The sequence below is a fragment of the Centruroides sculpturatus genome, unplaced genomic scaffold, assembly GCF_000671375.1.
Source record: "Centruroides sculpturatus isolate CEXI.00-Female unplaced genomic scaffold, Cexi_2.0 scaffold503, whole genome shotgun sequence".
NCBI classification, from domain to species: Eukaryota; Metazoa; Arthropoda; class Arachnida; order Scorpiones; family Buthidae; genus Centruroides; species Centruroides sculpturatus.
In genome coordinates this window covers 98,233-170,321 of record NW_019384729.1, presented here as the reverse complement: position 1 = coordinate 170,321, position 72,089 = coordinate 98,233, and the positions used below count along the sequence as shown (strand labels likewise).

The 72,089-nt window shown below is 29.1% G+C and overlaps 2 protein-coding genes across 2 annotated transcripts; both read right to left on the bottom strand.

Annotated features, from left to right (window-relative positions):
* Positions 1-13,743: 13,743 nt before the first annotated feature.
* Positions 13,744-45,327, bottom strand: LOC111628176. Its single transcript, XM_023371917.1, has 5 exons — positions 45,088-45,327; positions 35,222-35,359; positions 22,028-22,136; positions 15,463-15,613; positions 13,744-14,174 (listed from the first exon to the last, which is right to left on the bottom strand). Exons 1-5 carry the CDS (start codon positions 45,176-45,178, stop codon positions 13,854-13,856), a joined length of 810 nt encoding a protein of 269 aa, XP_023227685.1. The 5' UTR covers positions 45,179-45,327; the 3' UTR covers positions 13,744-13,853.
* A 4,962-nt stretch (positions 45,328-50,289) lies between these two features.
* On the bottom strand, positions 50,290-66,898 carry LOC111628170. The gene is made up of 4 exons (XM_023371912.1): positions 66,820-66,898; positions 64,921-65,091; positions 56,398-56,544; positions 50,290-50,318 (listed from the first exon to the last, which is right to left on the bottom strand). Exons 1-4 carry the CDS (start codon positions 66,896-66,898, stop codon positions 50,290-50,292), a joined length of 426 nt encoding a protein of 141 aa, XP_023227680.1.
* Between the last annotated feature and the right edge of the window lie 5,191 nt (positions 66,899-72,089).

Here is a 72,089-nt window from a genome sequence, read left to right as displayed (position 1 = left end):
TTCTAAAATGGAACAATTTAAAGTTTCTTTGAGGTTATTTAAATTTCTTATGTGGTAACTTGAGATTTATAAATTTAAATAAAATTATTTATTGAAAATATAAAAGAACCTATAATAAATATTAAGCACAAGGAGGGGATTATTAAAAAATTATTGATTTAAGTACATTAGATAAAAATAATTGCCAAGCTTGTGATATGCTGAGGCTTTTTCTGTTAATGCAAAGCTCTTGGCTTGCTGCATTATAGATGATGATGATTTCACTTATTCTTAATTTTTGCATATCAAATTTTTTTCTTAATAATTTTGCATCTTTCCAACATGGGGACACCCTGGGCTTGCTTGCATATTGGACTAAGGCAGTGTTATAATTTCCTTTAAGGATGTTATATTTATGCTCTTTTATTTTAGCCTCAATCAATCTGTTACTTGAGCCTATATAGATTAAGTGTGTGCTGAATCTAGAATCTTCTAGAAGTATGATGTACACTCCAGGGACTCATTTCTTTGATTTTTTTCCATTGGTTACTAATCTGAATATTGTTGGGTTTCTTTTAAACAGTATATCTATTTGTATATCTTTCTCTATGCTAGAATAAACTTTGTATAACCTGGGAGTCAAATTCAACTGTTACATATTTGTGGTCAGGTTTTTATTGTTCTGCTTTCTTACCTGGCTTGTTTTTTAAAAAATTTAATCTCTTGCTATGTGTAAGGTAGCCGACCCGGTGGAGATAGGGGACTTGAAACCCACTCCACAGCAACTGTATAAGGTTGCCATCTCCTAGGTGGGATCTATTAATCCTGTGTCAGGATGAACCTAAGGAAAGGTTGTATGTGGGCTGTGACGGAGGAGGCAACTGATGACAAGTGTTTTACACATGAAAGCTGTTTATTAACATTTATGCTTACATCGACAATCGACAATGCTTCACTAGGTTCTTCTCGTTGAAGATGCGGAGAGGCGAGAACTTCAGCGTCTGTCTGGCCCCGGAGCAGACGAGATGAGGTTGCTGAGCAAAGCGGACGATCGGAGGGAGGAAGCGGTGGAGTCCAAAGTTCTTGGCGACGACACACCACAATATAAGTCACAACCTTTCATGGACTACAGAGGAGAGCCTCCTCCGACTCCTTGAATTTCAGATTTTTATAGTTTTATCTCCCACTACTTGGACTTCTGATTGGCCCCTCGTTCCCTTCCTCGCTTCCCGATTGGTCTCTCTTTTGTTTTGGGGAAAACTGAGACCGATTCGGGTCACGGGAAAGGTCCGATTCCAGGTGTCTGCTCGATGCCTTTCTGTCAATTGTTCTTGGGGATTGTTGACAAAATTGCAAGCCTCGCACTCATAATTTAGCTCCGTTACTCGCGATTTCTGTCATCTGGGTACTCGAACGATCATATGCAATGCTTTATCTCTCTTAAATCTTTCCCTCTTTTCCAAAATTGTTTCCCTAGATTGATTGTTTATGAGCACTGGGGTCAAAATTCTACCTGCATATGACCAATTGTCTCTGACTTATAACTTTTCATTCTGACATTGACTGTTTGTTTAACACGTGTTGGAGTCATCCAAGACTTGTTGTCTACATTTTGTGCCGCGTTGTTTAAATTATGGGATTTTCCTCTCCCTCTCATATTTAATCTATCGTTATTATTTAATCATAAGAATACCACAATTTACATGATTTCGGACATTGGTTGGGTCCTCACATATGTATCCTCTTTTCTAGAACAATGCAAGCTCCTTGAATGAGTGTTCTAAATGCCACTATTTTAAAACTCTTAGGATCATTATAGGCAGCAAGTATGAAAAAGGAAGGTGCATTTGGTTTGTGATAAACTTTTGTGATTACAGTAGACCCCCTATAAAACGGGTTCATATAATATGGATTCGTATATAATGGCGAAAAAATTGCGATTGTATTCATATAAACACACTAAAAGAGACTCGTATGATATGGTAAAACGTCATCACCGACTCGTGTAGCAATAGGATTGGTTGAATTTAGACCAATAGCAGATATTGCACAAACCGTTGAGTTTAAACGAGCAGCGGACTACTAAAAACCATTTATTATTTAACGTCCATAAAAATTATATTTATATTAATGATGTCTCCAAAGTTCAGCAAAGTTTTCACAGAAAATAATTTATCAGGAAGCACGCGAGCGCCATTTGATGTGCCACTCCACGACGAAAACAAGCTTAAGCAATGGCGTCCTCGAATGGTGCACACTCGGTAAGTAATCCTACAATTTTTTGTTTATAGCATAGTTTATATGGATTATTCTCAAAAAATTATACATATTTTGGAAATGTTGAGTCAAATTAGTCTAGAATCGATTAATTTTATGGAAGAAAACCTTTCAAACAGCCATAGTCCCTAAACTGCATACATGCCGGGCTGAGATTGGCTCATGTATTTAAGGACTCTTACAACATGAATTTTATAAAACATGGAACGTATCTACTGTGTTATAGGGGGTCTATATTTTGTTCTTGACAATCTCTATTTCTAGGTCTAGATAGTGCAGTTTTGTTTTGTCCGATGGTCTAGTACCAGTTTCAAACTATACCTAATTATTATTAATAGTTTGCAAAAAAATCTTTGATGTTGGGTTTTGATTTCTAAATTATTAAAATATCATTAACATATCTTGTGTATAAACAGATGTTGTAAAGGAATTTTTTGATTGTGTGCTATTCCCATAACCTAACTACCATTTCACATATATCCCCTTAAAGGGGGCTTTCCATTGGAATCCCCATTTTTGTATGAATGTGTTTGATTGTTAAATGTGAAAAATGAGACATAGCATAGCATGTGTGTTAATTCTAGTATTTGCTGGTGATAATTTGATGCATTTAGTAAATTATACAACAAAATGTTTCTTAAAGTGCAAAAAAACAGCTCAAACTTGATGGATGGAAACATTGATGTGAAATCAAGAACTGTAATGTACTCATTACCGGTACAAGTTAGCTTTTTAATTTTCATATTAGTTCTAAAGAGTTGACTACAGTATATTCATATTCTTTGAGGTGTTTTTCAATCCATTGGTGCATTTTTCTCTCCATTTTCATCGTTAGTGATCTCACTTTATCTAGAATCAGACATTATTTAAATACGAAATTTAAATAATCTCAAAGAAACTTTAAATTGTTTCATTTTGAAACACAGCATAACTCCTTCTAATTGGAACAGTTTCTAATCTGAAGAAGGCCTCTTAATCAAGCTGAAAACATTCATTAGAACTCGGTGGCATAGCAAACATAACTGGTGGCCAGGGCACAACACTTTATTGGTGTCTCCCTCCCCCCTCCAGAAACAAATCTTGTATGTCTTGGAGATAATTTGGCATCCCTCTGTGAGTGGCACCTGGGACATGACCCTTGCCCCCCTCGTTACGCTAGTGTTAGAACTTTAAAGAAGTGTTGGAAACATATGAAAAAATGTGTTTTTATATATAATTTACTGTTTATTTTATAAAGGTTCTATTATATATCCAGTTGAATTGCCCAATTTTAATATCTACCTTAATATAATTTAAATAATCAACTAATGTAAGTAAAAATTTTTTGTAAATAATTTATGTAAACCATGTATGTGATGTAATTTATTACTATTATTTATTTTAATAAGATGTATATGAAAAAAAGGACTGAATAAGGTCATCAGAACCTGGAATACATATTCTCCAAATACAGCAATAAAGTCAATATCAATTAAAGTTCACTGTATGATTTAAGTTACTAAAAAAAACCAAAATTTTGGCTTAGTAAATTCACAAAAATAGTAACGGAAACAATCAATTAAATGTGTTAATGAAATTTCTATATCAGTAATATAGAACTAAAATATGTTAATGAAATTTTAAAGTTTTTACAACCACTCTCTTTGATCTTAATTTTGTATACTAAATTGAAATCATTAATCAAATAATCTTCTTATTTGCAGTCAAAATCTGTTTAGCAGATATGGAATGATCCTCTTGTTTTGTGTCCAAAATTCCATTATATAGCATGAATAAAATGATTCCCATTCTAACTAAAACAATTTTCAAAAAAATTTATTATGAAGAAAATTCATGAAGTTCACTATTAAATTGGTCAGAGACCTCATATTAATCAATAAAACAAAACTCACTCTAACACCTTGTAAATGTGCAGCTGAATTTATTAACTTCTAATGGTTTTGGTTATGTTAAATGATTTTTATCAAGAAAAGCAGTAAAAGTTGAACACAGCACATTTGCAAACACGAATGGGCTTTTCGAACATTTTTGAACGATATTCTCATTTAACATGACCAAAAACACTAGAAGTTAATAAATTCGGCTGCACATTTACAAGGTGTTAGAGTAAGTTTTGTTTTATTGTTCACTATTAATTTTTGTTATTAAATATTCAACATGAATTCTTTAAATCTTTTATTGTTATAGTAACATAATACAACAATCTTTGTCAGAATAGTGTATATTGATATTCCCCTGCTTAACACAATAATCCATTCATGAAAATCAGTCATTTAATAAGACATTCATTAATTGGAAATCTATTTCCCATTATTTTAAAAATTCGCATTACAATGTCACCCAAAAACCTGTAAAAAATTTCCAAAATGTAATTAAAACACACTACAGTATCTACATACTGTATAAACTATCATATTAGGATATAAAATGCTTAATACATTGTTTTCTGATCATCATACAATTAATATAGTTTTTAACAAATAGTTGCTTTGGGTATAGTTTTTAACAAATAGTTTGCCTGGTAAAGCAGCTTTAAAATAGTCAAACAAGCAAACCAATGACATTGTCTGTTTCAAATGAAATGGGCTATATTACTTATCCAGATATAAATTAAAGCTGCTTTACTAGGCAATGTGCATGCCATATTGCATAAATTAAGTTGATGATATGACACAAAATAATACACCAGCAATAAAGAAATTTATTTTACAAAAAGCAGATAATTTACAATAAAAAACAAGGAAGAAATTGCAACATAGTCTCAACAATGTCTCCAACACTTCTGTAATTGGAGAATTATTCAGTAGTGACTTCACAATGTGTTTAAGCTATCTGATATATATAGTTGGTGTTGATATAATAATATAGCTTTTCCAGCAACAGCTATATATCAGATGAATATCCCACTTCTTGACACTTGAGGGTGCTTTTCAAAATATCTATGTAATATTTTAACCAATTGTATTTTGAATATAACTTGAGATGGAATATCATCAAGTTATATTCAACATCAGCCAAAAAAATGTATCAACAGATACATACATTCTATGAAGTTTGGATATTAAAAACCAGATGATGATCTATAGGGAAAACATTAAAGCAGGGAATGCATGATATTTTTACATGTTTTTCATTATAAAAATGTAGAAATGCCATAAAACATGCATCTGAAATAACTGAAACATGAATTTTATAAATAAGCAATTGTGCAATGGCAATTTTTTTTTTCATTTTCTAAAAGAAATTTTTCTGTATAAGTTTTTGTTAGAAAATATCCAGTAAGAAAGTAGCAGGACATTTATCAATCTTCTTGCTACTTTGATTTAAATTTTAAAATTATACAGTATGAATCACCTTTAGATCTGAAATGAAAGTTAGGACTTATACTTTTATACAGAGAATATTTTACTTTGAAGTAATTGGATAATTACAATTTCTCAATTTTTTAGAGTAATGATGTCAAGCATTTTGAAATAAATAGAAAGAATAAATTGTGCATTCAAAACAAAAGATGAACAGAATAAATAAATATGCAAATATTCTTGGTCTGGATCACAATAAGAGTAGCCAGGTGGTGAGACAAAACCTGACATATCTAGAACAGACCATCCATGAAAACTCCTGGGAGTGTTCTCCCAGATTTGATCCCAGGTCCCTCAGAGCAATAGGCTGACACCTTAACCATTTTATCCATCTAGCCTTTTACATATTTTATTTATTCTGTTCATTTTTTACTTTAAGCACTTCATTGTTTTCAGCGTTCAATAATGATGACACAACATAAAAAGTTTTAAAGAAATATGTTTTATTTATGAAAAAATATAACTGTTTGGAATGTTCCTATTATTGAAATTACCCAAATTCATGTATTTTAAAACATAATATAAATATAAAATATGTTATATACATATTTTATGTTTAGCCAAAGACAGCATAATAAAATCAGACTTTAGATATAGTGGTACCTCAGGATATGAACGCCCCAGCATACAAAATTTTCAAGATACGACATGAAATTCAAACATATTTTTGCTCCATGATATAAACAAAAACTCACCATACGACATTACATTAGTTTGCAGCGCCATTTTTTATTCACTTCTGTTCTTCGGTCTCAGTCCGCGTGTTTGCTTCGTCGTGAAAGGATCTCACTCGATAANTATACATATTATACAATATAATATCATCCTTGCTCCAGTATTTAATAATAAAAAAAAATTGTTAAAAACTAAAGAAATTATTAATAAAAAAACTGATATGATGCAGCAAAATAATATATAGAATTTCCTGCAGTTGCCAACCAATATATCAATACATAGGTGAAACTGGAAGAGCACTAAAAATTGAAATAAGGGAACATTTATGCACAATAAGTATACAATTCAGAAGTTGCCATACATTGTAATGAGGAAGGTTGTGAGATCTCACTAGAGAAAGTTAAAATTCTCAAAAAAGAAATTATTAAAGTAACAGAAAATAAAATGAATTTAAACAAAGGTATAACTATTAATGAGATCTGGCAGCCACTACTTCATAATAGGTAGTCCATTGGAGATCCCTTCCAACCTCCCTCCCTCCATCCATCCATCCGTTTATAATACATTGTGTTGTAATATTGTCAATTTTTTTGATTTTCATACAGTGTAATTTGTGTTTTATAATGGTTTTAAGGTCTTTTAATATCAATATCTTTGACAAAAGTATTTTAAACCCATTTTTAATTTGGTTTATTTAATTTATTGTTTTTACTTAAATTTATTTTAGATCTTACAAAAATTGTACTTTTTTTTATCCATATACAGGTGTTAGCAATTAAAATTTTTTAAAAACTTACTATCTAGTTTTATTTTATTTTATATTGTTTATTTTAAACTTTATTAATGTATTGAAATACATTTAGAAGGATTAAAATTTTTTAACCTATCTATAATCAAAATTTAATAGCAAGCTTCACTTAAAATTATTCATAATGTTTAAATGTAAATAATTTAAGGGAATCGGTTCATCAAACTGCGATTCATCAAACAATGTAATATGAATAATGAATATGTACTGTTCACTACATAAAAGTTTGCACCTAATTCTAAGCGATTAGTGTGAGCAGAAGTTGAGCATGTGCAACCAATGTTGGTTCTACCTGTTATCAAAGTGGTTTGAAATGGACTGTTTTGTTCTGCAATGCATCAGGTGAAGAAAATGAACGATAGGAGCATCTTTTAGGACTAAGCCAACATTACTAATTTCCGCTCACTATTATAGCCTTGCATGCATCACTCTTGTGATAAGAAGTGAACATGGCTAAAGTTTTTATTGTAAGATTGATATGTGATGGCCATAATTCAACAAACTATGATTTTCTTTTATTTATGTAATTTTTTTCCTTCTCAGATTTCCTATGTTTATTCTTTTGAAATTAAATCAGATAAATGGAAGAAATCAACTTATCAAATGTTGTTTCCCTGTAAATTACAAAAATTGCAGTGATCAAATTAAGTTTAATCATTTCATTTATAAAACATATGAAGTACAGTATATGGATGAGGTAGAAATAAGCAGTGAAGTTCCATGAATTTTAGCAGTTTCCCCAATAAATATTTTTACAAAACAACAAAATTTTCATTACAATTACTAAATTTTAATTCATAAAAATAATATAATATTTCTAAAATGTGTCAATTGAACAAGTCATAAAAAATATTTTCATAAATGAAGCAGAAATAAATCAGTAATAAGAAAGCTATTAAGATTAGTTTATGCATCATAGGGCTCAACTAATATGGTAAAAGATGTGGGAAATTACATGGGTATAACTCTTGCGAGTGTTACACGTAATAAATGTGATTTAACACAATAGCAATTCAAAATGAATAAATGCCATTCCTTATATTCTCTGCTCTTTCTTCATCTCGGGACAAAAAATTCAATTTCAATTCATTTCAAATGAATGTTTGTGTTTGCTTGGAATAACAAAATCTGTCATGCAACTCAGCAAAAAAAATTATTTGTACATATATAAATTATTTTTGATAATACAAAATGTGAAACTTGTTCATTCAGTAACATTGTTATTCAGGCAGCATGATAAATGTAATTATTTGATAAAATTATCAGAATTTTTTGTTTTAAGAATATTAGAGTATATTCTTCTTGCTACTTTGATTTAAATTTTAAAATTATACAGTATGAATCACCTTTAGATCTGAAATGAAAGTTAGGACTTATACTTTTATACAGAGAATATTTTACTTTGAAGTAATTGGATAATTACAATTTCTCAATTTTTTAGAGTAATGATGTCAAGCATTTTGAAATAAATAGAAAGAATAAATTGTGCATTCAAAACAAAAGATGAACAGAATAAATAAATATGCAAATATTCTTGGTCTGGATCACAATAAGAGTAGCCAGGTGGTGAGACAAAACCTGACATATCTAGAACAGACCATCCATGAAAACTCCTGGGAGTGTTCTCCCAGATTTGATCCCAGGTCCCTCAGAGCAATAGGCTGACACCTTAACCATTTTATCCATCTAGCCTTTTACATATTTTATTTATTCTGTTCATTTTTTACTTTAAGCACTTCATTGTTTTCAGCGTTCAATAATGATGACACAACATAAAAAGTTTTAAAGAAATATGTTTTATTTATGAAAAAATATAACTGTTTGGAATGTTCCTATTATTGAAATTACCCAAATTCATGTATTTTAAAACATAATATAAATATAAAATATGTTATATATACATAACATCAGATTACATCATACATTAAATATCCATATAAAATATTTGATATAAAAATACAATTTTTAATAAAAATATTCATTTCTGAATAATTGAAACAAATCACTTTGTTTATATACAAATATATACATTGTATATCAGTCAAAACATTATTTTTGATTATACTTTAACCATAATTTCTTATTGAATTTGAGTCTTTTTTTAACAGTGACACTTCTATAAATGTATTATATTTAATTATCTAAATATTCATTTACAAGATTAATTTTTTTCTTAATTTAAAAATATATATTATCCTGTGAGTGCTCTCAGAGTACAAAATATACACTTAAACTGAAATAAATTATTTTCTATGAAAACCAATTATTACATTTATTTTAAACTTTATTAATGTATTGAAATACATTTAGAAGGATTAAAATTTTTTAACCTATCTATAATCAAAATTTAATAGCAAGCTTCACTTAAAATTATTCATAATGTTTAAATGTAAATAATTTAAGGGAATCGGTTCATCAAACTGCGATTCATCAAACAATGTAATATGAATAATGAATATGTACTGTTCACTACATAAAAGTTTGCACCTAATTCTAAGCGATTAGTGTGAGCAGAAGTTGAGCATGTGCAACCAATGTTGGTTCTACCTGTTATCAAAGTGGTTTGAAATGNGGTAATATATATATATAAATTTTTGAATGAAGAGAATTGATTCTTGTTAACTGCATGACAATTAAATTAAATATAATACCCAAACTTAATAATAGCTTCTCCAAAAAAGTGTCTATTAAAAATTACTTGTACCGTACATTTCTTTAGATTAAGTTATATAAATCTCGTTTTATCTTCAGTACAGCAGTGTTTTCCAATCTGTGGTGCACAAGACCATTGCAAGGAGGGTGCACAGCTTTTACCAAATTATCATTCTTTAATACAAACAAACAAACAAAAAAAAGTCAAATCAACATCGAAAAAATGAATCAGCAAAACAGTTACACCTAATTCACAACCCTTGTCAGAACAACTCTGGTATGAATGCTAAAAATCTATATACACTCTTGCTAAAATATCTCAACAAGAGTCGAGCCCTGGTGAACAATATATTTTATTTAATAAGTCATATTGTTTTGTAGGTCATTAAATAAATTATAAGGACAGTATTTATGAAATTAGACTATTATGAAAATTGAGGGGTGTGTAACAATATTTTTCTGAAAAAGAGGGGGGGGTCGAGGTACAGAAAGTTTGGTAACCACTGGCTTATAGAATTTAGATTGAAATTTCAAATTTGTAATTGATTATAGGCTAAAATAGACTTTGCCATTGTTAAATATTCTCTAGTTTCATAATAAATTAAGTTTTGGAAATTTAATTCTATGAAAAAATGTTTCAAGGATTTGATGCTATTTCAACAAATGGTAATAGATTTGTCACATGTCCAAACAACTTGACAATATACTATATAAAACCAATGATCTGTTGCAGAAAAAAATACTGATATAAGGATGCATAAATGAATATATTTTTTAAGACATGAAAGTCTCACATGTATAATTCAATTAATTGTACAAGTTTAAATAATATATATTTAATAATTATCCTTATAAAATTAAAAAAAATCAATGAGCAGAAACTACTGTCATATATTAATAATGCCTACACATTTAATATATAAATTTTTGAAAATTATTATTATTATGAACATGTTAATTTAAGGAAAAATTAATTAAAATTAAATAAATTTTTAATTGATTTGAAAACTTCAAAGAAAAAATATTTACAAAATGAATAAAGTTAAAAAAATTATAGTTAAAGTATATTATAGTAAATCTTGAAATTTACAAATATAATCATTGGTACAAAAAATAACAAAATTTGTATCAAGTAAGTACTTTTATGATATTTTGTATACTTTTTGATTATTTCAATTATTTTCAGAGTTTGTTTACGTTTGATGCTGCACAGTAGTTTCATCAGTGGGACTATCGACTGAAATAGTAATGGATGGAATGTTTAAGTGAAGATTAGGCCTAGGTTTAGAACTTGGACATTCTTCGTATTTTGGTGGAGGAGTGGAGGCAATTTCAATGTTATTTGCATCATTACTCGCAGCTAAATTATCATAAGCATGAAATGAATTGCTACGATTGTGGCCACTCTCTAAATAAGGTATATTCAGATGAGGTTCAGAACTATGCCTCTGTAATCCTTCTGTGATTGGAAATAATTTTGATATGTCCGTATATTTTGGAGGTGGTGTGGTTGGCTAAAATGAATAAATAAAAATTAGAACAGTTTTAAAATAGTAAAAATTTCCAATGAATAGCAATCAATAACAAGCTTTAAATATAGAATAGTGATTTAGAAATAAAGCTTATTATTTTTGATATGAAAGAGTTATATTAAATTTTATTCAGATAACATTAACCAAAATTATTAATTAATTTATAGTTATAAGAACTTAAGCTATATCCAATAAAAAAATCCAATTTACAGCAATGTCTGAGGTACTGGATTTTTTAAAATTTTGATGATTTACATTCTACATAACTGTGATTATAGATGCAAAATTAATAAATTTTGAGGTAAATTAAGTAATACTTTCTCTATTATTTATTGCAATATAACATATATTTAAAAGAATAAGAATTTTTTTCTATCAATTTTATCATACTTTTCAGAATGTATTGGAACAGATATATTTCTAGTTAAATGAAAACTTCTGAAAATATTTCTAAACTGTGACTTTACAGTCGACCCCCCTATAACGTACGTTCATATAACGACAATTCCTATAACGTAGCGAAAAAATTGTAGCAACTTTCGTATAACGTACCTCCTATAATGTCGTTTCGCGACAAGATTGATAGAGTCTGGACCAATAGTGGATGAGCAGCCGAACTACTTTCCTCCGACCCTGCGCCACGCTACGGAGCGGCTAAATTGAGTTTGCTATCGTCTGTTTAGTATTATATATAAATTATATATAAATTAGGTACTGTACATATAATTATATATTAATTATATATAAATTAGGTACTGTATATATAATTATATATTAACTTAATTTATTGTAACTTTATTATAATTATATATATGCTTTCTGCCGCCTGGCAACACGCTACGGAGATTTTAGGCTAGTAAGTTGAGTTTATTATCGTCTGTACAGTATGTAAATTAGGTACCGTAAGTCTAATACAGCACTAATTTTATACATTTCTTGTGAAAGAAACACTTCTTATTCAACGTCCATAAAAATTATTTATATTAATGATGTCTCCAAAGGTCAAGTTATTTTTCCGCCAAAAATTCGTTATCAGAAATTGCGGCCGTCGTTTCGCGTGCTGTTCCGCGATGAAAACCAGCTTTAAGCAACGGCGTAGTCGAACGGTGTAAGTAATCCTATAATTTTTTGTTTATAGCGTAGTTTATACGGATTATTCCCAAAAAATTATACGTATTTTGGAAATGTTGAGTGGAATTAGTCTAGAATCGGTTAATTTTATAGAAGAAAACCTTTCGAACAGCCTTAGTCCGTAAAGTTCCCACCTATCGGGCTGCGATTGGCTCATTCCTACAACGTAATTTTCGGTTAGCGTGGAACATATCTAAGCGTTATAGCGGGGTCTACTGTACTAGATCTATATAACCAACAAATAAAATATTTTGTTAGATCAATTTATTATACACAGAATATCTCGTGAAAACTATTTGTAAAGAAATTTCAGTATCAGCCATATATTTTGGTTTATACTAATTATAAATTCAGTGAAACCTATATTTAACAGAAAAAATATCCAGTCCAAGCAAAGTAATACAATTATCATTGTTATTTTTATTAAATGTATATTAGTTTCTGCAAACAATGAACAAAAATTTCTTACCCTTTCTATTCTGCAAAATCTCTATAAAGCAGACAGTACAACAGATTACTAATTTCCTATAAATATCATGCTTATCTTCAATGCTATTATTTCATAGAATCTCTGTGCCCTTAAACTTGTCAAATGAAGTTTTTACAGTTTCATGTTTAGGTAGTACTTTGATATTCTTCTTTTTAAACATTGATAAATTGATGTGACATTTCTCTCTTGCATTGTCAATGAGCAATATTAAGAGACCAGTGAATTTTGAAGAAGAAAAAACAGAATGAGTCAGATATTACAAAAATTGACAAACTTCATGCTTGGGAATCCAAAAAAGTGTACAGTGGTACCTCAGGATACGAACGTCCCAGCATACGAAATTTTCAGGATATGACATGAAATTTGAACATATTTTTGCTCCACGATACAAACAAAAACTCACCATATGACGTTACATTAGTTTGCAGCGCCATTTTTTATTCACTACTGTTTATCAGTCTCAGTCTGCGTGTTTGCTCTGTCGTGGAAGGATCTCGCTCAATAAAGGAAATCTCGAGGTATTATCAGAAAGTGACTGATTTTATTGAAAAGAAACATCCCAGAAAGGTTCACACTAGCTGTATTGCTGCTCAGATTAATGACATTTGCCTAAGTCATTTTAGAAACATTTTAAAGAGTAGGTGAAGCCAAACCTCTTTGGATAGATATTTTACCAAGTGACCTCTATCCAGTGAAAGTGCTGGTGGAAGTGAAGGAAAGAAACCAAAAAGCAGTGAATAAAAATTTTTAAAAATATATAAAATACCACTAATTTTTTTTTTATCTTTTCTAAGTTATTTTTAAGTTATTGTTACATTAGGTTATAGTAAATCTTGAAATTTACAAATATAATCATTGGTACAAAAAATAACAAAATTTGTATCAAGTAAGTACTTTTATGATATTTTGTATACTTTTTGATTATTTCAATTATTTTCAGAGTTTGTTTACGTTTGATGCTGCACAGTAGTTTCATCAGTGGGACTATCGACTGAAATAGTAATGGATGGAATGTTTAAGTGAAGATTAGGCCTAGGTTTAGAACTTGGACATTCTTCGTATTTTGGTGGAGGAGTGGAGGCAATTTCAATGTTATTTGCATCATTACTCGCAGCTAAATTATCATAAGCATGAAATGAATTGCTACGATTGTGGCCACTCTCTAAATAAGGTATATTCAGATGAGGTTCAGAACTATGCCTCTGTAATCCTTCTGTGATTGGAAATAATTTTGATATGTCCGTATATTTTGGAGGTGGTGTGGTTGGCTAAAATGAATAAATAAAAATTAGAACAGTTTTAAAATAGTAAAAATTTCCAATGAATAGCAATCAATAACAAGCTTTAAATATAGAATAGTGATTTAGAAATAAAGCTTATTATTTTTGATATGAAAGAGNATCTTTTCTAAGTTATTTTTAAGTTATTGTTACATTAGGTTATGTAAGTTAAGTTTTAGTATCACTTCCCTTCTCCCTCTCTTCCACCACCAGTTTACACCTCCACCGTCGTCTATCCTCAAAGGTAAAGTGCAAATAAAACTACATTTTTTTTTATCAATTATTACTCTATTACAACTACAAAATGCATTTTTCAGTGTTTTCCTTACTATAGTTATTTTTTTAATGTACTACTTAGCTTTAATTTGAGTGTTTTTCGTGTTGGAATGAATTATTTAGTTTTACATGTAATCGTATGGGGAAAAATGATTCACCTTACGACATTTTCATGATACGATCTCAGTTTTGGAACCGATTAATTTCGTATCCTGAGGTACCACTGTAATTGTAATTTTGCCTGATTAGCTTGCACTAGTTATGGTTTTGAATTTTACTTCAGATCAGATCTTATCTTCTAGATTTTTCTAAATTACTTAATTATTAATTTCTAGTTATTAAATTTAATTAATTATCATGTAAAAACAATCCTATAATTTTGGAAGTTCTTTGGATATTTCTGAATTTTGTCCTCATACATTCTATCCCAAATCCATTCTATTACAATTATTTAAAAACTGTCAGTTGTAAAATAGGTTTTCATTAAAAACTATTTATCTTAACGAGAAAGTTTCTGATAAGTGTCTCCACTAAAGCCAGGTTCTACTACATACATACATACATACAAGATTTTTAAGAAAAATTTCAAATGCAACAAAATATATTGAGGAATTCTGGAATCATCAATAGAGTAATTAAAAAAAATTTTATACTTCTATCTTCTCTTTACTCATTTAGATTAATGTATTTATACTAAAATGATTATTTTTGTTTTATTTATAAATTTAAATCTTCGATGTACACGGAATATTTTGTCTTTTGTTAATGATTTTTAGTAAATACCAAGGAATTAGATAAGAACAATGATTAATTAATGAGAAAAGATGTCATTTTATCAACCACTTTTAACCACTTTTTAATGTAAAATTATCAAATATGTTTTCATTAATTTATTACAAAGAATATATTATTATTTTAAAGAATATATATTATTTTTAAAAAATTTTTGAGCTACAAATATTCTAAATTTTGTTTACAATTTTAAATTTATTTTACTTACAATTTCTGCTAAGATAATTTCTTCATATGATGGAGGTTTGTCAACAACAATTATTCCATCTTCTGTAAGAGATGTCATCCTTTGCAACTGACTATTTGATCTAAGTTGACCTCCAGGAAGAGTGGATCTGTTATCATCTCCACAGAATGATCTAAATTCAATTTAAAATGAAATTTTATTTATTCTTTATAAATATTTGAAAATATACATAAATTTTCTACAAATGAATGTAATCTATACTAATATTATAAAGAGGTAAAGTTTGTAAGTTTGGATGTAGGGGATAATCTTCGAAACTACTCATCTGATTTCAAAAATTCTTTCACCAATATTTAGAATGGAACTTCAGGGTGGACATAGGCTGTATATTATTCCGTTAAACGTTCATATAAATTAAAAGATATCATCAAGGATTAAGACTTTTATGTCCAACAGATGGCACTAACTCCCTGAGTACGACAACCTAAGTTTGCTTTTCTGTGAGGCATTATGCATTTCTGTGAGGATGAATTAAAGCAGATCATCTTCTATCTATATATATAAATAAAAATGTAACGTTCGTTTGAATCCTACTGATTCTTTTTAAACTTTGACACAACATTGCATTCGAATATGCACGTGTTTTTATATAAGATACATGTCAAAATTCCTCCCACTGGGATGACAATGGACAAAATTAAGGCTTACTGTGAAGAACTCTGCTTCTATTTATACTATTTTATATGTGTTTTTTTTTGTGTTTTTGATTGCGTTTTAATAGGGTACGTCAAGAGAATGTACACTTTTGTGGATGGGACTTTTTGAAATTCCCCCGTGGGGGAAGTGTTATACATTTATAAAAGATACATTTTGAGCCACAACAATGCGTGGTGGGGTCTGCTAGTATATATATAAGATTATAATTAATTGTTCTTTAAAAAATATTTTTCATTACTTTATAGATAATAGCATAATAATGCATGAGACTATTGTATTATTAATTCCTCATTTAAAACGAATACATAAATTTGTTTTTATTATACATACTTGGTACGATCCAAAAGTTCGGGGACTGCAGTAATGTATGACAACAAAAGCATGTATTTAAAGTTACAGCATATGAAATGGATTCTATCAAATCACCCTACGTGTTCAGGTTGATTTTGCCCATGTCACATGATTAAACCGCGAGTGCTGTTGTTTTTTTCGGAGATAGTTACTTTTGTTTTGCGACGTAATAAAAATGGAGTTTCAAGAACAGCGCTGCATCATTAAATTTTGTCAGCGTTTAGGTAAAACATCTATGAAGACTTTAAAATTGCTAAGAAAGGTGTACGGTGATTCTACCATGGTGAAATCAAAGATTTAAAGAGGGCCGAGAATCTATCGCAGATGATGAATGCTCTGGCCGACCTTCGACTTCACGGAACGAGGAAAATGTTGAGTTGATCTCTCAATTATCTAGACATTTTACATTGTTTGAGGGAATCCATTCGTCGTAAACGGCCGCAGATCTGGCAAAGTGGAGACTGGTACCTTCTGCATGACAACGCACCTGCAAATCGGTCCCAAATGGTCACACAGTTTCTTGCCAAATCTCAAATTAATGTGCTTCCACACCCCGCCTATTCACCGGACTTAGCTCCATGTGATTTTATTTGTTTCCATCAATGAAAAAGCATTTGCAGGGACGCCGTTTTGTGTCATCAGATGAGGTGAGAGCAGCATCGCAAGAGACCTTACGGGAGGTTTCAAAAAATGGCTTCCAGAAGTTATATTAGCGTTGGCAAAAGTGTATCATTGCCCAAGGTGATTATTTTGAAGGTGGTTGTGCATCGGTAATATAAACTTTTTAAGGTAAGGAATTTTAAGCCAAGTCCCTGAACTTTTGGATCGTACTACGTATATCCATATGTATAAAATTTTTATTTGTTAGATTTTATTTTTTTTATAATTTCTTAAATTTAGCATGTCACAAATATGCTTTCAAATAGAATGTATGCAATGTTTGTAAATTTCACATAATTTTTAGATAATTACTATTGTATTATTTCAATTGGATCTAATCTGACCTAATTCAACTAATTAAGCTGAGGCCTACTCCCATATAATATACATGTAAAATGTTAGCATTTTCTCAATTGATCAGTCAAATTTTAATATTTTACAGTATTTTATATAGTCTTGACTAATAATGAAATTATCTGGAAAGATGACTAAAATTATTACAGAGATGGGAGACTGTATGAGGGTGATTGTACACTATACAAAAATACAAATTTATAAGCAGTTGACAATTCAGCAGTGAGTAAATGTTAATGACATTGATAACAAATAAATGCTAAGACGCTATAACTCACTGTTCATTCATTTACATTAAATAAAAAGACATAAATAAATGTAATTGTGTTTTATGTAATGACATTTAACTGTTTGAATGTTTTCAAATATTTATATTTATTTCATTCCAAATTTTTTATCATAGGTTTAATCAACGTGTAACTTGAAGATGATCCTATGAGGATTGAAATTTATTCATTAAACTCTTATTGATTGTAAAAAGATTAGATTTCTATTAGAACATAGTAACCAGTCTTATCTTCAACTTATGTCATTTTTTAGAATATAGTCATATAACATACACCTCGAATAATGGACACTGCAAACAACAGACTTTCTTTTTGCCTGTTATGTGACTCGAGCAATGGACTGGCTGCGAACAATGGACTTTCCATTCTGCAGTTACGTGAGGTGAACAACAAACTTTCTGCGAACAAGTGTGAATGATGTTTCCGCTCTTTTGCCATTGCCAATGTCAATCTGCTATTTTTATAAAATACTAATAATATATTCTAATAATACTAATATATCTGAAGTACAGAGCTCCCATTGGGATTCAGCTTACTCCTTGTTTATTACGTACATCATGTGAAATCCAACCTCAGAATAAGCCCAAAATTGTTCATTTTCCCCCCTAAATTTACGACGTATTTGAAATAAATTTATCGCCTCCTCGTTAAAATAACATTGTCAGAAAAAAGAATCATATATCGATCAAAACTTATAGCTTTCATCATTAATATAAACATTCAACCCTTGAACAATGACATTCCGCTGCTGCAAGACAAAAAGTTTATAGTTAAAGTCCAAATTCATCATTTTGTTTTGGTCCCGGGAACAACTTTAACCTCCACACCTGCAGGATCAACTCTACCTCACACAATAGGGGATCACCTGACTAATTTCCCCTGCCCGAAGCTATAAAAGCGACTTCTTTCCCCCTCTTCGGGGGAGTCTCACATCTACAGTCTGAAAGGATTAAGTCTCTGGGAATTTTTACTTTGTGCGTCGAACTCTGTGCCTACGTTGAAATCTACTGGAGGTATGGAACAAATAATTGTAAACTCTCTCTCCGCGAGTTAGGAGCTAGCAAATTTTATAATCTTTATTTTTTGTTAAGCTAATAAATTGTTGTGTTTGGTTAGCACAATGTTGCTGTTGAGAACGTATCATACAGGAACACTTTAAGAGGAAAAAGGTTGCTTTATTGACTTGGACGGATATGCATTTCGGGCTTAATGCCCCTCTTCAGTCCTATTATTATTACATAATTATCAAATTGGTTACAGGTATCAAAATTTACAGAATTCATTTAAAAAATTAGTATNCTCTTCTTAAAAAGAAATATCAAAGGAGAATTGTAATGACAAGAATATAGAAAATTTTGTAAGAATATTTTTTATATTTTATTAAATGGGAAAAAGTGAATGGTAAGCCTGTCTCAGTGTGCAAATCACATCCACACATGACTGTCTTAACTGTGTACGGTGTGATTTACTCAACCGTCCCAACAATCACACACAATCAGCAAGCCTTACATATCTAACAAATTTCAAGATCTTAGTGAAGTGTTCTGCATGAATACAGATATATCAAAAATTAACCAATCTTTCATTGCCTCCAACACCAATAGTGACATGTTGGGGATCACAGACTTTCCACTGTGAAAACTTTTGATAAATTTTAACTTTTCTGAATGCTTTACATGAGGATTATAAAGCCATTTCAAATTAAAGAAACTACTAACTAGCATTGATCTCCAGTTCTCAGTTCATACTTACAAGTTCCTAGTGGAAGCTGTGACTAAACTTGAAGAGCAAGGTCTAAAAAAGGGAAAGCAATGGAATATTGTTAATGAAGTTTATGAACAACTTGAAAGGATTTGCTAAAGCTGCTGGCAAATTTGAGCAAAAATCCTGATCTTGAGGAAGTTGCTACATAAAGTGAGCTCCTATACAGACTACTCACCAAATTATCTCCTCTCATATCAATAGATGTAGAAAGATACTTTTCATTATGTAAGATTTTTGGAAGAGAAGAAAATGCATTTTATTATGCAATCAATTAAGAAATAATTTCATTCACTACAAGTTTCTCACATAGGTTTAGCAATGTGCTAAAAATAATGGCTGAAAAATGTTCAGCCATTATTTTTAGCACATTGCTAAAATAATGACTTGCATTTCACTTATGTTCAATTTAAATCTCATAATACTATACAATATCAATAAAAATCTCATACTATACAAATTTCCGCATTATTTAAACAATGGTTAAATAATTAAATAAACATGCACCTTTTCTATCTTTTTTAGCACCTTCTTTCTATTTTTTGTTTTTAGCAATTTTTTACACCCAAAATTCCTCTCCTTACTAATTAGTTTGTCAAGGACATTAACAGTCTCACTTTAATATAGGATTTTATTAAGATAATCTTTTATTTCTGTTAATATCAGAAAATTTATTTAAAATAAATAAACAAAGCTAAGTTTAATGTATATAATGTGAAGTCATAATGTAGTAAAAAATGGAGAATCATTAAATTCTTTGAATATGTAAGTTGAGAGTAATGGTGGTGTGTTTGCAACACTATAAGAGTTATTANTCCTCAGGTGCATGTATATTGATCTGATAGCACTATTTGCTCATTCCTCCTCCCGTGTTTAAATATGTGTATATATATCTTATGTGTAATACCAGCTTAATGGTCACTATCTCAGGTAATTGTATTTTATCATATAAATCACTGTACGCGTATATTAATTTTTTAAATGAATTCTGTAAATTTTGATACCTGTAACCAATTTGATAATTATGTAATAATAATAGGACTGAAGAGGGGCATTAAGCCCGAAATGCATATCCGTCCAAGTCAATAAAGCAACCTTTTTCCTCTTAAAGTGTTCCTGTATGATACGTTCTCAACAGCAACATTGTGCTAACCAAACACATATAATAGAGAACAACAAGCAACCTTGATTCAATAATAAATTGTTGTTTCCATTGTTAAATGGTGTCCTTTTACTCGCATATCGCCTACGCCTCGTCGACGACCCCTCTCACCTCCTCCACTCAACCTGACAAAAAGAATCCTGACCCTTCGGGACCGCATTCGAAATTTAGCCATCTTGACAAGTGAGCAGGTTTAACAACCTGTAGCCGAAAAGGAGAGTCGACAGTTCCCAACCTCCTCGGCGGTTCACAATCACCTCAGTGCAGGGTATTTACATTTATTCAAGTGTTGTGCAAATCATGGCTCCTAAAAAACAGAAAGGTGATTTCAATTAAAACAAAGCAAGAAATCATCAGAAGGAGTGAAAGTTGACAAAAACTTCCTTGTTGAATGGGGAGAGGTTCAGGAGTTTACCAACACTCATTATCCAAACAGAGCTGAGGTCAACAGGATCAATTATCTCTACAATGAAACCCCACACGTCATTTCTGACAAATGTTGAAGAAGAGAGAGAAACAGACCACATTGGACATGTTTTTCAAGAAGCCAGCAGGCAAAAAACAAGCGGAGTTGACCCTGCAAGCTCCAATAGCCTCTCCTGAATCTGACTCTGATTAAAAAACAATAAAAAAAGACCTGCTGCAATGTGTAAAAAGTCTGTATCTGTATGAATGTGTGAAGAAAGTGTTCCTCCACCTCCTCCTCACAACATCTGACTACCTGGCATAATTGGTGACTGCTCCATTTTCATTTTTTTATGGTACAGTACAATTATTTTATACTGCGAAATGAATTATATGTTTTAACACGTATTTCTATGGAAAAATGCATTTTGTATAACGGACTTTTCACTTAACAGATGTGCACTTGGAACAGATTAAGTACGTTATACGAGGCACCATTGTACATGACCATGACACTTTGATTTACTACTGACAACTCCATCTCTTAAGTGCCACTCTGAACATACATGATAGCAAAAATTTATTTTATCAGAATTTTCTTTTCATAAGCAGAAGCTGTTTGACTTTTTGAAACAAATACATTTGTTAAAAATACATCACATTCAGCACTAGTTGACTTGCATAGAAACTTTTGAAACAAATTAATCATGTAAGCTAAGGACTTACTTTACTTATTTTTTCTTTAGCAAGTAACATATTTGTAATTCTGTTTATGCTGTTCACAATTGATCTTACTATTAACAATAATTATAAGTATTTTTAATTATTATTATTTGCAATTTATATATATTATTTAAAAGTATAATTAAATGATAAAAGTAAAACTTACTTTTTTACAATACATACAACAAAGATGCTCACTATTCCAATCATAAAACAAGCAGCTGCTATCATAGCTGTACGATATACTTGCTGAGCTTTACTACGTTCAAATTCCTCTAAATTCAATAAGTAAAAATTTAATGATATTTTTACCTAATTTTCAAAGTTTATTTGTGAAATAAATGTAATTATACTAAATATTAAAATAAATTAAACATTTTATTTAAATTAAAGCCTTGAATAAAACTTGATGATAAGTATTGCCAAGTGCCTGAAGATAAATACGATAATTATTTGTGTTTGAATTACTACTATTACTTTTATCAATGAAAATACTAAGTTTTAAAATAAAATACAAAAGAATATTTTAAATGCTATGTTAAACTAAGAGTCTATCATGTAAAATAAATTTTTTCTGCATTTTCTAATATTAAACCAAAATTGAGTACTGTGTAAATTGTAGGTTGGCATAACACAAAAACATTTATTAAAAATATTCAGTAAATACTTCACATGTCAGATGCACAGATTCTTTTAAACAAATGATAACATGTTCATTTAAAGACTTTTGCAATATAAGTGCTTTATACATTACTAAAATTACTGTTGTTACTTTAATTATAATTCTGTACTTTGCTATCAATTTAAAAATTACTATTGTTTTTTCATTACAATTTTTTTTTCTTAAAGAAGAAATAATAAACATTATCATTATTTTACCTTTTCTGTAACATTTCCCTCTTTCCTGTTCAGTTGGCTTTATATATTTATAATTTATACTACAATCACACAAGCCATGACGACAAATCATGTTTCTGTCAGTTGCTTGACACTCTTCATTAGTCTCACACTTATCATGGTAAGATGCTATTGAAATGATTGAAATTCATTAAAACAATATTGACACAAATCCAATTAATTAAAATTAACTAATTTTTAATAAGTTATTGATAGTTTTAATATCCAAAACATAAAAAATATAATTGATTTCAAACAAATACCTTAGTAATAGATAGGGCCAGTAATATTTTTTATAACAAAAAAATAATAACTAGTTACTAGTAACCTGTAGATAAACAATGATTAATTAATGAGAAATTAAGAAATTAACAGTAGAAATAACAGCTGATTCACATTAGAACAGTTTAACTTTAAAAATATAAAATATGTTACTAATTCTGTATTCTGTATCTGTAAGATACAATACTGAAATATTAAATAAAATATATAAATTTATTTTAATTACTTATAAATGAATTAATAAGAAAGTATTACATAAAAACACTTCAAAATTTTCAAAATCCAAAAATAACACAGTAAAAAATATTGAAGTTTTCTTAAATAATGTTAATAATTATTGTTTTAAATACAATTATAAAAAGCAGAATTATTCCAATAAAGATCTTATGTCTGAGATAGTAAAGAAATTAATCTAATATTCTGAGAAACTTAAATATGTTAACATTTTCTCTCATCATTAAGATGCTCTATTATGAGTCCAATGAATAGTCACAAAAACAATCCTCTTGATGCCAAAGACAAGGTCTGTACTAAAGAACTACTTATATACATAAATAGGTATATATTATATACATATATAGGTGTATGAAGTATTGATATAACATACTCCCTGCAAATATCAAAAACTCACATGTTATAAGTGAGATATATGATTTTAAAATCATATGTTAATTAACATATGACTTCATGTCATATGTTAATAGTGGGATCTTAATAGAATATCAATACAAAAACTTCATAGAATATATGAAAAACTTTGAGCTGCAATTTGAAAAAACTGTAGGCCTATAAATTCCCACTGTCGTCCATCTGTCTGTCTTTCCTTAACACATTGACTACTACTTCATTTTCAATGAAACTTCCCAAAATGCCACAGTTTCATTTTTGCATAAATATATTTTCCTTGTGGATAGAACTCATTTTTATTTTTTTTCACTATTTTTATATTTCATAATTTTTAATGTATAATAATAAATAAATATATAAATAAAATTTTAATTTTTGTCCATTTGGCAATTTTTTTCAATTGAGTTTGCCGTTTTCATTACCATAGAATAGTTACTTTTGACAATAAAGAGATATAATTGTAATAAATTACAAAGTGAATACAATATTAATGGCTTGCTATTTGAGTAAGATTATTCAAATTTTGACAATCCAAAATTTTTGCTTGATAATGAAGATATTTCAGATTGAAAATCAAGAAATTAGTAATTCTAGCATGTTAGAAAATAAACTTGTTGATATGCCTATTTGTGAAGATGAAGATGGGTTGTTGATGATGAAGAAGGAAATGTAATAACTACTGAGGGAGAAATTCAATGGAAAGCTTTTTCTGGAAAGCAGTTCTCTTTTCAGTTTACAGGAAAATCTGGAATTCAAGTAGAAATTGATCTGAATGCCTCTCTGATGAAGATTTATTCATTATTTTTGGATAATGAAATAATCGAAGCAAATAGATATGCAGATAAATATATTAGTAATATTCAAATGAAACCAAAATCAAGATATCTTAAATGGAAAATCTGTTTTTGTTAGTGAAATAAGGAAATTTCTTGGACTTTTATTGTAGATGGATCTTAATAAAAGAGGTTCAATTTCATCACACTGGTCAATGAACTGTGTATTTCTTCTGATATTGTAATTGTACTTTTGGTTAATTGCTTATCTGTATTTGTGTAATTATTTAATAAAAAAAGTAAATTTATTGCTATTATCATCTTTGTTTCACATTATTTTTTTAATATGCAAAATGTAATTATTATTTCATGCCACAAAAACATTATTTCAACTTAAACACAGGCACCACATAATTTAAAACCCATAGAATAATAGATTACATGTATTGTAGATGCATTATATAATGTGATTTAAGGAAACTTCTGTGTATTACACCTATGTTACAAATAGTCCCTTCAGAAGTGTTACTGTATGACACATATATAATATGTGGCAGTCAATGTGTTAATTAAGGTCTGAGTTACAACTGAATATAACTGCATTTGGACAATCTGTCAACAAGGAAAACTTTTCAATTTTAGCATCAAAGGTCTTGGTTCTATTTTGTTTATCAATCTTCATAAATTTTCCTCTCATTCAAGCCTTTGAGTTTGAATAGTAAGTCACAGGAAATGATTTAATGTCATTAAAATGTCTCTTTTCTAGTAACAAGAGAAAATATTTTTTTATCAGTTCCATCTAATTATGTCATAGCAAGATTGTGTTTTGCATTCTCTTTGCTCATATTATGTACAGAACACATTTTACTTTTGAATATAAGTGTGATCAGAAGTACAGTAGAGCATCAATTATTCAAATACTGATCAACCGAAACATCAGTTAATTGAAAGCGTTCCATAAGGCAAATTCAAATTTCCGCTAGTGCTGTGGTGCTGTAATATTTGGCTATGACTTGGGCTACTCCAATATTATTTTTTGTTGTTGTGCATGTTTTAGCTGGCAGCACTGACACGACCATATTGTATCATTAAAAATTATTTCTTTATTTTGCACAAACAAAATAAATATATTGAAAAATATAAAAACAAAAGAAAAAAAAATTATATTTCAGAAGTTAATCTAATATCAAAAATATTCCAATTCAGCAGGACACACGTCGAGAGGGCACTTAAGGACACGCCAGTATTTGAACGAGGCTTTTTTCCTCCCATTGTGAGTGGTGTGTTTTGCTTCAGCTTGTCAGAGAATATAGCCTAAGCAGTTGATATTTTCAGATAAAACCAAGAACAAGAAAGAGCTTTTCTTGTTTTGTATGGTGTTTTTCTGAGGACTGTGCATTGTGCTGAATTGGAACATTTTTGATACTAGAACTTCCAAAATATAATTTTTTTTTGTTTTTATATTTTTTTAATATATTTATTTTGTTTGTGCAAAATAAAGAAATAATTTTTAATAATACAATAGCCACAATTATTATTTTAAAAAAATTTTCGTTAGGCTTAACATTGACGAAAATTCAACAGAGAAAAATTTCAACATGAGATAGGTTAATATATTTTTTCATACATGATCAGTTATTCAAACAACCACAGTCCCGAACTGTTTTGGATAATCGATGCTCTACTGTATTTAGTAAAAAAGGCCAGTCTTGTATTAGTTGTAAATGTCTGTGTCTTTGTATTCAAGCCATTTCAACTGATATTTGCAGGTAATATTCATTCACAATGTTATACTACGTTTGCACACAATCCACGACTCACTTCAATCTCGATTTACCTACAATCTGGATTTGTGACTGTCGCTAGTCGAACGTCGTGCTGTTCGCACAGGCAGTCCGCTCGAGAAGAACCTGGCTATTACACACAATCATAAAAATGATGTAACTACGCGGTAAGTCACAAACACCAACAAACAAAATGGAAGTTTTGGTTAGAAATAAATACTTTTTCTTGCCATACATCTAATAATAGACAGATGTCGTCGTCTCTCCAGATGTCTTTTTTATTTCTCTGTCGATAGCCCGACANAGATTGATATGGTTTTAGTTTCCATAGTTTAAATAGGATTTGTTCAAGGGCTTAGAAATTAAACAATATTTTCAAGAGAGCAATACATTTGGGAACAATAAACTGAGGTTTCACTGTGTTTTCAAATAATGCAGCACATTACAACAATGATTGTAGATTTGCATAATTAATCATAAATCAGTTACAATGCTCCAAAAACATGCTAAAATTTAAAAAAATTATTTAAGAACAACTTTAGTTAGGATTCTCCATATCCAAACAAGTTCTAAGAATATGTTGTTTGGATATGGAGAATCCTAACTAAAGTTGTTCTTAAATAATTTTTTTAAATTTTAGCATGTTTTTGGAGCATTGTAACTGATTTATGATTAATTATGCAAATCTATAATCATTGTTGTAATGTGCTGCAACAAATTTTACAAATTTGGATGTACTGTAGTGTACAGTACATAAAATATACACATACTAGTAGTATGTGTATAAAAACCTATGTACTAAATATTAAATGGCATCTTAAAAGAAGCATACATAAATTAAAAATTTAAGATAATTTAAAATATTTTTAAGTTCAAGACATTTAAAATTATACAAAATAAAACAATTTTATTATTGGTACTTTTGAAACCGTGCTTGTAGTTATTAGTAGTAATTCAAACACAAATAATTATCGTATTTATCTTCAGGCACTTGGCAATACTTATCATCAAGTTTTATTCAGTTGAACTGAATAAAACTTGATGATAAGTATTGCCAAGTGCCTGAAGATAAATACGATAATTATTTGTGTTTGAATTACTACTATTACTTTTATCAATGAAAATACTAAGTTTTAAAATAAAATACAAAAGAATATTTTAAATGCTATGTTAAACTAAGAGTCTATCATGTAAAATAAATTTTTTCTGCATTTTCTAATATTAAACCAAAATTGAGTACTGTGTAAATTGTAGGTTGGCATAACACAAAAACATTTATTAAAAATATTCAGTAAATACTTCACATGTCAGATGCACAGATTCTTTTAAACAAATGATAACATGTTCATTTAAAGACTTTTGCAATATAAGTGCTTTATACATTACTAAAATTACTGTTGTTACTTTAATTATAATTCTGTACTTTGCTATCAATTTAAAAATTACTATTGTTTTTTCATTACAATTTTTTTTTCTTAAAGAAGAAATAATAAACATTATCATTATTTTACCTTTTCTGTAACATTTCCCTCTTTCCTGTTCAGTTGGCTTTATATATTTATAATTTATACTACAATCACACAAGCCATGACGACAAATCATGTTTCTGTCAGTTGCTTGACACTCTTCATTAGTCTCACACTTATCATGGTAAGATGCTATTGAAATGATTGAAATTCATTAAAACAATATTGACACAAATCCAATTAATTAAAATTAACTAATTTTTAATAAGTTATTGATAGTTTTAATATCCAAAACATAAAAAATATAATTGATTTCAAACAAATACCTTAGTAATAGATAGGGCCAGTAATATTTTTTATAACAAAAAAATAATAACTAGTTACTAGTAACCTGTAGATAAACAATGATTAATTAATGAGAAATTAAGAAATTAACAGTAGAAATAACAGCTGATTCACATTAGAACAGTTTAACTTTAAAAATATAAAATATGTTACTAATTCTGTATTCTGTATCTGTAAGATACAATACTGAAATATTAAATAAAATATATAAATTTATTTTAATTACTTATAAATGAATTAATAAGAAAGTATTACATAAAAACACTTCAAAATTTTCAAAATCCAAAAATAACACAGTAAAAAATATTGAAGTTTTCTTAAATAATGTTAATAATTATTGTTTTAAATACAATTATAAAAAGCAGAATTATTCCAATAAAGATCTTATGTCTGAGATAGTAAAGAAATTAATCTAATATTCTGAGAAACTTAAATATGTTAACATTTTCTCTCATCATTAAGATGCTCTATTATGAGTCCAATGAATAGTCACAAAAACAATCCTCTTGATGCCAAAGACAAGGTCTGTACTAAAGAACTACTTATATACATAAATAGGTATATATTATATACATATATAGGTGTATGAAGTATTGATATAACATACTCCCTGCAAATATCAAAAACTCACATGTTATAAGTGAGATATATGATTTTAAAATCATATGTTAATTAACATATGACTTCATGTCATATGTTAATAGTGGGATCTTAATAGAATATCAATACAAAAACTTCATAGAATATATGAAAAACTTTGAGCTGCAATTTGAAAAAACTGTAGGCCTATAAATTCCCACTGTCGTCCATCTGTCTGTCTTTCCTTAACACATTGACTACTACTTCATTTTCAATGAAACTTCCCAAAATGCCACAGTTTCATTTTTGCATAAATATATTTTCCTTGTGGATAGAACTCATTTTTATTTTTTTTCACTATTTTTATATTTCATAATTTTTAATGTATAATAATAAATAAATATATAAATAAAATTTTAATTTTTGTCCATTTGGCAATTTTTTTCAATTGAGTTTGCCGTTTTCATTACCATAGAATAGTTACTTTTGACAATAAAGAGATATAATTGTAATAAATTACAAAGTGAATACAATATTAATGGCTTGCTATTTGAGTAAGATTATTCAAATTTTGACAATCCAAAATTTTTGCTTGATAATGAAGATATTTCAGATTGAAAATCAAGAAATTAGTAATTCTAGCATGTTAGAAAATAAACTTGTTGATATGCCTATTTGTGAAGATGAAGATGGGTTGTTGATGATGAAGAAGGAAATGTAATAACTACTGAGGGAGAAATTCAATGGAAAGCTTTTTCTGGAAAGCAGTTCTCTTTTCAGTTTACAGGAAAATCTGGAATTCAAGTAGAAATTGATCTGAATGCCTCTCTGATGAAGATTTATTCATTATTTTTGGATAATGAAATAATCGAAGCAAATAGATATGCAGATAAATATATTAGTAATATTCAAATGAAACCAAAATCAAGATATCTTAAATGGAAAATCTGTTTTTGTTAGTGAAATAAGGAAATTTCTTGGACTTTTATTGTAGATGGATCTTAATAAAAGAGGTTCAATTTCATCACACTGGTCAATGAACTGTGTATTTCTTCTGATATTGTAATTGTACTTTTGGTTAATTGCTTATCTGTATTTGTGTAATTATTTAATAAAAAAAGTAAATTTATTGCTATTATCATCTTTGTTTCACATTATTTTTTTAATATGCAAAATGTAATTATTATTTCATGCCACAAAAACATTATTTCAACTTAAACACAGGCACCACATAATTTAAAACCCATAGAATAATAGATTACATGTATTGTAGATGCATTATATAATGTGATTTAAGGAAACTTCTGTGTATTACACCTATGTTACAAATAGTCCCTTCAGAAGTGTTACTGTATGACACATATATAATATGTGGCAGTCAATGTGTTAATTAAGGTCTGAGTTACAACTGAATATAACTGCATTTGGACAATCTGTCAACAAGGAAAACTTTTCAATTTTAGCATCAAAGGTCTTGGTTCTATTTTGTTTATCAATCTTCATAAATTTTCCTCTCATTCAAGCCTTTGAGTTTGAATAGTAAGTCACAGGAAATGATTTAATGTCATTAAAATGTCTCTTTTCTAGTAACAAGAGAAAATATTTTTTTATCAGTTCCATCTAATTATGTCATAGCAAGATTGTGTTTTGCATTCTCTTTGCTCATATTATGTACAGAACACATTTTACTTTTGAATATAAGTGTGATCAGAAGTACAGTAGAGCATCAATTATTCAAATACTGATCAACCGAAACATCAGTTAATTGAAAGCGTTCCATAAGGCAAATTCAAATTTCCGCTAGTGCTGTGGTGCTGTAATATTTGGCTATGACTTGGGCTACTCCAATATTATTTTTTGTTGTTGTGCATGTTTTAGCTGGCAGCACTGACACGACCATATTGTATCATTAAAAATTATTTCTTTATTTTGCACAAACAAAATAAATATATTGAAAAATATAAAAACAAAAGAAAAAAAAATTATATTTCAGAAGTTAATCTAATATCAAAAATATTCCAATTCAGCAGGACACACGTCGAGAGGGCACTTAAGGACACGCCAGTATTTGAACGAGGCTTTTTTCCTCCCATTGTGAGTGGTGTGTTTTGCTTCAGCTTGTCAGAGAATATAGCCTAAGCAGTTGATATTTTCAGATAAAACCAAGAACAAGAAAGAGCTTTTCTTGTTTTGTATGGTGTTTTTCTGAGGACTGTGCATTGTGCTGAATTGGAACATTTTTGATACTAGAACTTCCAAAATATAATTTTTTTTTGTTTTTANAAAATTTTTATATTTTTTAATTGGAAAATTTTCTATTTTTTAAAAGGACTTTTTAGCATTTTGGCGGCTAGTAGCCTAAAAAGGAAGGTCGGTCGCCAGGATTGTATCGTCTGAAACACAGAACTAATAAATGGTGGTCCCTGTTTGGGCAAACTTGTCTTTAAAATATTAAATAATTTTATTCATTTTTATTATGCAATTGTAGTATTTAAAACAATTACTAATGTAGAATTACATACAAAAACTGCAAAACTTAATCAAAAGGTTCACTGATACACCTTTTCCTCATTGTGGACTTCCTGTATAGATATTAAAACTAAACTTCAAGCTCCAGACCTTTTTACTTGCTGAAGAGACGGAGCCTGATATTATTTGAATTGTACACTAATTGTTTATTTTCATATTATCTAGATTAGTTATTTTTCATTCTATTCCATCCATATTATTTTGCAAAAATCAGGCTCTCTCAAGTAATATTTTCTCTAGTATTTTTTTTTAAATCCTAAAGATTTTTAATATTATCATAAATCATTTTATTGTTAACTACAAATCTTTTAATTGTTAGTACTCAATCTCCTGGTTTTTTGCAATGTCTTATTCATTTTTATCATTGTTATATCTTATTACAAATGATTCATTTATTTCTTCAAAATATAAGATCAATTAAAAACAACCTTACATCACTGCATTCCTTTTTAAACGACTTTTATATTTTCACAGAAACTTGGGGAAGTTCTATTATCCCATGATATCTCAAATATAATAAACATCTTGGGCTTTGATTACTTTTCCACTTTTAGATGTTTCCAAAAAGGTGGCAGTTTAATGGTTATCTTCTCTAATCAATTAAAAATTCAAAAATTTTATGAATACCATACTAGCAATTAAAGTGAATTGTTTTCAATGCATAATTGTGTTTATGCTCTGCACTCCAAGAGTATCAATATCTTCACTAATCTGGAATGCTTTCTATCCACTCTCCAAATAACAAGACAATGACATTATTGTGTGTGGTAATTTTAACTTAACAAATGTCAACTGGGCCTTAGCTCCATCATATTCATAAATAGATAATCCCAAGTATTTCTTTTTAAACAACATTTATTATTACTTTAACTGTAATTGACATGTAAACTTTCCAACCCGAGAGAACGTCTTTCTCAACTTGTGTTCTCATTTCAATTTCAAATATCTACTTTTCCTATTACCAGTTTTAAATCTGACCATTGTTCAATTCAAATTATTCTTAACAAAATTCACACCTTTATCCAATATAACATTCATATTATTTCAATTTCTAATTGGTCTTCATTCTCTAAATATTTGAGTTTCCTCAATGAGCCTTTTCTTTTAGATCCTTCAATTAACATTAAATAATAAACACACAGCTTTTTTCCCTCACTCTATTAAGCACTTTTTAAATTATACAGTCAAAAATAGCATCCAAGAACACTAAAGAAAATGCACAATCATGTTCAATTTTTATGGTGTAGATGTTAAAAAAAAAGGAAATCCTTGCTCATTCTACATTTATAACACTACCTTAAAGCAGTATTACAAAGAATGTAAACTAAATTATTTAAATTATTTTCAGAAAATTGTTACTAACTTTGCTTTTGATCCTAAAATGTTCTGACTCTTTGTTCCCACATTCTATAAAAGTACACCTAAAAGTTGTAACAACACTGCCGATAGTGAGATATACAATGTTTATAATCAAACAAAATCATGTTTTTTTCCATATAATACCTGTAGCTCAATTTAAACCTCTATGTCCTAGGTAAAACGATAAAAATCTACTAGTCACACCTCCTTGCAGGCCATATTCTCCTTGAAGTCATAAAATCCATAAACACTTTCATCTTTAGTCCTGATAATATTCCTATTTTTTATAAAAAGCTAGCACCTATTTCCACCTCTGTATTTCTTCATTTATTTCCCTTGATTCTGGAGACTGGATTTATACCTACACAATGGTCAGTGTCTGTCATTTCTGTTACCAAACAAGAACCTAATTCTTTCCATCCAGTATCAATGATTTCAGCCATGCTAATAATTTTTGAAACATGCCCGTATAGATCCAGGAATTATCCAATTACATCTCACTTATCTTTTTGTCAACATTCTGGTTTAGACAATTTCTCAACCACTAGTAACTTATTAGAAATTCAACACGTAATACAGTACTGAAAAACTTTGAATTAAAACTTCCAATGTATGTAGTTTATTTAGTATGTAGTATATTGATATTTCTAAAGCTTTTGACTCTATAGCACCTAATATTCTACTGGATAAACTATCAACCAAATTTAATATAAATGGCACTATTTTAACATGGCTAAATAATTATTCTTTACTTTGCACTTAACAAAAGTTATGTTTTTTAGCCTTCCCTCCCAGTAATAATTTTTCCTTAATAGTCAGTGCCTAGAAATAGTTAATAGTGTCTTCAATCTCAGTATCATATTTGATAAAAACTTTCTTTTAACCTACATATAGAAAACTAATCAAAAAGATATTCATCCATATGAAATGCTTTGGCAAAACTTTAAAAACATTTCAAATAAAAACACACTCCATGCTATTTTTTTCAATAACATCCAATCTTTAATTGATTATGCATTACCCTTATGGCTCATTATATCTTTATCCATATTTCTACATTCAATAGCAAATATATATCCTACTGCTGCCTGAAAGTAACAATTAGATCTTTATTCTACCACTATAAAAAAAAAACCACTGTCGAAATCAAAGACAAATTATTCCTTGACTTCTACAAATTCACAACCATTTGTAAAAAATACTTTACTCCAAACAATTTTTTTAATATTTGTTTTATTATTGTTTTGTTATTCTGGTATTGTTTCTTCACTTTGGTTTTACCGGGTATTGTTTTTTTTAACTAATTGGGATTGTTGTAACAGGGGTGGCATATATTGTCTCCAAGAGATTGCCAAATTTAATGTAAAAAATAAATAAATAAATAAATAAAAACTGTGATTAATGACGTCTAATGATTCTCGGCCAAAGCTGAGAATGATAAAATGGTTCTTTCTCTGAAAACCAAAAAAATATAAAAAAATAAAAATAAATCAGATTTTTCACCACTTATCAAAAGAAACTTTAATTTATACTATTTTCTTGTCATGTTTTTTATGTAAAATAAATTCTGAGGTCTTATGTGTGGAACTCAGATGAAATGATCCTGATGGATATCACCTCTATTAGAATCTGATTCTTTGCATCAACCACTATTCAATAATTGCATTTAAGAAAAATTATTATTTAGGCTATTTTAAAAGTTAACTTAGAAAATGTGTTATTATTGCTTTTAAGTTTTTTTTGTCTATTACAAATTTATATACTTTATGTTTTGATATTTATTCATGTAATTTTAATTGAGAACTTGTTTATTCAGCTATTCCATTATTAAACACATATTAACTAAATCAGATATTAACTCTTGTAGTTTGGACATTATATTTTTTTGTAAAGACAAAATGACTATACAACATGACATTTTCAAAATAAAGATTTATTCTATTTATGGAATTATAATTAATGGATACTGCTGGAACTATTGTCTTAAACTGTATGGAGTATTCTGATAGTAGTTTTCTTCTAAAAATCAATGAACTGAAAACATCAAGAATCTTTTATAATCTTTTATTTTGAAATTATTCACATATTATCAATACTTGGGATATGGATTTGATATACAAATTTTTTCTCTCATCACCTTCTTATAGCATGAATACTGTATTATTATTTACATACAAACTGTAAAGAGACATATTTAAAGAAAAAGGAAGATGGTTTGTAAAGAGAATATAATTTTAAGACTTCATTTAAGCAATAATAATAATGCAACTGAGTGACCACAATGTATTTTATAACTGAATTTTATATGGAATTTTAAAGTATTCACTTTATAATTCCTCATAAACAGAAGTATATATGATTAAAAATGAATTGTAAAGTATTTTTACAATTCATTTTCAATTATATACACTTCTAGAAGCATATGAATACTTATTTGACACAATAAAAATGCTTAAATTTTCTTTGATCTTGTTTTTTATTTTGTTATAAAATGTCTTCATTCTTTTTTACTTATCACTTATTAATTTTTTAAATAATTAATAAAATAATTTTAAAAATTGAAACATAATTCTGAATGTAAAATTTTTATAAAATTACATTTTAAAATCAAAATTTTTAAATGTTTACAAAAAGAATAGCAAAAAGAAATAGTTTTAATTTAATTTTTTTCACCTTAAAGTATTTTTCATAAGCATTAAATAATGTTATTTAAGTTTACCTTGCCTAATGCATTCTTCATTTAAATTATAGTAACCAAGACGACAAACACACAAATTATTATTACGAGAACACACTGCTTTATTGCTGACACCAAAACACTGTTCATCTTGCTCGCAAGAATCATACATTCTTGATGCTGTTATAAGAGAAAAAAATTATAAATATACTACATATCTTTTATATTTGAAAACTTTTTTATTTTATTGTAAAATAAAACAAAGAAGCAAATTTAATTTTCAATTAATTATTATTCACAATTAATATAATAGAAGAATATATAAAAAGTTTAATACAAATAGGAATAAATTCAAAATAAGGTGTTCAAAATTAAAGCAACAAACAAAAAAACCAGTGTAAAATCAGCAACATGAAATGCTAAAACTTAGGTAATATATAAATCAGCAAAGTGACATCCTATCATACATTTGTCATGCAAGTGACACACTAGCAATGAACCCGTGTGATAAAATGTGATGAACTATATATATACAGCAAAATTGTTTCTGACAATCAATATCTATCATCTGCTAGAACCACTAACAATGAAGAAGTATTCCAGATATACTAGTAGCTTATCAGGCATGTCTCAAAGAAGGCATTTGAATGATTCATTGCAATACAGGGCCATTCATTTATACATTTTTGCCATGTACAGTACATTTTTGTGTGTTGCTTTAATTTTGGACATACACATATTACAGTATATATTTATTCATACACAGATTTATGAAGATAAACTATAGTCCAAATTATATGTAGATCAAACAGCTGGAATTTATACTATTTTTAACCTATAATTTAATTCAACTACAAAAAACTCTATGTTAAAGATAAAAGCTACTATCAACTTATTATAAATTTAATAATTAGAATTAAGAGATATTTTAGAAATATCTGAAAAAATAAGCAACTCGGACCAGAACTTAAGCCTACAACATTGACAATCCAGAAAGATATCATCAGTTATGCTATATGGACTTGTGGTGAAGGTTCTTAGTAAATATTCAAGTTGCATGAACATACTAAAGGTGTCATAAGTATGCACAAACTTGTTCGTGAATGGAATTTCACTGAACAGGTTCATACTATATAAATTCTTGAACATGTTCATGATGTTCAAGAATTTATATAGCATGAACCAAATAATTCCAGATTAAGACCTCTGATTTTGTCTCCATATATACAAATATAACATGTAAAAGTGGACCAATTTCATTCATTTTTAAAGAAATCAAACAATTATTAGAGTACAAAAATTCATGGCCAAATGATCATCTTAAATACTCAGGCTATAAATCTACTAATTTCAATAATTAATACTAAGTAATTTGTCTGGAAAAGAACTGGCCCAGGGCAGAGGTTGTGGGTTGAAAAACAAATGTAGGCCAATGTTATTTAAAATTCACTTTCTTGAGAAAACTAACTTGACAACAGTCATGCATATCTTCATTATGGTAAGTCTGTGGCCAAGTGTTACTTGAAACAGATTGACTGTATAGTTCATGCAATTCAGAGAATCTATGAGAGAATTAGATATAAATTTTACCTCAAAAATGAATATTTGTGAGATCCCAGACAGAAATCAAATTTTATGTTAATGATCACAAGTATCTGGTGGGACAGTTAAACTCTCATATTTCAAAATTAAAATAAAGCAGAGTTAAAATCTTGCTAAAACAATAAAAGTTCTTTCCAACAAAAAGGAAAACAAAAGGTTGAAATTACAAGGGAGAATTTCAAAGTTCAGAGGAATTTTAGCCAATCTGGATCAGGTTAAGTGTCAATAATGACTTCTCCTGTGCTCTGAAAGGTTTTGAACTGTTACCAGGAGACGAAGGAAGACCAATAAGAATGCAGAACAAAGGAGAGAAACCCTTTAAAAACTCATGTTTCAAGGGCATGATGTTCATTGCTCCAAAAATTTGTTCTTCCTCCAAGATCTGCTGTTCACTCTCCAAGTTCTGTCATTTTATCTCCAAGATCCATTCATTCTCCACAAGTCTCTCTCCAAGATCTGTTATATCCGAGCTTAACAAAAGCTCCAGAACTATCACTCCTGCAGAAGACCATCAACAAGGGACTGAGTGTAGACATTTAGGCTTTTACTGGACTCTTCTTAAAAAGAAATATCAAAGGAGAATTGTAATGACAAGAATATAGAAAATTTTGTAAGAATATTTTTTATATTTTATTAAATGGGAAAAAGTGAATGGTAAGCCTGTCTCAGTGTGCAAATCACATCCACACATGACTGTCTTAACTGTGTACGGTGTGATTTACTCAACCGTCCCAACAATCACACACAATCAGCAAGCCTTACATATCTAACAAATTTCAAGATCTTAGTGAAGTGTTCTGCATGAATACAGATATATCAAAAATTAACCAATCTTTCATTGCCTCCAACACCAATAGTGACATGTTGGGGATCACAGACTTTCCACTGTGAAAACTTTTGATAAATTTTAACTTTTCTGAATGCTTTACATGAGGATTATAAAGCCATTTCAAATTAAAGAAACTACTAACTAGCATTGATCTCCAGTTCTCAGTTCATACTTACAAGTTCCTAGTGGAAGCTGTGACTAAACTTGAAGAGCAAGGTCTAAAAAAGGGAAAGCAATGGAATATTGTTAATGAAGTTTATGAACAACTTGAAAGGATTTGCTAAAGCTGCTGGCAAATTTGAGCAAAAATCCTGATCTTGAGGAAGTTGCTACATAAAGTGAGCTCCTATACAGACTACTCACCAAATTATCTCCTCTCATATCAATAGATGTAGAAAGATACTTTTCATTATGTAAGATTTTTGGAAGAGAAGAAAATGCATTTTATTATGCAATCAATTAAGAAATAATTTCATTCACTACAAGTTTCTCACATAGGTTTAGCAATGTGCTAAAAATAATGGCTGAAAAATGTTCAGCCATTATTTTTAGCACATTGCTAAAATAATGACTTGCATTTCACTTATGTTCAATTTAAATCTCATAATACTATACAATATCAATAAAAATCTCATACTATACAAATTTCCGCATTATTTAAACAATGGTTAAATAATTAAATAAACATGCACCTTTTCTATCTTTTTTAGCACCTTCTTTCTATTTTTTGTTTTTAGCAATTTTTTACACCCAAAATTCCTCTCCTTACTAATTAGTTTGTCAAGGACATTAACAGTCTCACTTTAATATAGGATTTTATTAAGATAATCTTTTATTTCTGTTAATATCAGAAAATTTATTTAAAATAAATAAACAAAGCTAAGTTTAATGTATATAATGTGAAGTCATAATGTAGTAAAAAATGGAGAATCATTAAATTCTTTGAATATGTAAGTTGAGAGTAATGGTGGTGTGTTTGCAACACTATAAGAGTTATTATAGGTCTAAACATTACTTTTATCTGGTACTTTTGAAACCGTGCTTGTAGTTATTAGTAGTAATTCAAACACAAATAATTATCGTATTTATCTTCAGGCACTTGGCAATACTTATCATCAAGTTTTATTCAGTTGAACTGAATAAAACTTGATGATAAGTATTGCCAAGTGCCTGAAGATAAATACGATAATTATTTGTGTTTGAATTACTACTAATAACTACAAGCACGGTTTCAAAAGTACCAGATAAAAGTAATGTTTAGACCTATAATAACTCTTATAGTGTTGCAAACACACCACCATTACTCTCAACTTACATATTCAAAGAATTTAATGATTCTCCATTTTTTACTACATTATGACTTCACATTATATACATTAAACTTAGCTTTGTTTATTTATTTTAAATAAATTTTCTGATATTAACAGAAATAAAAGATTATCTTAATAAAATCCTATATTAAAGTGAGACTGTTAATGTCCTTGACAAACTAATTAGTAAGGAGAGGAATTTTGGGTGTAAAAAATTGCTAAAAACAAAAAATAGAAAGAAGGTGCTAAAAAAGATAGAAAAGGTGCATGTTTATTTAATTATTTAACCATTGTTTAAATAATGCGGAAATTTGTATAGTATGAGATTTTTATTGATATTGTATAGTATTATGAGATTTAAATTGAACATAAGTGAAATGCAAGTCATTATTTTAGCAATGTGCTAAAAATAATGGCTGAACATTTTTCAGCCATTATTTTTAGCACATTGCTAAACCTATGTGAGAAACTTGTAGTGAATGAAATTATTTCTTAATTGATTGCATAATAAAATGCATTTTCTTCTCTTCCAAAAATCTTACATAATGAAAAGTATCTTTCTACATCTATTGATATGAGAGGAGATAATTTGGTGAGTAGTCTGTATAGGAGCTCACTTTATGTAGCAACTTCCTCAAGATCAGGATTTTTGCTCAAATTTGCCAGCAGCTTTAGCAAATCCTTTCAAGTTGTTCATAAACTTCATTAACAATATTCCATTGCTTTCCCTTTTTTAGACCTTGCTCTTCAAGTTTAGTCACAGCTTCCACTAGGAACTTGTAAGTATGAACTGAGAACTGGAGATCAATGCTAGTTAGTAGTTTCTTTAATTTGAAATGGCTTTATAATCCTCATGTAAAGCATTCAGAAAAGTTAAAATTTATCAAAAGTTTTCACAGTGGAAAGTCTGTGATCCCCAACATGTCACTATTGGTGTTGGAGGCAATGAAAGATTGGTTAATTTTTGATATATCTGTATTCATGCAGAACACTTCACTAAGATCTTGAAATTTGTTAGATATGTAAGGCTTGCTGATTGTGTGTGATTGTTGGGACGGTTGAGTAAATCACACCGTACACAGTTAAGACAGTCATGTGTGGATGTGATTTGCACACTGAGACAGGCTTACCATTCACTTTTTCCCATTTAATAAAATATAAAAAATATTCTTACAAAATTTTCTATATTCTTGTCATTACAATTCTCCTTTGATATTTCTTTTTAAGAAGAGTCCAGTAAAAGCCTAAATGTCTACACTCAGTCCCTTGTTGATGGTCTTCTGCAGGAGTGATAGTTCTGGAGCTTTTGTTAAGCTCGGATATAACAGATCTTGGAGAGAGACTTGTGGAGAATGAATGGATCTTGGAGATAAAATGACAGAACTTGGAGAGTGAACAGCAGATCTTGGAGGAAGAACAAATTTTTGGAGCAATGAACATCATGCCCTTGAAACATGAGTTTTTAAAGGGTTTCTCTCCTTTGTTCTGCATTCTTATTGGTCTTCCTTCGTCTCCTGGTAACAGTTCAAAACCTTTCAGAGCACAGGAGAAGTCATTATTGACACTTAACCTGATCCAGATTGGCTAAAATTCCTCTGAACTTTGAAATTCTCCCTTGTAATTTCAACCTTTTGTTTTCCTTTTTGTTGGAAAGAACTTTTATTGTTTTAGCAAGATTTTAACTCTGCTTTATTTTAATTTTGAAATATGAGAGTTTAACTGTCCCACCAGATACTTGTGATCATTAACATAAAATTTGATTTCTGTCTGGGATCTCACAAATATTCATTTTTGAGGTAAAATTTATATCTAATTCTCTCATAGATTCTCTGAATTGCATGAACTATACAGTCAATCTGTTTCAAGTAACACTTGGCCACAGACTTACCATAATGAAGATATGCATGACTGTTGTCAAGTTAGTTTTCTCAAGAAAGTGAATTTTAAATAACATTGGCCTACATTTGTTTTTCAACCCACAACCTCTGCCCTGGGCCAGTTCTTTTCCAGACAAATTACTTAGTATTAATTATTGAAATTAGTAGATTTATAGCCTGAGTATTTAAGATGATCATTTGGCCATGAATTTTTGTACTCTAATAATTGTTTGATTTCTTTAAAAATGAATGAAATTGGTCCACTTTTACATGTTATATTTGTATATANACTGTTTTGGATAATCGATGCTCTACTGTATTTAGTAAAAAAGGCCAGTCTTGTATTAGTTGTAAATGTCTGTGTCTTTGTATTCAAGCCATTTCAACTGATATTTGCAGGTAATATTCATTCACAATGTTATACTACGTTTGCACACAATCCACGACTCACTTCAATCTCGATTTACCTACAATCTGGATTTGTGACTGTCGCTAGTCGAACGTCGTGCTGTTCGCACAGGCAGTCCGCTCGAGAAGAACCTGGCTATTACACACAATCATAAAAATGATGTAACTACGCGGTAAGTCACAAACACCAACAAACAAAATGGAAGTTTTGGTTAGAAATAAATACTTTTTCTTGCCATACATCTAATAATAGACAGATGTCGTCGTCTCTCCAGATGTCTTTTTTATTTCTCTGTCGATAGCCCGACACGTGTTCTGCAGCCATCCTGTACTTTCTCGCACACGTGTGATTGTGGGATCTCTCTTATGACTGGATCTAGTTTCAAGAACTCTCTCCAGTTGATCGTGATTGAACCTCGTTTCAGTCGAGATTGAAACAGTCGAGAGCGTTCGCACCACGCAACAGGTTCCGACCTTAGTCACAATCTAGATCGAAATGCTCGGTGCAAACGGGGTATTAGGACCAACATTAGCTTCCTTACTACTAACAACCTTAAAAACAACATAACACTTTAAACTGGTCTAGCCAGAAAGAATTTGCAATAAAGTAAATCACCACAAAGTTGTTTATTGTTGAATACCTGCCTTTGCTTTGATTAACAATAATGGACCAGTGATTAGCAACTTTTTAGAATGCACTATTTTGAATCAGATTGAGAGTTGCTTTTCTAGATCAATGTTTTAGCAAAATGCATTTCCTTACTTGTTTACATTCTACTTGTGTCATAATGCTTGATGGTGTCATCTTGTTTTTTTACAATGTTTTACATTGTGCTTTTGCAACATCCCATTCTTTAATAGCTAAAGCATATAATTTCTTGTACTCCATTACAACAAAAATTGTAGCAATTTTTTCAAGCAATATAGCTTTTCATTTGCTCATTTTTTCCTAATAAAATGAGCAATTATTTATTGTGACATTGTCACAATGTTGGGCTGCAATTTTTCATCACAATTCTCTCAAATTTAGTAGTGTCTTGCCCCTGTACATCATACTTTCCTATTAACAATGAAGTCATGCTGGTCATTTATCTATGTTCAAGAGAAAATTTTTCAATTGAAATAATGTGACTTCTGGTTTAAACCAGAAGTTCAAATATGGTTAATTGGGCCTCCTGCTCCTAAGCTTTCTGTAACTGGTTTCAACTTTCATCTATCTAACTCCACTCTCAAGATTAAGGAAAGACAGACAGATGTTAGCAGGAAGTTATAGGTTTACAATTTTTGAAAATTGCAGCCCAATTAATGCTTTTTGGGGAAAGAAAAGTTGTTTGAAAACATAGACATCAGCTGTAAAAATATTGAACCCATTTTACTTTGTAGCCTACATAGCAGTATAACAAAAAAAAGAAAGCATTACAAAAGGATAACAGCAAATTTTCAAATTTTCGCCAAAAAATACTTCTTCCTTTTTTGTTGTAACTTGGTGCTCCATCTTACTCTGTTAGAACTGAAGAGTTAAGTAATGCATTGTCCTTCTATAATGTTGTATTTTTCTGGGCAGCCTCAAAGTTGAGAAATGTTAGCTATATATACACACATGCACACACACACACACACTGTGTGTGTTTACAAGTTCAAACAAAATGCAATTTTTTAAATTTATTAATATTTTATGATGTAATTTAAAGAAAAAAGGTACTGAACATTCATGTTATAATTGCTGCAATTATTAATTATTATTCAGATATATAACTGGTGTGACAAACAATTCTAAAGTATACAAAAAAAAAAAAAAATTTCAGATTTATGAACAATAATACATCTGAAATATTTATAAAAAATAAAATAGATTCATAAAATAAATAGTACTGTAACTGTACATCAATATTTTAAATGACATACCTATTTCATAACACTTTCCAAGAATCCAATGGGATTTCCAATGCAGTCTAAATTGATATAAATTTACATATATGTTTTTGTTATCACAGTCACATTTATTATTGATGCATCTCATTTTAGTTTCATTTCTTAAGCAATCAAAATCATCTTCACAAAACATTCCTTTAGTCACTAATAAAAAATATTACATTATTATTAATTATGAAAGTTTATTAAAAATTCATATAGGTTAATTATCAATAATTAATACAGTATTTTAGGACAACAATAGGAATAAAATACAGTACTTTTATTCCTATCATTGTCTTTCAAACTACCAGTGTAAGTGAAACAATAACTTCATCAAGATCTAAATAAACAAAACAGGTGGACAGATCAATTATCATTTGTTTCCTTTGATATTAAGGTTGATATTAAAGGTTGTTTATTGGTTTTAAGTACTGTCTCCTCATTTATAAGTTTCTGTGAATTTGAAATTTCATACTTTTATGTAAATTGATTGTATTCTGTCAATTCACATAAAAGTGTGAAATTTCAAATTCACTGTGTAATGAGTAAGGAAAATATTTTATTTCTGAATGGAAAGTTCTAAAATTTTTATACAGTAATAACTCTATTTTGCTTTTTAGAGAATTTTTACTCTAATTTTGTAAGTTTTGGTGTTTTATTATATGTTCAATATTTATTTTTTAAATTTTCAATTACTGTATTTATAATTTTTATTGAAAAATATAAATTACACAAATTTTTAATAAGTGATTTATTATGAAATATAGTACTGTATAATAAAATTGCAACTGTTATTTTGTTTATATATTGACAGTATTTGTCTTTAAATGTCATTGTTAAAGAAACAATAATGTTAAATGGGCGTTCATGGTATCAATGTTTATGTAAACCTCAATTAATACGATATAACCACAAATAAAATTCAGTATTGCAAAACTAAGTTTATTTTATATCAGAAACACTTGCTGATGAAAGAATAGAGGATAGAGATTCCATAGCATGTATAATTTGTTTAGTAAAGGCCTAGAATTTTTAGTACTCAATTATATCATGCTTTTTCTTTGTCTTCAAACAAGTGTGATATAATGAGGGGCTACTGTATTAACAAAAACATCATTCTGTATAAATAGCCATATTCTATTTACTTAATAAATTACATCAGTTAACCTTCATTTGGCATATTATACAGAAATATGTAAATCTCGGATAATTTTAAGTTGCGATTATTTCATCCCTTGAATTTCAAGCTAACAAGGATATCCTGTATAAGTTTTAATTATAAGTATTAAAAAAATTTTCAAGTATTAGAATATTAAATGTTGGCAATTAAGATTCATTATAATAATTTTATGAACATTACAAAAAAATCACAACAGAATTACTTTATTTCATTTTCNTTATTAGTAGTAATTCAAACACAAATAATTATCGTATTTATCTTCAGGCACTTGGCAATACTTATCATCAAGTTTTATTCAGTTGAACTGAATAAAACTTGATGATAAGTATTGCCAAGTGCCTGAAGATAAATACGATAATTATTTGTGTTTGAATTACTACTATTACTTTTATCAATGAAAATACTAAGTTTTAAAATAAAATACAAAAGAATATTTTAAATGCTATGTTAAACTAAGAGTCTATCATGTAAAATAAATTTTTTCTGCATTTTCTAATATTAAACCAAAATTGAGTACTGTGTAAATTGTAGGTTGGCATAACACAAAAACATTTATTAAAAATATTCAGTAAATACTTCACATGTCAGATGCACAGATTCTTTTAAACAAATGATAACATGTTCATTTAAAGACTTTTGCAATATAAGTGCTTTATACATTACTAAAATTACTGTTGTTACTTTAATTATAATTCTGTACTTTGCTATCAATTTAAAAATTACTATTGTTTTTTCATTACAATTTTTTTTTCTTAAAGAAGAAATAATAAACATTATCATTATTTTACCTTTTCTGTAACATTTCCCTCTTTCCTGTTCAGTTGGCTTTATATATTTATAATTTATACTACAATCACACAAGCCATGACGACAAATCATGTTTCTGTCAGTTGCTTGACACTCTTCATTAGTCTCACACTTATCATGGTAAGATGCTATTGAAATGATTGAAATTCATTAAAACAATATTGACACAAATCCAATTAATTAAAATTAACTAATTTTTAATAAGTTATTGATAGTTTTAATATCCAAAACATAAAAAATATAATTGATTTCAAACAAATACCTTAGTAATAGATAGGGCCAGTAATATTTTTTATAACAAAAAAATAATAACTAGTTACTAGTAACCTGTAGATAAACAATGATTAATTAATGAGAAATTAAGAAATTAACAGTAGAAATAACAGCTGATTCACATTAGAACAGTTTAACTTTAAAAATATAAAATATGTTACTAATTCTGTATTCTGTATCTGTAAGATACAATACTGAAATATTAAATAAAATATATAAATTTATTTTAATTACTTATAAATGAATTAATAAGAAAGTATTACATAAAAACACTTCAAAATTTTCAAAATCCAAAAATAACACAGTAAAAAATATTGAAGTTTTCTTAAATAATGTTAATAATTATTGTTTTAAATACAATTATAAAAAGCAGAATTATTCCAATAAAGATCTTATGTCTGAGATAGTAAAGAAATTAATCTAATATTCTGAGAAACTTAAATATGTTAACATTTTCTCTCATCATTAAGATGCTCTATTATGAGTCCAATGAATAGTCACAAAAACAATCCTCTTGATGCCAAAGACAAGGTCTGTACTAAAGAACTACTTATATACATAAATAGGTATATATTATATACATATATAGGTGTATGAAGTATTGATATAACATACTCCCTGCAAATATCAAAAACTCACATGTTATAAGTGAGATATATGATTTTAAAATCATATGTTAATTAACATATGACTTCATGTCATATGTTAATAGTGGGATCTTAATAGAATATCAATACAAAAACTTCATAGAATATATGAAAAACTTTGAGCTGCAATTTGAAAAAACTGTAGGCCTATAAATTCCCACTGTCGTCCATCTGTCTGTCTTTCCTTAACACATTGACTACTACTTCATTTTCAATGAAACTTCCCAAAATGCCACAGTTTCATTTTTGCATAAATATATTTTCCTTGTGGATAGAACTCATTTTTATTTTTTTTCACTATTTTTATATTTCATAATTTTTAATGTATAATAATAAATAAATATATAAATAAAATTTTAATTTTTGTCCATTTGGCAATTTTTTTCAATTGAGTTTGCCGTTTTCATTACCATAGAATAGTTACTTTTGACAATAAAGAGATATAATTGTAATAAATTACAAAGTGAATACAATATTAATGGCTTGCTATTTGAGTAAGATTATTCAAATTTTGACAATCCAAAATTTTTGCTTGATAATGAAGATATTTCAGATTGAAAATCAAGAAATTAGTAATTCTAGCATGTTAGAAAATAAACTTGTTGATATGCCTATTTGTGAAGATGAAGATGGGTTGTTGATGATGAAGAAGGAAATGTAATAACTACTGAGGGAGAAATTCAATGGAAAGCTTTTTCTGGAAAGCAGTTCTCTTTTCAGTTTACAGGAAAATCTGGAATTCAAGTAGAAATTGATCTGAATGCCTCTCTGATGAAGATTTATTCATTATTTTTGGATAATGAAATAATCGAAGCAAATAGATATGCAGATAAATATATTAGTAATATTCAAATGAAACCAAAATCAAGATATCTTAAATGGAAAATCTGTTTTTGTTAGTGAAATAAGGAAATTTCTTGGACTTTTATTGTAGATGGATCTTAATAAAAGAGGTTCAATTTCATCACACTGGTCAATGAACTGTGTATTTCTTCTGATATTGTAATTGTACTTTTGGTTAATTGCTTATCTGTATTTGTGTAATTATTTAATAAAAAAAGTAAATTTATTGCTATTATCATCTTTGTTTCACATTATTTTTTTAATATGCAAAATGTAATTATTATTTCATGCCACAAAAACATTATTTCAACTTAAACACAGGCACCACATAATTTAAAACCCATAGAATAATAGATTACATGTATTGTAGATGCATTATATAATGTGATTTAAGGAAACTTCTGTGTATTACACCTATGTTACAAATAGTCCCTTCAGAAGTGTTACTGTATGACACATATATAATATGTGGCAGTCAATGTGTTAATTAAGGTCTGAGTTACAACTGAATATAACTGCATTTGGACAATCTGTCAACAAGGAAAACTTTTCAATTTTAGCATCAAAGGTCTTGGTTCTATTTTGTTTATCAATCTTCATAAATTTTCCTCTCATTCAAGCCTTTGAGTTTGAATAGTAAGTCACAGGAAATGATTTAATGTCATTAAAATGTCTCTTTTCTAGTAACAAGAGAAAATATTTTTTTATCAGTTCCATCTAATTATGTCATAGCAAGATTGTGTTTTGCATTCTCTTTGCTCATATTATGTACAGAACACATTTTACTTTTGAATATAAGTGTGATCAGAAGTACAGTAGAGCATCAATTATTCAAATACTGATCAACCGAAACATCAGTTAATTGAAAGCGTTCCATAAGGCAAATTCAAATTTCCGCTAGTGCTGTGGTGCTGTAATATTTGGCTATGACTTGGGCTACTCCAATATTATTTTTTGTTGTTGTGCATGTTTTAGCTGGCAGCACTGACACGACCATATTGTATCATTAAAAATTATTTCTTTATTTTGCACAAACAAAATAAATATATTGAAAAATATAAAAACAAAAGAAAAAAAAATTATATTTCAGAAGTTAATCTAATATCAAAAATATTCCAATTCAGCAGGACACACGTCGAGAGGGCACTTAAGGACACGCCAGTATTTGAAGGAGGCTTTTTTCCTCCCATTGTGAGTGGTGTGTTTTGCTTCAGCTTGTCAGAGAATATAGCCTAAGCAGTTGATATTTTCAGATAAAACCAAGAACAAGAAAGAGCTTTTCTTGTTTTGTATGGTGTTTTTCTGAGGACTGTGCATTGTGCTGAATTGGAACATTTTTGATACTAGAACTTCCAAAATATAATTTTTTTTTGTTTTTATATTTTTTTAATATATTTATTTTGTTTGTGCAAAATAAAGAAATAATTTTTAATAATACAATAGCCACAATTATTATTTTAAAAAAATTTTCGTTAGGCTTAACATTGACGAAAATTCAACAGAGAAAAATTTCAACATGAGATAGGTTAATATATTTTTTCATACATGATCAGTTATTCAAACAACCACAGTCCCGAACTGTTTTGGATAATCGATGCTCTACTGTATTTAGTAAAAAAGGCCAGTCTTGTATTAGTTGTAAATGTCTGTGTCTTTGTATTCAAGCCATTTCAACTGATATTTGCAGGTAATATTCATTCACAATGTTATACTACGTTTGCACACAATCCACGACTCACTTCAATCTCGATTTACCTACAATCTGGATTTGTGACTGTCGCTAGTCGAACGTCGTGCTGTTCGCACAGGCAGTCCGCTCGAGAAGAACCTGGCTATTACACACAATCATAAAAATGATGTAACTACGCGGTAAGTCACAAACACCAACAAACAAAATGGAAGTTTTGGTTAGAAATAAATACTTTTTCTTGCCATACATCTAATAATAGACAGATGTCGTCGTCTCTCCAGATGTCTTTTTTATTTCTCTGTCGATAGCCCGACACGTGTTCTGCAGCCATCCTGTACTTTCTCGCACACGTGTGATTGTGGGATCTCTCTTATGACTGGATCTAGTTTCAAGAACTCTCTCCAGTCGATCGCGATAGAACCTCGTTTCAGTCGAGATTGAAACAGTCGAGAGCGTTCGCACCACGCAACAGGTTCCGACCTTAGTCACAATCTAGATCGAAATGCTCGGTGCAAACGGGGTATTAGGACCAACATTAGCTTCCTTACTACTAACAACCTTAAAAACAACATAACACTTTAAACTGGTCTAGCCAGAAAGAATTTGCAATAAAGTAAATCACCACAAAGTTGTTTATTGTTGAATACCTGCCTTTGCTTTGATTAACAATAATGGACCAGTGATTAGCAACTTTTTAGAATGCACTATTTTGAATCAGATTGAGAGTTGCTTTTCTAGATCAATGTTTTAGCAAAATGCATTTCCTTACTTGTTTACATTCTACTTGTGTCATAATGCTTGATGGTGTCATCTTGTTTTTTTACAATGTTTTACATTGTGCTTTTGCAACATCCCATTCTTTAATAGCTAAAGCATATAATTTCTTGTACTCCATTACAACAAAAATTGTAGCAATTTTTTCAAGCAATATAGCTTTTCATTTGCTCATTTTTTCCTAATAAAATGAGCAATTATTTATTGTGACATTGTCACAATGTTGGGCTGCAATTTTTCATCACAATTCTCTCAAATTTAGTAGTGTCTTGCCCCTGTACATCATACTTTCCTATTAACAATGAAGTCATGCTGGTCATTTATCTATGTTCAAGAGAAAATTTTTCAATTGAAATAATGTGACTTCTGGTTTAAACCAGAAGTTCAAATATGGTTAATTGGGCCTCCTGCTCCTAAGCTTTCTGTAACTGGTTTCAACTTTCATCTATCTAACTCCACTCTCAAGATTAAGGAAAGACAGACAGATGTTAGCAGGAAGTTATAGGTTTACAATTTTTGAAAATTGCAGCCCAATTAATGCTTTTTGGGGAAAGAAAAGTTGTTTGAAAACATAGACATCAGCTGTAAAAATATTGAACCCATTTTACTTTGTAGCCTACATAGCAGTATAACAAAAAAAAGAAAGCATTACAAAAGGATAACAGCAAATTTTCAAATTTTCGCCAAAAAATACTTCTTCCTTTTTTGTTGTAACTTGGTGCTCCATCTTACTCTGTTAGAACTGAAGAGTTAAGTAATGCATTGTCCTTCTATAATGTTGTATTTTTCTGGGCAGCCTCAAAGTTGAGAAATGTTAGCTATATATACACACATGCACACACACACACACACTGTGTGTGTTTACAAGTTCAAACAAAATGCAATTTTTTAAATTTATTAATATTTTTTGTTGTGCATGTTTTAGCTGGCAGCACTGACACGACCATATTGTATCATTAAAAATTATTTTCATACATTCTTGATGCTGTTATAAGAGAAAAAAATTATAAATATACTACATATCTTTTATATTTGAAAACTTTTTTATTTTATTGTAAAATAAAACAAAGAAGCAAATTTAATTTTCAATTAATTATTATTCACAATTAATATAATAGAAGAATATATAAAAAGTTTAATACAAATAGGAATAAATTCAAAATAAGGTGTTCAAAATTAAAGCAACAAACAAAAAAACCAGTGTAAAATCAGCAACATGAAATGCTAAAACTTAGGTAATATATAAATCAGCAAAGTGACATCCTATCATACATTTGTCATGCAAGTGACACACTAGCAATGAACCCGTGTGATAAAATGTGATGAACTATATATATACAGCAAAATTGTTTCTGACAATCAATATCTATCATCTGCTAGAACCACTAACAATGAAGAAGTATTCCAGATATACTAGTAGCTTATCAGGCATGTCTCAAAGAAGGCATTTGAATGATTCATTGCAATACAGGGCCATTCATTTATACATTTTTGCCATGTACAGTACATTTTTGTGTGTTGCTTTAATTTTGGACATACACATATTACAGTATATATTTATTCATACACAGATTTATGAAGATAAACTATAGTCCAAATTATATGTAGATCAAACAGCTGGAATTTATACTATTTTTAACCTATAATTTAATTCAACTACAAAAAACTCTATGTTAAAGATAAAAGCTACTATCAACTTATTATAAATTTAATAATTAGAATTAAGAGATATTTTAGAAATATCTGAAAAAATAAGCAACTCGGACCAGAACTTAAGCCTACAACATTGACAATCCAGAAAGATATCATCAGTTATGCTATATGGACTTGTGGTGAAGGTTCTTAGTAAATATTCAAGTTGCATGAACATACTAAAGGTGTCATAAGTATGCACAAACTTGTTCGTGAATGGAATTTCACTGAACAGGTTCATACTATATAAATTCTTGAACATGTTCATGATGTTCAAGAATTTATATAGCATGAACCAAATAATTCCAGATTAAGACCTCTGATTTTGTCTCCATATATACAAATATAACATGTAAAAGTGGACCAATTTCATTCATTTTTAAAGAAATCAAACAATTATTAGAGTACAAAAATTCATGGCCAAATGATCATCTTAAATACTCAGGCTATAAATCTACTAATTTCAATAATTAATACTAAGTAATTTGTCTGGAAAAGAACTGGCCCAGGGCAGAGGTTGTGGGTTGAAAAACAAATGTAGGCCAATGTTATTTAAAATTCACTTTCTTGAGAAAACTAACTTGACAACAGTCATGCATATCTTCATTATGGTAAGTCTGTGGCCAAGTGTTACTTGAAACAGATTGACTGTATAGTTCATGCAATTCAGAGAATCTATGAGAGAATTAGATATAAATTTTACCTCAAAAATGAATATTTGTGAGATCCCAGACAGAAATCAAATTTTATGTTAATGATCACAAGTATCTGGTGGGACAGTTAAACTCTCATATTTCAAAATTAAAATAAAGCAGAGTTAAAATCTTGCTAAAACAATAAAAGTTCTTTCCAACAAAAAGGAAAACAAAAGGTTGAAATTACAAGGGAGAATTTCAAAGTTCAGAGGAATTTTAGCCAATCTGGATCAGGTTAAGTGTCAATAATGACTTCTCCTGTGCTCTGAAAGGTTTTGAACTGTTACCAGGAGACGAAGGAAGACCAATAAGAATGCAGAACAAAGGAGAGAAACCCTTTAAAAACTCATGTTTCAAGGGCATGATGTTCATTGCTCCAAAAATTTGTTCTTCCTCCAAGATCTGCTGTTCACTCTCCAAGTTCTGTCATTTTATCTCCAAGATCCATTCATTCTCCACAAGTCTCTCTCCAAGATCTGTTATATCCGAGCTTAACAAAAGCTCCAGAACTATCACTCCTGCAGAAGACCATCAACAAGGGACTGAGTGTAGACATTTAGGCTTTTACTGGACTCTTCTTAAAAAGAAATATCAAAGGAGAATTGTAATGACAAGAATATAGAANTAATTTTGTAAGTTTTGGTGTTTTATTATATGTTCAATATTTATTTTTTAAATTTTCAATTACTGTATTTATAATTTTTATTGAAAAATATAAATTACACAAATTTTTAATAAGTGATTTATTATGAAATATAGTACTGTATAATAAAATTGCAACTGTTATTTTGTTTATATATTGACAGTATTTGTCTTTAAATGTCATTGTTAAAGAAACAATAATGTTAAATGGGCGTTCATGGTATCAATGTTTATGTAAACCTCAATTAATACGATATAACCACAAATAAAATTCAGTATTGCAAAACTAAGTTTATTTTATATCAGAAACACTTGCTGATGAAAGAATAGAGGATAGAGATTCCATAGCATGTATAATTTGTTTAGTAAAGGCCTAGAATTTTTAGTACTCAATTATATCATGCTTTTTCTTTGTCTTCAAACAAGTGTGATATAATGAGGGGCTACTGTATTAACAAAAACATCATTCTGTATAAATAGCCATATTCTATTTACTTAATAAATTACATCAGTTAACCTTCATTTGGCATATTATACAGAAATATGTAAATCTCGGATAATTTTAAGTTGCGATTATTTCATCCCTTGAATNCTAAACTTGAAGAGCAAGGTCTAAAAAAGGGAAAGCAATGGAATATTGTTAATGAAGTTTATGAACAACTTGAAAGGATTTGCTAAAGCTGCTGGCAAATTTGAGCAAAAATCCTGATCTTGAGGAAGTTGCTACATAAAGTGAGCTCCTATACAGACTACTCACCAAATTATCTCCTCTCATATCAATAGATGTAGAAAGATACTTTTCATTATGTAAGATTTTTGGAAGAGAAGAAAATGCATTTTATTATGCAATCAATTAAGAAATAATTTCATTCACTACAAGTTTCTCACATAGGTTTAGCAATGTGCTAAAAATAATGGCTGAAAAATGTTCAGCCATTATTTTTAGCACATTGCTAAAATAATGACTTGCATTTCACTTATGTTCAATTTAAATCTCATAATACTATACAATATCAATAAAAATCTCATACTATACAAATTTCCGCATTATTTAAACAATGGTTAAATAATTAAATAAACATGCACCTTTTCTATCTTTTTTAGCACCTTCTTTCTATTTTTTGTTTTTAGCAATTTTTTACACCCAAAATTCCTCTCCTTACTAATTAGTTTGTCAAGGACATTAACAGTCTCACTTTAATATAGGATTTTATTAAGATAATCTTTTATTTCTGTTAATATCAGAAAATTTATTTAAAATAAATAAACAAAGCTAAGTTTAATGTATATAATGTGAAGTCATAATGTAGTAAAAAATGGAGAATCATTAAATTCTTTGAATTTTTCTAAAGTTCAAAATGACATTAAAAAATCATATTATTAAATATTACAATTTTTAATCTGGCAATGTTTAAAGATTAATCTTAATAATAAATTTCTTTAATTATTTGATCATAATATCTATATTGTAATTTTTAAACAATGGAACTCAATTATCGAAACAATGATTAACCAAATGTCCAATTATCTGAATCACTACTTATCCATCCTTTCTCTCTCCCACTGATGTCACACTGCAATTCTCCTGTCATGTGACACCTATTTGCTGTGACAGATCCACGGGATCAATAGTATGCTACTTGCATATTGATGAATAAATAAATATAGTACAGTACATGTACGAGGGCAGGCTGAAAAGTAATGCACATATGCTTGTAGAACACAAACAAAAACAAATAGCAAGATTGGGCAAAAATTGCATTAAAGTATAATTCTTAAGCTTCAAAATCATATATTTATTTTTCAACATAGTCACCGTTAAGGCTAACAAATTTCTCCCAACGTGTAACAAGTTTTTTCAGTCCGTCACTGAAAAATTCTCCTGACTTTTCTCGAATCAAGGACTTGACAGCTGCCTTCACCTCATCGTCTGAGGTGTAATGATTTACCTCTTAAGTAGAGGAAACAAATAAAAATCACAAGGCACAAGATCGGGGGAATAAGGAGGGTGTAGAATCGGTTCAAACTTCAGGTTTCGCAGAGCCTCTCCAGTTGCGTGCGAGGTGTGTGGACGAGCGTTGTCATGTTGCAAGATTATTGGTGCCAGGCTGCCTCTAACATATCAAACTCAACATCAGAGGTGTTTTAGAGTCTGTATGTACTGAAAAGAATTAAACATTGCAACAAGGTGCAACGGTAATTATCTGTGGCAGTGATCAGACTTCCGCTGTGTGTTTCATCAACAATTATGGCTTTTCCAGGCTCGCAACCACGAAATTTTATTATCCATCAATTTACAATAGACCTATCAATAGCATCGCCAGCGTAAACAGCCTTTAAATGTAATTTTTTCAGCAGTTAAAAATTCTATGACAGCACGCTGTTTAACTCGCGTTGACATAGCACCAGAACATGTCTCCATATTTCCGCTTCTCAAAATGTACTGAATGAACGCAACAACCTTAAACTGTGCATGCACATAGGGGGGGAATGTTACTTCCATATGCCACCTGGCATGCTTCTGAAAATCATTTCGTTTGTGCTCTACAAGCATGTGTGCATTACTTTTCAGCCTGCCCTTGTACAATATGATGCTGTTTCCCTATAANAAATTAACCAATCTTTCATTGCCTCCAACACCAATAGTGACATGTTGGGGATCACAGACTTTCCACTGTGAAAACTTTTGATAAATTTTAACTTTTCTGAATGCTTTACATGAGGATTATAAAGCCATTTCAAATTAAAGAAACTACTAACTAGCATTGATCTCCAGTTCTCAGTTCATACTTACAAGTTCCTAGTGGAAGCTGTGACTAAACTTGAAGAGCAAGGTCTAAAAAAGGGAAAGCAATGGAATATTGTTAATGAAGTTTATGAACAACTTGAAAGGATTTGCTAAAGCTGCTGGCAAATTTGAGCAAAAATCCTGATCTTGAGGAAGTTGCTACATAAAGTGAGCTCCTATACAGACTACTCACCAAATTATCTCCTCTCATATCAATAGATGTAGAAAGATACTTTTCATTATGTAAGATTTTTGGAAGAGAAGAAAATGCATTTTATTATGCAATCAATTAAGAAATAATTTCATTCACTACAAGTTTCTCACATAGGTTTAGCAATGTGCTAAAAATAATGGCTGAAAAATGTTCAGCCATTATTTTTAGCACATTGCTAAAATAATGACTTGCATTTCACTTATGTTCAATTTAAATCTCATAATACTATACAATATCAATAAAAATCTCATACTATACAAATTTCCGCATTATTTAAACAATGGTTAAATAATTAAATAAACATGCACCTTTTCTATCTTTTTTAGCACCTTCTTTCTATTTTTTGTTTTTAGCAATTTTTTACACCCAAAATTCCTCTCCTTACTAATTAGTTTGTCAAGGACATTAACAGTCTCACTTTAATATAGGATTTTATTAAGATAATCTTTTATTTCTGTTAATATCAGAAAATTTATTTAAAATAAATAAACAAAGCTAAGTTTAATGTATATAATGTGAAGTCATAATGTAGTAAAAAATGGAGAATCATTAAATTCTTTGAATATGTAAGTTGAGAGTAATGGTGGTGTGTTTGCAACACTATAAGAGTTATTATAGGTCTAAACATTACTTTTATCAATGAAAATACTAAGTTTTAAAATAAAATACAAAAGAATATTTTAAATGCTATGTTAAACTAAGAGTCTATCATGTAAAATAAATTTTTTCTGCATTTTCTAATATTAAACCAAAATTGAGTACTGTGTAAATTGTAGGTTGGCATAACACAAAAACATTTATTAAAAATATTCAGTAAATACTTCACATGTCAGATGCACAGATTCTTTTAAACAAATGATAACATGTTCATTTAAAGACTTTTGCAATATAAGTGCTTTATACATTACTAAAATTACTGTTGTTACTTTAATTATAATTCTGTACTTTGCTATCAATTTAAAAATTACTATTGTTTTTTCATTACAATTTTTTTTTCTTAAAGAAGAAATAATAAACATTATCATTATTTTACCTTTTCTGTAACATTTCCCTCTTTCCTGTTCAGTTGGCTTTATATATTTATAATTTATACTACAATCACACAAGCCATGACGACAAATCATGTTTCTGTCAGTTGCTTGACACTCTTCATTAGTCTCACACTTATCATGGTAAGATGCTATTGAAATGATTGAAATTCATTAAAACAATATTGACACAAATCCAATTAATTAAAATTAACTAATTTTTAATAAGTTATTGATAGTTTTAATATCCAAAACATAAAAAATATAATTGATTTCAAACAAATACCTTAGTAATAGATAGGGCCAGTAATATTTTTTATAACAAAAAAATAATAACTAGTTACTAGTAACCTGTAGATAAACAATGATTAATTAATGAGAAATTAAGAAATTAACAGTAGAAATAACAGCTGATTCACATTAGAACAGTTTAACTTTAAAAATATAAAATATGTTACTAATTCTGTATTCTGTATCTGTAAGATACAATACTGAAATATTAAATAAAATATATAAATTTATTTTAATTACTTATAAATGAATTAATAAGAAAGTATTACATAAAAACACTTCAAAATTTTCAAAATCCAAAAATAACACAGTAAAAAATATTGAAGTTTTCTTAAATAATGTTAATAATTATTGTTTTAAATACAATTATAAAAAGCAGAATTATTCCAATAAAGATCTTATGTCTGAGATAGTAAAGAAATTAATCTAATATTCTGAGAAACTTAAATATGTTAACATTTTCTCTCATCATTAAGATGCTCTATTATGAGTCCAATGAATAGTCACAAAAACAATCCTCTTGATGCCAAAGACAAGGTCTGTACTAAAGAACTACTTATATACATAAATAGGTATATATTATATACATATATAGGTGTATGAAGTATTGATATAACATACTCCCTGCAAATATCAAAAACTCACATGTTATAAGTGAGATATATGATTTTAAAATCATATGTTAATTAACATATGACTTCATGTCATATGTTAATAGTGGGATCTTAATAGAATATCAATACAAAAACTTCATAGAATATATGAAAAACTTTGAGCTGCAATTTGAAAAAACTGTAGGCCTATAAATTCCCACTGTCGTCCATCTGTCTGTCTTTCCTTAACACATTGACTACTACTTCATTTTCAATGAAACTTCCCAAAATGCCACAGTTTCATTTTTGCATAAATATATTTTCCTTGTGGATAGAACTCATTTTTATTTTTTTTCACTATTTTTATATTTCATAATTTTTAATGTATAATAATAAATAAATATATAAATAAAATTTTAATTTTTGTCCATTTGGCAATTTTTTTCAATTGAGTTTGCCGTTTTCATTACCATAGAATAGTTACTTTTGACAATAAAGAGATATAATTGTAATAAATTACAAAGTGAATACAATATTAATGGCTTGCTATTTGAGTAAGATTATTCAAATTTTGACAATCCAAAATTTTTGCTTGATAATGAAGATATTTCAGATTGAAAATCAAGAAATTAGTAATTCTAGCATGTTAGAAAATAAACTTGTTGATATGCCTATTTGTGAAGATGAAGATGGGTTGTTGATGATGAAGAAGGAAATGTAATAACTACTGAGGGAGAAATTCAATGGAAAGCTTTTTCTGGAAAGCAGTTCTCTTTTCAGTTTACAGGAAAATCTGGAATTCAAGTAGAAATTGATCTGAATGCCTCTCTGATGAAGATTTATTCATTATTTTTGGATAATGAAATAATCGAAGCAAATAGATATGCAGATAAATATATTAGTAATATTCAAATGAAACCAAAATCAAGATATCTTAAATGGAAAATCTGTTTTTGTTAGTGAAATAAGGAAATTTCTTGGACTTTTATTGTAGATGGATCTTAATAAAAGAGGTTCAATTTCATCACACTGGTCAATGAACTGTGTATTTCTTCTGATATTGTAATTGTACTTTTGGTTAATTGCTTATCTGTATTTGTGTAATTATTTAATAAAAAAAGTAAATTTATTGCTATTATCATCTTTGTTTCACATTATTTTTTTAATATGCAAAATGTAATTATTATTTCATGCCACAAAAACATTATTTCAACTTAAACACAGGCACCACATAATTTAAAACCCATAGAATAATAGATTACATGTATTGTAGATGCATTATATAATGTGATTTAAGGAAACTTCTGTGTATTACACCTATGTTACAAATAGTCCCTTCAGAAGTGTTACTGTATGACACATATATAATATGTGGCAGTCAATGTGTTAATTAAGGTCTGAGTTACAACTGAATATAACTGCATTTGGACAATCTGTCAACAAGGAAAACTTTTCAATTTTAGCATCAAAGGTCTTGGTTCTATTTTGTTTATCAATCTTCATAAATTTTCCTCTCATTCAAGCCTTTGAGTTTGAATAGTAAGTCACAGGAAATGATTTAATGTCATTAAAATGTCTCTTTTCTAGTAACAAGAGAAAATATTTTTTTATCAGTTCCATCTAATTATGTCATAGCAAGATTGTGTTTTGCATTCTCTTTGCTCATATTATGTACAGAACACATTTTACTTTTGAATATAAGTGTGATCAGAAGTACAGTAGAGCATCAATTATTCAAATACTGATCAACCGAAACATCAGTTAATTGAAAGCGTTCCATAAGGCAAATTCAAATTTCCGCTAGTGCTGTGGTGCTGTAATATTTGGCTATGACTTGGGCTACTCCAATATTATTTTTTGTTGTTGTGCATGTTTTAGCTGGCAGCACTGACACGACCATATTGTATCATTAAAAATTATTTCTTTATTTTGCACAAACAAAATAAATATATTGAAAAATATAAAAACAAAAGAAAAAAAAATTATATTTCAGAAGTTAATCTAATATCAAAAATATTCCAATTCAGCAGGACACACGTCGAGAGGGCACTTAAGGACACGCCAGTATTTGAACGAGGCTTTTTTCCTCCCATTGTGAGTGGTGTGTTTTGCTTCAGCTTGTCAGAGAATATAGCCTAAGCAGTTGATATTTTCAGATAAAACCAAGAACAAGAAAGAGCTTTTCTTGTTTTGTATGGTGTTTTTCTGAGGACTGTGCATTGTGCTGAATTGGAACATTTTTGATACTAGAACTTCCAAAATATAATTTTTTTTTGTTTTTATATTTTTTTAATATATTTATTTTGTTTGTGCAAAATAAAGAAATAATTTTTAATAATACAATAGCCACAATTATTATTTTAAAAAAATTTTCGTTAGGCTTAACATTGACGAAAATTCAACAGAGAAAAATTTCAACATGAGATAGGTTAATATATTTTTTCATACATGATCAGTTATTCAAACAACCACAGTCCCGAACTGTTTTGGATAATCGATGCTCTACTGTATTTAGTAAAAAAGGCCAGTCTTGTATTAGTTGTAAATGTCTGTGTCTTTGTATTCAAGCCATTTCAACTGATATTTGCAGGTAATATTCATTCACAATGTTATACTACGTTTGCACACAATCCACGACTCACTTCAATCTCGATTTACCTACAATCTGGATTTGTGACTGTCGCTAGTCGAACGTCGTGCTGTTCGCACAGGCAGTCCGCTCGAGAAGAACCTGGCTATTACACACAATCATAAAAATGATGTAACTACGCGGTAAGTCACAAACACCAACAAACAAAATGGAAGTTTTGGTTAGAAATAAATACTTTTTCTTGCCATACATCTAATAATAGACAGATGTCGTCGTCTCTCCAGATGTCTTTTTTATTTCTCTGTCGATAGCCCGANATACAATTATAAAAAGCAGAATTATTCCAATAAAGATCTTATGTCTGAGATAGTAAAGAAATTAATCTAATATTCTGAGAAACTTAAATATGTTAACATTTTCTCTCATCATTAAGATGCTCTATTATGAGTCCAATGAATAGTCACAAAAACAATCCTCTTGATGCCAAAGACAAGGTCTGTACTAAAGAACTACTTATATACATAAATAGGTATATATTATATACATATATAGGTGTATGAAGTATTGATATAACATACTCCCTGCAAATATCAAAAACTCACATGTTATAAGTGAGATATATGATTTTAAAATCATATGTTAATTAACATATGACTTCATGTCATATGTTAATAGTGGGATCTTAATAGAATATCAATACAAAAACTTCATAGAATATATGAAAAACTTTGAGCTGCAATTTGAAAAAACTGTAGGCCTATAAATTCCCACTGTCGTCCATCTGTCTGTCTTTCCTTAACACATTGACTACTACTTCATTTTCAATGAAACTTCCCAAAATGCCACAGTTTCATTTTTGCATAAATATATTTTCCTTGTGGATAGAACTCATTTTTATTTTTTTTCACTATTTTTATATTTCATAATTTTTAATGTATAATAATAAATAAATATATAAATAAAATTTTAATTTTTGTCCATTTGGCAATTTTTTTCAATTGAGTTTGCCGTTTTCATTACCATAGAATAGTTACTTTTGACAATAAAGAGATATAATTGTAATAAATTACAAAGTGAATACAATATTAATGGCTTGCTATTTGAGTAAGATTATTCAAATTTTGACAATCCAAAATTTTTGCTTGATAATGAAGATATTTCAGATTGAAAATCAAGAAATTAGTAATTCTAGCATGTTAGAAAATAAACTTGTTGATATGCCTATTTGTGAAGATGAAGATGGGTTGTTGATGATGAAGAAGGAAATGTAATAACTACTGAGGGAGAAATTCAATGGAAAGCTTTTTCTGGAAAGCAGTTCTCTTTTCAGTTTACAGGAAAATCTGGAATTCAAGTAGAAATTGATCTGAATGCCTCTCTGATGAAGATTTATTCATTATTTTTGGATAATGAAATAATCGAAGCAAATAGATATGCAGATAAATATATTAGTAATATTCAAATGAAACCAAAATCAAGATATCTTAAATGGAAAATCTGTTTTTGTTAGTGAAATAAGGAAATTTCTTGGACTTTTATTGTAGATGGATCTTAATAAAAGAGGTTCAATTTCATCACACTGGTCAATGAACTGTGTATTTCTTCTGATATTGTAATTGTACTTTTGGTTAATTGCTTATCTGTATTTGTGTAATTATTTAATAAAAAAAGTAAATTTATTGCTATTATCATCTTTGTTTCACATTATTTTTTTAATATGCAAAATGTAATTATTATTTCATGCCACAAAAACATTATTTCAACTTAAACACAGGCACCACATAATTTAAAACCCATAGAATAATAGATTACATGTATTGTAGATGCATTATATAATGTGATTTAAGGAAACTTCTGTGTATTACACCTATGTTACAAATAGTCCCTTCAGAAGTGTTACTGTATGACACATATATAATATGTGGCAGTCAATGTGTTAATTAAGGTCTGAGTTACAACTGAATATAACTGCATTTGGACAATCTGTCAACAAGGAAAACTTTTCAATTTTAGCATCAAAGGTCTTGGTTCTATTTTGTTTATCAATCTTCATAAATTTTCCTCTCATTCAAGCCTTTGAGTTTGAATAGTAAGTCACAGGAAATGATTTAATGTCATTAAAATGTCTCTTTTCTAGTAACAAGAGAAAATATTTTTTTATCAGTTCCATCTAATTATGTCATAGCAAGATTGTGTTTTGCATTCTCTTTGCTCATATTATGTACAGAACACATTTTACTTTTGAATATAAGTGTGATCAGAAGTACAGTAGAGCATCAATTATTCAAATACTGATCAACCGAAACATCAGTTAATTGAAAGCGTTCCATAAGGCAAATTCAAATTTCCGCTAGTGCTGTGGTGCTGTAATATTTGGCTATGACTTGGGCTACTCCAATATTATTTTTTGTTGTTGTGCATGTTTTAGCTGGCAGCACTGACACGACCATATTGTATCATTAAAAATTATTTCTTTATTTTGCACAAACAAAATAAATATATTGAAAAATATAAAAACAAAAGAAAAAAAAATTATATTTCAGAAGTTAATCTAATATCAAAAATATTCCAATTCAGCAGGACACACGTCGAGAGGGCACTTAAGGACACGCCAGTATTTGAACGAGGCTTTTTTCCTCCCATTGTGAGTGGTGTGTTTTGCTTCAGCTTGTCAGAGAATATAGCCTAAGCAGTTGATATTTTCAGATAAAACCAAGAACAAGAAAGAGCTTTTCTTGTTTTGTATGGTGTTTTTCTGAGGACTGTGCATTGTGCTGAATTGGAACATTTTTGATACTAGAACTTCCAAAATATAATTTTTTTTTGTTTTTATATTTTTTTAATATATTTATTTTGTTTGTGCAAAATAAAGAAATAATTTTTAATAATACAATAGCCACAATTATTATTTTAAAAAAATTTTCGTTAGGCTTAACATTGACGAAAATTCAACAGAGAAAAATTTCAACATGAGATAGGTTAATATATTTTTTCATACATGATCAGTTATTCAAACAACCACAGTCCCGAACTGTTTTGGATAATCGATGCTCTACTGTATTTAGTAAAAAAGGCCAGTCTTGTATTAGTTGTAAATGTCTGTGTCTTTGTATTCAAGCCATTTCAACTGATATTTGCAGGTAATATTCATTCACAATGTTATACTACGTTTGCACACAATCCACGACTCACTTCAATCTCGATTTACCTACAATCTGGATTTGTGACTGTCGCTAGTCGAACGTCGTGCTGTTCGCACAGGCAGTCCGCTCGAGAAGAACCTGGCTATTACACACAATCATAAAAATGATGTAACTACGCGGTAAGTCACAAACACCAACAAACAAAATGGAAGTTTTGGTTAGAAATAAATACTTTTTCTTGCCATACATCTAATAATAGACAGATGTCGTCGTCTCTCCAGATGTCTTTTTTATTTCTCTGTCGATAGCCCGACACGTGTTCTGCAGCCATCCTGTACTTTCTCGCACACGTGTGATTGTGGGATCTCTCTTATGACTGGATCTAGTTTCAAGAACTCTCTCCAGTTGATCGTGATTGAACCTCGTTTCAGTCGAGATTGAAACAGTCGAGAGCGTTCGCACCACGCAACAGGTTCCGACCTTAGTCACAATCTAGATCGAAATGCTCGGTGCAAACGGGGTATTAGGACCAACATTAGCTTCCTTACTACTAACAACCTTAAAAACAACATAACACTTTAAACTGGTCTAGCCAGAAAGAATTTGCAATAAAGTAAATCACCACAAAGTTGTTTATTGTTGAATACCTGCCTTTGCTTTGATTAACAATAATGGACCAGTGATTAGCAACTTTTTAGAATGCACTATTTTGAATCAGATTGAGAGTTGCTTTTCTAGATCAATGTTTTAGCAAAATGCATTTCCTTACTTGTTTACATTCTACTTGTGTCATAATGCTTGATGGTGTCATCTTGTTTTTTTACAATGTTTTACATTGTGCTTTTGCAACATCCCATTCTTTAATAGCTAAAGCATATAATTTCTTGTACTCCATTACAACAAAAATTGTAGCAATTTTTTCAAGCAATATAGCTTTTCATTTGCTCATTTTTTCCTAATAAAATGAGCAATTATTTATTGTGACATTGTCACAATGTTGGGCTGCAATTTTTCATCACAATTCTCTCAAATTTAGTAGTGTCTTGCCCCTGTACATCATACTTTCCTATTAACAATGAAGTCATGCTGGTCATTTATCTATGTTCAAGAGAAAATTTTTCAATTGAAATAATGTGACTTCTGGTTTAAACCAGAAGTTCAAATATGGTTAATTGGGCCTCCTGCTCCTAAGCTTTCTGTAACTGGTTTCAACTTTCATCTATCTAACTCCACTCTCAAGATTAAGGAAAGACAGACAGATGTTAGCAGGAAGTTATAGGTTTACAATTTTTGAAAATTGCAGCCCAATTAATGCTTTTTGGGGAAAGAAAAGTTGTTTGAAAACATAGACATCAGCTGTAAAAATATTGAACCCATTTTACTTTGTAGCCTACATAGCAGTATAACAAAAAAAAGAAAGCATTACAAAAGGATAACAGCAAATTTTCAAATTTTCGCCAAAAAATACTTCTTCCTTTTTTGTTGTAACTTGGTGCTCCATCTTACTCTGTTAGAACTGAAGAGTTAAGTAATGCATTGTCCTTCTATAATGTTGTATTTTTCTGGGCAGCCTCAAAGTTGAGAAATGTTAGCTATATATACACACATGCACACACACACACACACTGTGTGTGTTTACAAGTTCAAACAAAATGCAATTTTTTAAATTTATTAATATTTTATGATGTAATTTAAAGAAAAAAGGTACTGAACATTCATGTTATAATTGCTGCAATTATTAATTATTATTCAGATATATAACTGGTGTGACAAACAATTCTAAAGTATACAAAAAAAAAAAAAAATTTCAGATTTATGAACAATAATACATCTGAAATATTTATAAAAAATAAAATAGATTCATAAAATAAATAGTACTGTAACTGTACATCAATATTTTAAATGACATACCTATTTCATAACACTTTCCAAGAATCCAATGGGATTTCCAATGCAGTCTAAATTGATATAAATTTACATATATGTTTTTGTTATCACAGTCACATTTATTATTGATGCATCTCATTTTAGTTTCATTTCTTAAGCAATCAAAATCATCTTCACAAAACATTCCTTTAGTCACTAATAAAAAATATTACATTATTATTAATTATGAAAGTTTATTAAAAATTCATATAGGTTAATTATCAATAATTAATACAGTATTTTAGGACAACAATAGGAATAAAATACAGTACTTTTATTCCTATCATTGTCTTTCAAACTACCAGTGTAAGTGAAACAATAACTTCATCAAGATCTAAATAAACAAAACAGGTGGACAGATCAATTATCATTTGTTTCCTTTGATATTAAGGTTGATATTAAAGGTTGTTTATTGGTTTTAAGTACTGTCTCCTCATTTATAAGTTTCTGTGAATTTGAAATTTCATACTTTTATGTAAATTGATTGTATTCTGTCAATTCACATAAAAGTGTGAAATTTCAAATTCACTGTGTAATGAGTAAGGAAAATATTTTATTTCTGAATGGAAAGTTCTAAAATTTTTATACAGTAATAACTCTATTTTGCTTTTTAGAGAATTTTTACTCTAATTTTGTAAGTTTTGGTGTTTTATTATATGTTCAATATTTATTTTTTAAATTTTCAATTACTGTATTTATAATTTTTATTGAAAAATATAAATTACACAAATTTTTAATAAGTGATTTATTATGAAATATAGTACTGTATAATAAAATTGCAACTGTTATTTTGTTTATATATTGACAGTATTTGTCTTTAAATGTCATTGTTAAAGAAACAATAATGTTAAATGGGCGTTCATGGTATCAATGTTTATGTAAACCTCAATTAATACGATATAACCACAAATAAAATTCAGTATTGCAAAACTAAGTTTATTTTATATCAGAAACACTTGCTGATGAAAGAATAGAGGATAGAGATTCCATAGCATGTATAATTTGTTTAGTAAAGGCCTAGAATTTTTAGTACTCAATTATATCATGCTTTTTCTTTGTCTTCAAACAAGTGTGATATAATGAGGGGCTACTGTATTAACAAAAACATCATTCTGTATAAATAGCCATATTCTATTTACTTAATAAATTACATCAGTTAACCTTCATTTGGCATATTATACAGAAATATGTAAATCTCGGATAATTTTAAGTTGCGATTATTTCATCCCTTGAATTTCAAGCTAACAAGGATATCCTGTATAAGTTTTAATTATAAGTATTAAAAAAATTTTCAAGTATTAGAATATTAAATGTTGGCAATTAAGATTCATTATAATAATTTTATGAACATTACAAAAAAATCACAACAGAATTACTTTATTTCATTTTCAAATGGACTGTTTGATAATTAAATTTTAATTATGTATATTAATATTTTAATCAATTCATTTATAATAGTTTATAAGAATGATTTGAAAATTCTCAATAAAATTTAACTTTTGTTATAATTTGTCATTTAATAAAAATAATAATACTATTCTTATTTTGCATATAGTTTTTATAACTAAGTGATTACATCATAATAAAATTATATTCACAGTAAAATCTTATAATAATCATTTAAAACATATGAATGTTAATTATGATCAGCAAGTTTATTGTTATTATTATTTTCATTCAAATTTAAAATTTTTTTATTTAAATTCTTTGAATTTTTCTAAAGTTCAAAATGACATTAAAAAATCATATTATTAAATATTACAATTTTTAATCTGGCAATGTTTAAAGATTAATCTTAATAATAAATTTCTTTAATTATTTGATCATAATATCTATATTGTAATTTTTAAACAATGGAACTCAATTATCGAAACAATGATTAACCAAATGTCCAATTATCTGAATCACTACTTATCCATCCTTTCTCTCTCCCACTGATGTCACACTGCAATTCTCCTGTCATGTGACACCTATTTGCTGTGACAGATCCACGGGATCAATAGTATGCTACTTGCATATTGATGAATAAATAAATATAGTACAGTACATGTACGAGGGCAGGCTGAAAAGTAATGCACATATGCTTGTAGAACACAAACAAAAACAAATAGCAAGATTGGGCAAAAATTGCATTAAAGTATAATTCTTAAGCTTCAAAATCATATATTTATTTTTCAACATAGTCACCGTTAAGGCTAACAAATTTCTCCCAACGTGTAACAAGTTTTTTCAGTCCGTCACTGAAAAATTCTCCTGACTTTTCTCGAATCAAGGACTTGACAGCTGCCTTCACCTCATCGTCTGAGGTGTAATGATTTACCTCTTAAGTAGAGGAAACAAATAAAAATCACAAGGCACAAGATCGGGGGAATAAGGAGGGTGTAGAATCGGTTCAAACTTCAGGTTTCGCAGAGCCTCTCCAGTTGCGTGCGAGGTGTGTGGACGAGCGTTGTCATGTTGCAAGATTATTGGTGCCAGGCTGCCTCTAACATATCAAACTCAACATCAGAGGTGTTTTAGAGTCTGTATGTACTGAAAAGAATTAAACATTGCAACAAGGTGCAACGGTAATTATCTGTGGCAGTGATCAGACTTCCGCTGTGTGTTTCATCAACAATTATGGCTTTTCCAGGCTCGCAACCACGAAATTTTATTATCCATCAATTTACAATAGACCTATCAATAGCATCGCCAGCGTAAACAGCCTTTAAATGTAATTTTTTCAGCAGTTAAAAATTCTATGACAGCACGCTGTTTAACTCGCGTTGACATAGCACCAGAACATGTCTCCATATTTCCGCTTCTCAAAATGTACTGAATGAACGCAACAACCTTAAACTGTGCATGCACATAGGGGGGGAATGTTACTTCCATATGCCACCTGGCATGCTTCTGAAAATCATTTCGTTTGTGCTCTACAAGCATGTGTGCATTACTTTTCAGCCTGCCCTTGTACAATATGATGCTGTTTCCCTATAATTTCATTCTTTACATGTTAATCCACTTAAATTTTTGATTATTCAAATCACCTTCAAACAAATCAATTTGGATAATTGGAGTTTTGTACTAACGAAATATTTCAAGAAATATGAACATTTAATTTCAATAAAAATGTTTTGATCCAATTTATTAAATTATTACAGTTAAAAATCTCATCAAGAAATATATGTAAATATAATTATAATCCAAATTATTTGTAAATGAAACAATGTAAACTGTTTAATAATAATACAATAAATATAAGTACAACTTTTAACAAAGAAAGAATCTTTCCTTCAGTCATTTCCTTCTGTTGTTCGCACCATCAGCAGCACTTATTATTAATTTTACTTGAAATGTAAACTGCTACATTACTTGCATATATTTCAAAGTTATAATTGTTGACCATTATATAATTTTGTATTAAAAATATACAATATTACTATTTTATAGAAGATTTAATAACCAAAATTTTTAATGAAATTAAAAATTAATTTTGGTTATTAAATCTTCTATAAAATAGTAATATTGTATATTTTAAATAATTCAGAAGTATCTGGAAGAAAAGACTGACTGACCCAGGACGACTCAAACTCAGTCCTTATGGAGTGAGTGATTATGTTACCAATTACACTAGCCAGACTTATTTAATCTTTGCCTTCAAAAATATATATGAATTAAGATTATAATATAATCACACAAGACAATTGTCATATTGATCAGCAAAATATTTGTTAATTAACATTTGATTCATAGCATTTAACCAGTTGCAATATTCACTCTTGCATGATATATATGTAACAACAAACTACAGTCCAAATCATAACTACATTCTCAACAGTTGTACAGTACATTGGTTTCTTATAGTCAATTCCGCTTAATTGGACACATTGGGACTAATCCATTCTGGTCCAATTAAGCAGTTGCCCCAATTAAACAAACTAATAATAAGTTCTAAAATATAATATGTAATATTATATTTTAGAAAATAAAATAAAATAAAAAACTCTTCAAACCTTTAACCGGAATGCTTCTATTTTTAGAATTGCGAACGTTTTCGTCGCCCCTCCTGGGCACTTCTTCAGGCTATAACGAATGGGCCTTTAATATTCAAATAAACATTCGATACAAATCTCTTCCAAATTCTATCATTTAAAATCGTTATTCATCCTTTTAAACACTGTAATCTACCTTATCCTTGTAACTCTTTTGTTTCATTTGATTTCCTTATTTTAAAAGTTGCCATCCACCTATAGTATTCTTTTTGGTTCTCTGTGAGACCTTTCAAGAGGATTTCTATGTCAGGAATATAAGACGAGGCAGCTCAGGTCATTGCAGGTTTAGGTATGTATGAGGGTTCAATTAAGTTTTGATAACACCTCTTTGGCAAACTCAGGAACTTGAATGTTGTCCCACACTACAAATGGACACTTTTTTATTTTTGATTCTCTGGGAACTTGAAACCTAAATATCCAGTTTATCTTTCTGTTATAATGTTGTCTCAGATTACCACTCAATCTTTGCTGGATCTTGGATAGTTTGGCATTTTCGATAGTCAAGGATCTTGGGTGTTGTAAAAATAATGCCTCTTCAGTTGCTATAAGCCTTGCCAAGTTAAAATATAGTGATTTTTTAGTGCTTTTAATGGCCCTATTTAAGCACATCCATCTTACTTTTTTAAGGATTCGTTCATTTCCAGGTGGCAGATGTATACGATAAATAGACATGGGAAATACCCCATTCTCTTTACATTTTTGAAGAAATTCTAGTTTGGCCCTTGCCTTCTAAAAATAGAAGCACTCCGGTTAAAAGTTTGAAGAGTTTTTTATTTTATTTTATTTAAACACCGATGTGTAGAGAGATTGTATGTAGGTAAATAAATAAGTAGTAAAAAAATGATAATTAGGTACCTATTTTAATGTTTTATTAAACCAAAATACAGAAAATATTTGTACTATAAACTTGCCAGACTCACGACAATAGATAACAGATTCACATCATGCTAGTGTTGCCAAATATTAGTAGTAACATACACAAGGATCGACAGTTTGATCAGGAATGTATCGAACGATCTTTCCTTTCTCCCTTTTTAGTTAGAATGTGTTTGAGTTTGTCTAAAAGTCACAATTATGGACTTTCTTTGAGCACAGTTTTTTCTATTTGGAGATGGGCCACTTTAGTGGGAGCATCCGTAGAATCTGCCAGCTCCAGATGCTGGAGCATCCCAACAATTGGATGTCTGCTGTCTGAGTCTAGACATAATCATGCACACAACACCTTCCAAACTCTAGACTCTAGCTGTCTTCCAACTTGGTTGGTAGGGAACTCTAGCTGTCTTCCAACTTGGTTGAGAGACTTCAAAAAATTGTCCTGGAGTCTTTGTCCCTTTGCTTTTAAAGGGATTGTCCAGTCCAATCCAAAGCAGAGTCAGTAGCTTGCATTCAGGTCCACCTTAGACAGGATCCCAGTGTGATATATCCTGCTATGCTAAACCCCTCTGGAAAAACCAAACTCCCCGAGCAAAAGACAAAATTGCTTTGTCTCCGCCAACCGTTAGGCATACACAACATTAGTGTACATAGTGTTGATATATTTTCGGAAGATCCCTAAAATATATCAAAAATTGTTAAATTTTTTTCTGCTACTGTCCCAATTAAGTGTTTAAATTATGTATTAGTTCATTAGTTTGGTTTTCATTCTTTGAGATTTGGCCCAATAAAACGGCTGCCCCAATTAACAGGTGGCCCAATTAAGCGAAATCGACTGTATTCTAAACAAGCTAATGACTAAAACTTTTCTTTCATCTATTGGAATATAACAAGGGCTCAAATCTCAGGGTTAAAACATTAATTCATTTATTAATTTCATATTTCTTTCATTGATGTCGTAAGTCTGAGGTTTGAGCTTAGTTATATTTCAGTAGATAAAAGAAAAGTTGTGATTGTCAAATAATCAGAATATAACTAGATGTGTTATATACACAGTCTGATTTGATTCATTTAAAAGAAATTATCAAAATCTGATTTCAATTTAACTCAAAAAATTAGATCTAATCAGTAGTTAATTAGAGTTTTGCAACACATAATAGGATAATTTACTTATAACTATTTAAAAATATGGCATGCTTCTGAAAATCATTTCGTTTGTGCTCTACAAGCATGTGTGCATTACTTTTCAGCCTGCCCTTGTACAATATGATGCTGTTTCCCTATAATTTCATTCTTTACATGTTAATCCACTTAAATTTTTGATTATTCAAATCACCTTCAAACAAATCAATTTGGATAATTGGAGTTTTGTACTAACGAAATATTTCAAGAAATATGAACATTTAATTTCAATAAAAATGTTTTGATCCAATTTATTAAATTNAATATTAATATTTTATATATCAATTGCTTATTTTCTAATAAATAATAGTTTCTAACAAACAAAAAATTTGATTACTGTACAAACAAAATGAAATATTTTCCTCTTAATCTTGAAGACAAGGCAAAATACTTTTGCAAATATTTTATAAATTAATAAATAATCTTACTTAATCTGATCTTTAATGCTACAAAGTGTGGAAGAAAGAAAAGAGTTAATCCAGAATCAATGGATTAATTCTGACAATGAAAGATAATGTCAATCTATCACACCCATTACTAATGCATTAGTGTAGCTACAGAACATAAAATGTAGGCAAAATTAAAGATCATTTCTTATGATTTTATCCATATTTTATGTTCCTTGATAGAAGATGATTCAAACTTATGATAAAATAATTCTTATTGAGTATTATAAACAAAAAATTCTACAAAAGGAAAAAAAAAAAGGAGAAAAATCTTAATAAACAAAACATTGAATACCTTTAAGCTTAAAAATGGCTCACCTTCAGAAACTTTTTAGTTTGTATTTTGGTTTCCATGTAATAAAAATTCTTGAAAAGAAGCCATTTTTAAACTTTAATTCAAACATTTTAATTTACGTTTTTTTTTTTTCTCTAAGCAGTTTTTTCCCTTTGTTTTTAAATTGAGTTATTACAGTAGAGCCTCGAAAACGCGGCCTAATGTGGACCGAAGGGTGGCCGAGTTATTGGGAATGGGGTTAAAAAAAATAAGTATGAGTGTTTCCTCAGAAAATACTGTACTGTACTTGTATGTATTGTTTACTTGAGAATACAACAGAGAATA

What these genes read in the sequence shown, in the direction of transcription:
- LOC111628176 (XM_023371917.1), bottom strand. Translation starts at nt 45,178, where the DNA reads ATGATTTGTCGTCATGGCTTGTGTGATTGTAGTATAAATTATAAATAT. An exon ending in AGGGAAATGTTACAGAAAAG is followed by an intron (nt 35,360 to 45,087) that starts GTAAAATAATGA and finishes CTCTTATAACAG; the next exon opens with CATCAAGAATGTATGATTCT. An exon ending in AAATTATCTTAGCAGAAATT is followed by an intron (nt 14,175 to 15,462) that starts GTAAGTAAAATA and finishes TATTCATTTTAG; the next exon opens with CCAACCACACCACCTCCAAA.
- LOC111628170 (XM_023371912.1), bottom strand. Translation starts at nt 66,898, where the DNA reads ATGACAGGAGAATTGCAGTGTGACATCAGTGGGAGAGAGAAAGGATGG. An exon ending in TTCAGATAATTGGACATTTG is followed by an intron (nt 65,092 to 66,819) that starts GTTAATCATTGT and finishes ATTTTTTATTAG; the next exon opens with TGACTAAAGGAATGTTTTGT. An exon ending in TGGAAAGTGTTATGAAATAG is followed by an intron (nt 56,545 to 64,920) that starts GTATGTCATTTA and finishes TCATTTCAATAG; the next exon opens with CATCTTACCATGATAAGTGT.